General features: G+C 44.1%; 4 protein-coding genes across 7 annotated transcripts in view; 3 read left to right on the top strand and 1 right to left on the bottom strand.

The window, feature by feature from the left end:
- The window catches only part of LOC120045351 (protein kinase C epsilon type-like), a 19,923-nt gene extending 18,293 nt beyond the window's left edge, over positions 1–1,630 (top strand). Inside the window, exons 14-16 of the mRNA XM_038990230.1 lie at positions 117–305; positions 451–597; positions 1,487–1,630. Of these exons, the coding sequence (XP_038846158.1) occupies positions 117–305; positions 451–597; positions 1,487–1,630 (480 nt within the window). The remainder of the gene's footprint in view (positions 1–116; positions 306–450; positions 598–1,486) is intronic.
- Positions 1,631–4,232: 2,602 nt separating this feature from the next.
- LOC120045350 (NACHT, LRR and PYD domains-containing protein 12-like) lies at positions 4,233–8,787 on the top strand. Its single transcript, XM_038990229.1, has 9 exons — positions 4,233–4,503; positions 4,661–4,825; positions 4,934–5,011; positions 5,323–7,105; positions 7,200–7,373; positions 7,515–7,688; positions 7,797–7,970; positions 8,053–8,099; positions 8,184–8,787. Exons 1-9 carry the CDS (start codon positions 4,233–4,235, stop codon positions 8,711–8,713), a joined length of 3,396 nt encoding a protein of 1,131 aa, XP_038846157.1. The 3' UTR covers positions 8,714–8,787.
- A 6,688-nt stretch (positions 8,788–15,475) lies between these two features.
- On the bottom strand, positions 15,476–53,773 carry LOC120046120 (protein transport protein Sec24C-like). 4 transcript variants are annotated; one of them, XM_038991089.1, is made up of 21 exons: positions 53,444–53,773; positions 34,598–34,773; positions 34,212–34,292; positions 33,727–33,844; positions 33,459–33,625; positions 32,765–33,367; positions 32,476–32,615; positions 27,268–27,507; positions 26,993–27,131; positions 26,779–26,894; positions 26,477–26,601; positions 26,047–26,238; positions 24,486–24,696; positions 24,165–24,335; positions 23,973–24,069; positions 23,599–23,883; positions 22,217–22,368; positions 17,771–17,950; positions 17,484–17,669; positions 17,297–17,386; positions 15,476–17,168 (listed from the first exon to the last, which is right to left on the bottom strand). In XM_038991089.1, the coding sequence occupies exons 1-21, from the start codon at positions 53,524–53,526 to the stop codon at positions 17,028–17,030; spliced, it is 3,693 nt and encodes a 1,230-aa protein (XP_038847017.1). In that variant the 5' UTR covers positions 53,527–53,773; the 3' UTR covers positions 15,476–17,027. The 4 variants fall into 4 exon arrangements, with proteins under 4 accessions (XP_038847017.1, XP_038847020.1, XP_038847019.1 ...); XM_038991092.1 differs by lacking the exon at positions 53,444–53,773 and adding an exon at positions 42,973–43,148; XM_038991090.1 differs by having other exon boundaries at positions 17,028–17,168; positions 22,250–22,368.
- A 4,106-nt stretch (positions 53,774–57,879) lies between these two features.
- On the top strand, positions 57,880–70,231 carry LOC120045349 (synaptopodin 2-like protein). Its single transcript, XM_038990228.1, has 7 exons — positions 57,880–57,981; positions 62,696–62,847; positions 63,464–63,694; positions 63,793–64,241; positions 67,596–68,536; positions 68,912–69,954; positions 70,105–70,231. Exons 1-7 carry the CDS (start codon positions 57,880–57,882, stop codon positions 70,229–70,231), a joined length of 3,045 nt encoding a protein of 1,014 aa, XP_038846156.1.
- Positions 70,232–71,420: the final 1,189 nt, after the last annotated feature.

Here is a 71,420-nt window from a genome sequence, read left to right as displayed (position 1 = left end):
CTGTCTGTCTGTCTGTCTGTCTGTCTGTCTGTCTGTCTGTCTGTCTGTCTGTCTGTCTGTCTGTCTGTCTGTCTGTCTGTCTGTCTCTGTCTGTCTGTCTGTCTTTCTGTCTGTAGATCCTACAGGAACTGGAGTACGGTCCATCAGTGGACTGGTGGGCTCTGGGTGTGTTAGTGTATGAGATGTTGGCTGGCCAGCCTCCGTTTGAAGCAGACAACGAAGACGACCTGTTTGAGTCTATCCTCCATGACGATGTCCTCTACCCCGTCTGGCTCAGCAAGGAGGCTGTATCCATCCTCAGAGCTGTACGCACCATCACTCCATCATTGTTCACCTTTATCTCATCCCTCTGTCCATCCCTCATCTCTCTTTCTTTCTTTCTCTTTCTTTGTCTAACATCATTGTGTCTGTACTGTCTCTCTCTCCCTCTGTGTGTGTGTGTGTGTATAGTTTCTGACTAAGACCCCAGGCCAGAGGTTAGGGTGTGTGTTGTCTCAGGGTTGTGACGAGGCCATTAAGAAACACTCATTCTTCAAAGACATCGACTGGACGCTGCTGGAGCAGAGACGACTCAAACCCCCCTTCAAACCACGCATTGTAAGTCACACACACACACACGCACACACACACACACACACACAATCACGTGTCTCCTGGTTGACTCCGCCTTCTCACTCTCGCTCTCTCTCCCACTGTCTCTCTCTCTCTCCCTCACTGTCTCTCTCTCTCCCTCACTGTCTATCTCTCTCTCTCCCTCACTGTCTATCTCTCTCTCTCCCTCACTGTCTCTCTCTCTCTCCCACTGTCTCTCTCTCTCTCCCTCACTGTCTCTCTCTCTCGCTCACTGTCTATCTCTCTCTCTCCCTCACTGTCTATCTCTCTCTCTCCCTCACTGTCTCTCTCTCTCTCCCACTGTCTGTCTCTCTCTCCCTCACTGTCTCTCTCTCTCCCTCACTGTCTATCTCTCTCTCTCTCCCTCACTGTCTGTCTCTCTCTCTCCCTCACTGTCTGTCTCTCTCTCTCCCTCACTGTCTGTCTCTCTCTCTCCCTCACTGTCTGTCTCTCTCTCTCCCACTGTCTCTCTCTCTCTCCCTCACTGTCTCTCTCTCTCTCCCTCACTGTCTCTCTCTCTCCCTCACTGTCTATCTCTCTCTCTCCCTCACTGTCTGTCTCTCTCTCTCCCTCACTGTCTGTCTCTCTCTCTCCCTCACTGTCCGTCTCTCTCTCTCCCTCACTGTCTCGCTCTCTCCCTCACTGTCTATCTCTCTCTCCCTCACTGCCTCTCTCTCTCCCTCACTGTCTATCTCTCTCTCTCTCCCTCACTGTCTCCCTCTCTCTCCCTCACTGTCTGTCTCTCTCTCTCCCTCACTGTCTGTCTCTCTCTCTCCCTCACTGTCTCGCTCTCTCTCTCTCCCTCACTGTCTCTCTCTCTCCCTCACTCAGTCTGTCTCTCTCTCTCTCCCTCACTGTCTCTCTCTCTCTGTAGAAGACGAGGCGTGATGTGAATAACTTTGACGAGGACTTCACCAGAGAAGACCCAGTGTTAACTCCCACAGACGAGGCTGTTATCAGACAGATCAACCAGGAGGACTTTAAAGGTTTCTCTTTCTGTGCAGAGACACAGATCTGAGAACGTAGATGCCCCTCTAGGGTTCAGATGTGTATGTGTGTGTGTGTGTGTGTGTGTGTGTGTGTGTGTGTGTGTGTGTGTGTGTGTGTGTGTGTGTGTGTGTGTGTGTGTGTGTGTGTGTGTGTGTGTGTGTGTGTGTGTGTGTGTGTGTGTGTGTGTGTGTGTGTGTGTGTTTCTGTAGAGGAGTCTGAAGCGTGGACTGGTGCTACTGGTTACAAAAATGACTGCTGCCTAAAAAAAATATAAAAAAATACCTTTGGTCAAAATGTTGAAAACATTTGTCAAATACTTCTGTTGAAAACATTTGTCAAATACCTGTGTGCTTTATTTGGTTTGTCTGGTACAATGGAACCAATGGAATAGTCCCAAAAGTGCAAACTCCAAGGTAAATGAAGTGCATTGGCGGGATATATATTGTATTTTTTATTTCTTTGATTAGTTGATATAGTTTTTGTTTGTACTGATTTAAAAAAAATTGTGTCGGTGTTCCATTGCTGTTCCATTGACTCATTTCAACTACCTTCACCAATCAGAGATGAGTAGTCTTCAACGTAGTACAGACCACCTCACTCTCACTCCCTATTTCTGTCCTGTGTGTGTGTGTGTGTGTGTGTGTGTGTGTGTGTGTGTGTGTGTGTGTGTGTGTGTGTGTGTGTGTGTGTGTGTGTGTGTGTGTGTGTGTGTGTGTGTGTGTGTGTGTGTGTGTGTGTGTGTGTGTGTGTGTGTGTGTGTCTCTCTCTCTCTCTCTCTATCTGTGTACAGCGTGTGTTATGTGTATGTTCTGGGGTGTTTGGCTTTGTGACTGACATGCTGTCCCCTGTCACTTTTCCCACCACCACCCCAACCCCCTTCTTCACAGAAGCCATCTCACTTTTAGTTTCTGCCTCTGCTTTTCTATCCATTTCCTTTTATGTTCCGTTTTGTAATCTCTACCTATAGTGCACTACTTCATGTACACACACATACTCACATATACTCACATATACTCACATATACTCACAAGCACACGCACGAGCACACGCGCACGAGCACACACACACACACACACACACACACACATGCATGCTCGAATCCTTAGTTGCTACATTCATTTTTGGACTTATAAATTAACCATATATACCCATTGATTCTTGAAGAATATAACTTATAAATGCCTCATGAGCTTAATTCAACTGTCGTACCCACCAGAACACAAAATATAAGCTTGTTTTACTCCAATGTTTGTAAACAACGTACACGTAAACAAACACTGTATAGCCTCAAACATGGTTAAAACTATAATGTTGATATCATGGATGGTCAGTCCTTATATCCTCATAACATGGTTAAACTATAATGTTGATATCATGGATGGTCAGTCCTTATATCCTCATAACATGGTTAAACTATAATGTTGATATCATGGATGGTCAGTCCTTATATCCATAGCGTAGTCCATGAATTTGAGAGTGGTAACATTTCTCCAGCCCCATCCTTTAGCTTTTTAGTGAAACAGGGGCGGGGAGCGGGCTTTGTTATTGTTTCAATTAAGGATTCTAGCTTTAAAGACAGAGCTGGTTCATATGGCAGGCCTGTTAAAGATGATGTAGTAACGCTATGTGCACCCCAGGGTAAGGTTGTTCCTGGTCACACTATTTCACTCTCTGCTGAATGTAGTGTGACACCAGAAGTGGTGTCTGTCTGTCTGTCTGTCTGTCTGTCTGTCTGTCTGTCTGTCTGTCTGTCTGTCTGTCTGTCTGTCTGTCTGTCTGTCTGTCTGTCTGTCTGTCTGTCTGTCTGTCTGTCTGTCTGTCTGTCTGTCTGTCTGTCTCTGTCTACAATAAACACTCAACTGTCAACACAAAACGACCTCTCCCATTTTCTCTAACTGAGCGTGCACGTGCATGTGTTAGTGTTGTCGATATGTGTGTGTTTGTGTATGTGTTAGTGTTGTCGATGTGTGTGTGTGTGTGTGTTTAAAGGTCCTTTTTGTAACAATAACTTCACTTATAAACCAGTGTTTGTGCAAACCACAATATGGAGCAAATGCATCATTTGGAATTTTCTCTTGCAAATAGCACTTTAATTGTATAAAAATGAATTGTGCACAAAGAATAACATTTTTCTGGTTACAACAGTTGTACTAACCTCAGGTAGTCTCAGAGTAAGAGTACCACATGATGTGCTCCATGCTGCCAGAGCAGCAAAAAGTCAGAGGGAGCTCTGAGTGTATGTGAGGACATGAAGACGTTTTAACAAGACATGGTCCAGTATGATGAAATCACTGTGTCAGCGTGCAGACACCAACCAAACATCAAACCACAGAAAATACAGCTTCCTGTTTTGATGTGCAGCACGCCACAAAGCAGATCACACAGGAAACTGGTGCTTCACTAACTGGCACTATATGACAGAGTTATAAAATATATAAAAAAATGAGAGAGAGAGAGAGAGAGAGCAACGGAGAGGAAAATGCAGTGATAGACATTTTGGAAGCTAGATCGAGAAATAGTTATCTTTTGGCAGATGACCTATGTCTATACATACACAAAGTTCACATTTGTAACATGTCAGTGTCTGAGGGAGGATTTTGGAGTCTTTCTGTAACTTTCTGTGACCTAAGATGACGACATCTGTTCCTGACCTGCTACTGGCTATTCTGGAGGAGCTGGTAGGAAAAGATCTGAAGAAATTTCACTGGTACCTGGCTCAGAGTGTACCAGATGGCTTTCCTCTCATCCCCAAGGGCCATCTGGAGAACGCTGACAGGCAGGACACCGTGGATACGATGGTGAACACCTATGGCCACGATGTAGCTATGAAGATCTCACTGGAAATCCTGAGGAAGATGAACCAGAAGGACCTTACCAAGATGTTAACAGTAGATCAGCAAGGTGGATATACCATACTCACACCTACACTGCTTAGTATTACTTGACAAAACAAATACACTGAAAAAAATCACTTGGAGTTGACAGAAAAGTATATAAAATATTATGTGTGAAATATATATTTTTAATTCTCTAAAATGTTCTCTCTCTCCATTTGTAGAGGCTGAGGTTGAGGTAGCAGCTGCCTCAATTCGGGTTCCAGACTCTCCTGTCTACATCACTTGTACAGCTCAGACGGGCGGCCATGTTGTGGCCCCTTCGCTCTCCGGCTGCCATATTGGTGGTCCAGTTCACTTCAACATCAGAGTCAACTCATTAGACGAAGGTAAGTCACCTACATACTAAACACTGGATGGAATGTTGTGGTACTCAAAATAAATCACCTTGTGTAAATGTGTAAAACTACTCTCTGTCCCTCTCCCCTTACCCCCAGAGCCCATAGTTCCATCTCAAGCTTCACCTGCCCACTTTACCATGTTTCCACCTGAACCTGTGAATACAGAAGACAATGGTAATACTGATAGAAGGGGTGTATGGCTGTGTTACTGTAGATCTGTATAGAGATGGTTGTTCGGCAGTGGTAAGAACAAGGAAACACTTTGGATCTGAAGTTGTTTTGGTAAGAAGATCCACAACATGGCAGCATTGTCCAGTAACCTGTAGTTTACAGAGATTAAGATTTAACAACCCTTCATTATTATACTGCAGTCTCTAAACAGTTTCAGTTTGAGTGGAATATTTACAGGATAATCAACAGAACCGTCTATTTAACATTCACAGGAACCTTTGTATACCGTGTTTGTCCCTTGTTTACTTTACCAGATGAACGAATCGAGAGTTGTCAAAATAAACTCAAACACAATCTGCGTAGTAGGTTCTTCAGTGTGTTTGAGGGACTGGCCAGCCACGGGAACAGAAAACTTCTCAACCAGATCTACACAGAGCTCTACATCACAGAGGCTGGAAGTACAGAGGTCAATAATGAACACGAGGTGAGACAGATTGAGACGGCATCCAGAAGAACAGCCACACAAGAAACACCAATCCAATGCAACGACATCTTTCTGCCCTTACTTGGTCAATTCATCAGAACTGTGCTGACGAAGGGAGTCGCTGGCATCGGGAAAACCGTCTCAGTGCAGAAGTTCATTCTGGACTGGGCAGATGGAAAAGCCAATCAAAATCTCCAGTTGATATTCCCTCTTTCTTTTCGAGAGCTGAATTTGATCAGAAAGAAAAGATGCAGTTTGATCGAACTTCTCAATGGCTTTTTTACGGAAACAAAAGAAACCGAGATATCAAACTACGACAATTATCAGGTGCTGTTTGTCTTTGATGGCCTGGATGAGTGTCGACTTCCTCTAGACTTCCAGAACAATGACATTCTGTTTAAAATAACCGAGTCAACCTCAGTGGACGTGCTGCTAACGAACCTCATCAAGGGGAATCTGCTTCCCTCCGCTCAACTTTGGATAACCACCCGCCCTGCAGCAGCCAATCAAATCCCTCCTGAGTGTGTTGACAAGGTGACAGAGGTACGAGGGTTCAATGACCCACAGAAGGAAGAGTACTTCAGAAATAGAATCAGCGATGAGAACCTGGCCAGCAGAATCATCACACACATAAAGACATCAAGAAGCCTCTACATCATGTGCCACATACCCATTTTCTGTTGGATCTCAGCCATTGTTCTGGAGAGAAAGCTGGAGAAAGCAGGGAGTGGAGAGATGCCGAAGACCCTGACTCAGATGTACTCACACTTCCTGGCTTTTCAGGAGAAAGACATGAATCTCAGGCTTCAGGGAAGAGGAACACCTGACCCTGACTGGATGAGAAAGAGCATCATGTCCCTGGGAAAACTGGCTTTCCAACAACTGGAGAAAGGCAACCTGATCTTCTATGAGGAAGACCTGAGAGAGTGTGGCATACACATCGGCCAGGCATCAGTGTACTCAGGAGTGTGTACTGAGATCTTCAGTGAGGAACTGACCTTATGCCAGGGAAAGGTGTTCTGCTTTGTTCATCTCAGTATTCAGGAGTTTCTGGCTGCCCTGTATGTGTTTCTCACATTCATCAACGACAACGTGAATCTTTTAGCCAAACAGCAATCATTTCTGAGACGTTTTCCATTCGGAAATTCATCCTCAACCAGCTTCTACAAAGCAGCAGTTGACAAGGCCTTACAGAGTGAGAGTGGACACCTGGACCTGTTCCTCCGCTTCCTTCTGGGCCTCTCACTGGAGTCCAATCAGATTCTCCTACGAGGCTTGCTAACTCAGAAAATAAGTAGATCACAGACCAACAAGGAATCAGTCAAGTACATGAAGGAGAAGATCAAGGAGAATCCCTCTCCAGAGAGATGCATCAATCTGTTCCACTGTCTGAATGAACTGCATGACCATTCTCTAGTGGAGGAGATCCAAAGCTACCTGGGCTCAGGAAGTCTCTCTAGGGCCAAACTCTCACCTGCACAGTGGTCAGCTCTGGTCTTTGTGTTGCTGACTTCAGAAGAGGAGCTGGATGAGTTTGAGCTGAAAAAATACTCCAGATCAGAGGAGGGTCTTCTGAGACTGCTGCCAGTGGTCAAAGCCTCCAGGACAGCACTGTGAGTACAACATCAGAAATCATCAGACACACACTCTTCTCGCTCTGTCTGTTTAGTCAGGTAAAGACTTGTGTTTATGTATTCTATTTCCTAGACTGAATCGATGCAAACTCACAGAGCGATGCTGTGAAGCGTTGGCCTCAGCACTCAGCTCATACTCCTCACACCAGAGAGAGCTGGACCTGAGTCACAACGACCTACAGGATTCAGGGGTGAAGCTGCTCTCTGCTGGACTGGCAAGTCCACAGTGTAAACTGGAAACATTAAGGTCAGCATTTCTGTGGTTTTACAACATGATCATTATATTCACAATTAATGTAAAATCTATGTTGTCTAGTATATTTTAGGAAAGCATCGATGTTTGTTTGTTATGTATGTCCCCTATTCATTTGATATATTTTCATTCTAGCCTGAGGCGATGCAAACTCACAGAAAGATGCTGTGAAGCGTTGGCCTCAGCTCTCAGCTCAAACTCTTCACACCTGAGAGAGCTGGACCTGAGTGACAACGACCTGCAGGATTCAGGAGTCATGCTGCTCTCTGCAGGACTGGGCAGTCCGCACTGTAAACTGGAGGTTGTAAGGTGAGGGATTTCTAAACAATCTGGTTTTAAGAGTAAAATATTGATAATATATATTCACCACTTTTAGAGGCAGCTAAATGTAAAATGATTTTCTCTTTTTGTTTAAAGGTTGTCACTTTGTAGTGTCACAGAGGAAGGATGTGCTTTGCTAGCCTCCTCTCTCAATTCCAACCCCTCACACCTGAGAGAGCTGGACTTGAGCTATAATTACCCAGGAGACTCGGGAGTGAAGCTTCTCTCTGCTGTACTGGAAGATCCACACTGTAAACTGGAGAAACTTAGGTAACAATGAATTTGGAAAACAAGGCTATTAACAGTTTGGGATTGAGTGAATCACAGCCCTGTTTTACTGCCTCTCTGACAGTGTGGAGTGCTGTGCTGAGTTCAGGATCAGACCAGGACCACAGAGATGTGAGTATGTACATTGTGTGTGCGTGTGCGTGTACGTGCGTGTACGTGCGTGTTATTTTACTGTGAGTTTCATCATTTTTTCAGATGCCTGTGAGCTCACACTGGACCCAAACACAGCACACAAAGAGCTCTCGCTGTCTGAGGAGAACAGGAAGGTGACGCGAGGGAAAGAGCAGCCGTTTCCTGATCACCCAGAGAGATTTGACTACTGGAGGCAGGTGCTGTGTCGAGAAGGTCTGGATGGGCGCTGCTATTGGGAGGCAGAGTGTAATGGGAGAGCTCTGATGGGAGTAGCTTACAGAGGGATCAGCAGGAGTGGAGAGGGACATGACTGCTGGTTTGGACGAAACGCTGTGTCCTGGAGTCTGAACTGCTCTAATGACAGTTACACAGCCTGGCACAACGACAAGAGCACTGCCATAACCATCTCCTCTCTCTCTAACAGAGTAGGAGTGTATCTGGACTGGCCGGCCGGCACTCTGTCCTTCTACAGTGTCTCCTCTAACACACTGACCCACCTGCACACGTTCCACTCCACGTTCACTGAGCCCCTCTATCCAGGGTTTAGGCTAGGCTGGGTGGACTCGTCAGTGTCCTTGTGTCAGGTAGAATAGCCTCCCTGGAGAAACACCTGAGATTTCAGGGAGATTACACTCATGTATTTGTGTGTAACATAGTTTAGCAAGTGATTATATTAAAGGGATCTTTTACAGTTGCTACATCTATTTTTTTTACTTTTAAATTAGTTATATATACCCATTGATTATTGAAGATTATAAACCGGGTGGTTCGAGCACTGAATGCAGATTTGGTAGAAAGCCATTGTATATCAGACCGTAAACCATGGGTATCACAAAAAAATACTTGTTTACTGTTCTAATTACATTGGTAACAAGTTTATAATGCCAATAAGGCGCCCTCGGTTTTGTGGTATATGCTGCAACTCCTCGTTGGGTCGTGCGTTAGAACAGCCCATAGTCGTGTAATATTGGCTATATACCACACCTCCTCAGGCCGTATTGCTTAAATATAACTTATAGATAGATGCCTCATGAGCCTTCTTTAACTGTCGGAACCAAGAATATGAGCTTGTTTTACTCCTTTGTTTGTGAACAATGCAAATGTAAACAAACACTGTATATCCTCAAAACATGGTTAAAACTACACTGAACAAAAATATAAACGCAACATTAAAGTGTTGGTCCCATGTTTCATAAACTGAAAGAAAAAATCCCAGAAATGTTCCATACGCACAAAAAGCTTATTTCTCTCATTTGTTTTGCACAAATTTGTTTACATCCCTGTTAGTGAGCTTTTCTCATTTGCTAAGATAATCCATCCACCTGACAGGTGTGGCATTTCAAGAACCTGAAAAAACAACATGATCATTACACAGGTGCACCTTGTGCTGGGGACAATAAAAGGCCACTTTAAAATGTGCAGTTTTGTCACACAACACAATGCCACAGATGTTTTGAGGGAGCGTGCAATTGACATGCTGACTGCAGGACTGTCCACAGGGCTGTTGCCAGAGAATTTAATGTTAATTTCTCTACCATAAGCTTCCTGCAACGTCGTTTTAGAGAATTTGGCAGTACGTCCAATCAGCTTCACAAACGCAGATCACGTGTAACCACACCAGCCCAGGACCTCCACATCAAGCTTACTGATTTCCTTATTTGAACTGTAACTCAGTACAATCTCATATTTTTGTTCAGTATATTGTCTTGATATCATGGATGGTCAGTCCCTGTATCCATAGCTCTATCCATGAGTTCGACTGGTAATATTTCTCTAGCCCCATCCCTCAGCTGTTTACCAAATTAGTGGCGGGATAGCCACTCTGTCGTTCAAACTGCAGATTTCCCCTTTAACTGATAACTTAACCTTTAAATCTGTATCCACATTTGTGCTTGAACCACACTAGACCTGACTGATAATGATTAAGGTCCATTCATGTGATGATGAATGTGATGATATTTATCGATACATGAATGACAATCGGATTAAAGTACAGACTTTTAAACAAGCAAGAGTAATACTTTTCTTCAGTAAAAAAAAATTATTGGCTAGTGTTGGCTGTAGTAGCATGGCATAGCCAGCCCCTTCATGCAGCTGTTATTACCCAGGTGCCTTCAGAAAGTATTCACACTCCTCTTTTTCCACATTTTGTTGTGTTCCAGCCTCAATTTAAAATGGATTAAATTGAGATTTTGTGTCACTGATCTACCTACACACAACACCCCATAATGTCAAAGTGGAATTATGTTTTTAAAAAGGAAATGAAAAAATTAAAAGCTGAAATGTCTTGAGTCAATAAGTATTCAACCCCTTTGTTATGGCAAGTCTAAATAAGTTCAGGAGTAAACATTTGCTTAACAAGCAACATAAAAAAATTTAATGGACACTTGTGTGCAGTAATAGTGTTGAACATGATTTTTGAATGACTACCTCATCTCTGTACCCCACACATACAATTATCTATAAGGTCCCTCAGTCGGGGCAGTGAATTTCAAACACAGATTCAACCACAAAGACCAGGGAGGTTTTCCAGTGCTTCACAAAGGTCACCTATTGGAAGATGAGTAACAAAGAAAGTAAAGCATTGTGCAGTTATTAATGACACTTTGGATGGTGTATCAATACACCCAGTCACTACAAAGATACAGGCGTCCTTCCACTCAGGGATGTTATCATGAAGGTGATTTTAAACCAGTTACAGAGTTGAATGGCTGTGATAGAAGATAACTGAGGATGGATCAACAACGTAGTTACTCCACAATACTAACATAAATGACAGAGTGAAAAGAAGGAAGCCTGTACAGAATAAAAATAGACCAAAACATGCATCCTGTTTGCAATAAGGCACTAAAGTAATACTGCAACAAAAAAAAAGGGAAATAAATAAAGTTTTTGTCCTGAATACAAAGCGTTATGTTTTGGGCAAATCCAACACGACACATCACTGAGTACCACTCTTCATACTTTCAAGCATGGTGGTGGCTGCATCATGTTATGGGTAGGCTTGTAAACATCAAGGACTAGGGAGTTTTTTTTAAATAAAAAGAAATAGAATAGTGCTAAGCACAGGCAAAATCCTAGAGGAAAACCTGGTTCAGTCTGCTTTCCACCAGACACTGGGGGACAAATTCACCTATCAGCATGACAATTACCTAAAACACAGGGCCAAATCTACACTGGAGTTGCTTACCAAGATGACATTAAATGCTCCTGAGTGGCCTAGTTACAGTTTTGTCTTAAATCGACTTGAGAATCTCTGGTAAGACTTGAAAATGGCTGTCTAGCAATGATCAACAACTAACTTGACAGAGATTGAAGAATTTTTTCAAAGAATAATGTGCAAATATTGTACAATCCAGGTGTGCAAAGCTCTTAAAGACTCACAGCTGTAATCGCTGCCAAAGGGGATTCTAACATGTATTGACTCAGGGGGATGAATATTCATTTAATCAAGATAGTGTTTTATATCCCATTAATTTTAAAGAAATGTTAGAATTTTTCTTCCCCTTTGACGGAGTATTATGTGTAGATAGTTGACAAAAAATTACAATTGAATCCATTTTATGAATGCACCATCCACTTCGTAACACAAAATGTGGAAAAAGTCAAGGGGTGTAAATACTTTCTGAAGGCACTGTATACTGTAGGCTCAACTTGGAAAGGAGAGTAGGCTACTTAACTTGAAGTAGTGAATTCTGAGTGTGTGTGAATAATGCAACAATGTGCATTTAGTGTGCTTTTAATAGAATAGGTAGGCTAACACATACAAATCAGAAAAACGACCGTTTCCAAATAATATGCGGAACAAACTTCATGAGGTAGTCACCAGGAATGCATTTCAATTAACAGGTGTGCCTTGTTAAAAGTTAATTTGTGGAATTTCTTTCCTTCTTAATGTGTTTGAGCCAATCAGTTGTGTTGTGACAATGTAGGGGTGATATACAGAAGATAGCCCTATTTGGTAAAAGACCAAGTCCATATTATGGCAAGAACAGCTCAAATAAGCAAAGAGAAACAACAGTCCATCATTTCAAGAACTTTTAAAAGTTTCTTCAAGTGCAGTCGCAAAAACCATCAATCGCTACGATGAAACTGGCTCTCATGAGGACCGCCACAGGAAAGGAAGACCCAGAGTTACGTCTGCTGCAGAGGTTAAGTTCATTAGAGTTAACGTAAACTCACCCCATTCCGTACAAATGTGTGTAACCGCGACATTCAAACGAGGCTACAAAGAAAACTAATGGGACTGTAGCGACTGTGTTGACTTCAAAATCGGGGGTGTGAACTAGGTTTCTATTCAAGCGTTGATCGACATGGTAATGGCTCTATAGTATTGGAGAAAAGTTGAAAAACTGACCCTCCGTTACATCGTGACGTGTCATGTCGTAACGTACAGCACGCATAAAGCAACTATTTCTGTCTTACAATCTCTCTCCATCAGGTGTAGCACTTCGCTCATCGTTTAAAAACAAGAAATGGACAGTGACGGGGGTAAGGGGGGGGATACCTAGTAATTTTCTTCGTAATCATTGCATGCGATCATCATTCTCAAAGCCGCTGTAAAAACACGATTCAAATTCGACACAAACCTTCAAATAGCTATGTAATGACACATTATATAAACTCTTTATAGTATTTTATTTACATTTTAGAGGCGATAAGGTGATAAGTTGGACAGATCGAGTGAAAAAAGCAATTTTCCCACATGACATCTGTCCTTCTCACTATAACGCATTAGTTTCGCTTCCCCACCCGCCATTTTTAAAAAGACCCGACGGGGCTCATTGCCTGCTTGAATTATGCAGAAACGGGAAGTGTTTAGGTCATGTAATTGATTTTGTTGGAAAGGAGAGAAATTGTGCTTTACAATGGTATTGACATTACAGTTGATCTGGAAGTATTACGTTTTTGGGGCGCTAAAATAAGGGCAATTGTACGGACCAAGGCGATGTACGAGTTTACGTGAGTTTACGTTACCAGCCTCAGAAATTGCAGCCCAAATAAATGCTTCACAGAGTTCAAGTAACAGATACATCTCAACATCAACTGTTCAGAGGAGACTGCGTGAATCAGGTCTTCATGGTCAAATTGCTTTCAAGAAACATGAGCAATGGGCCAAGAAACACAAGCAATGGACATTAGACCAGTGTAAATCTAAACCATTTAACAATCAATGTTATGGTTGAGTAGCTGTTCAAAGTACTGTATCTAAGAAAGTGAATTTAAGTAGGACCATCCGGTTATTCTCTTCATATCATCGTCGACCACACTGCTCTCATCACAACTCTGGGATCATCGACACGGCTGACTAGCTGTCCTCAGAAGACAACTCTTACAGAACGAGTGAAAGAAAAATAGACAACTAAGAAGGACATTGTGACCTTTTGTGGACAATCGGAGACTTACATCTGAGAACGAAGGAGAAGGACATACGAGAGAAAGCCATCCGAAATAAGGCCCAATTAAACCCTCCTCACTAAGCGGAACCCACGAAGGCCTGGGTCCAACAGAGATGCCCGATGAAGACCTTCAAAATGTAAATACATGTATTACTTCTTACCCATAAGAGCGCCAGTTCGGGGCAAGGTATTAGGGTTACTATGAGTGTAGTTCCCAAATGTATCCAAGTGTTGCTTCTCTCTCTCTCTTTAACTCTACATCTGATGTAACAAGTATCATAGTGTTAGTCTGCTAGGGACTTGTCGGTGTATTAAGTTTCTAATCAATAACCTATACCGTGTGTGTGTATCCTATATTATAATTTAGTTTGTTAGTAAATAAATAATAAAATCAATTTGTGCGGTACGGAATGATTAGTAAGACTCGGGTTTGTGCTGATTCACGAAGTCTGCGACGTTCAGAATGAGACTGATATGAGGAAATGGATTATTAGTGACTGTTACATCTTTATTTCATTGAGTTAATTCGGCAGACGGTAACTCGTTAAACAACTTTTCCTGTGGTGCCCCAAATTCCTAATGAGTTATTTGTTACAGGATTTATTTAATCTAATAACAGTTAAACATAGTAGGTAATTATTTGATGAATAACAGTCATCACTTTCATGATAGACACAAAATATCAAAAGGAAGTTTGTTCTGAAGTGTATCTCCTATATCTGAGAGATATAAGAACGATCAGGAAACCTTTTGTTTTTACATGTATTTAACCCTATATTTTTGGCATTAAACAGTCTCCATTATATACTTCCATTCACTTATTCAACTTGTACCAGGGGACCTTCAGATGAGTCTTGAGGCCTGTGGGCAAAACAACCGACCTGTACATGTTCGTGAGCGTCTCACCTTTGCAAAGAGGGGTCATATACCCAAAGTGTCATAGCCCAAACGGTTGGGAACCTAATGACAGAAGTAGGCAGGTAACACCATCGTGTTCGTGAGTCTCATCTTTCCATAGAGGGGTCATAATAGTTTGTAGGCCAAACCGTTCGGACGCTATAGACGATTTTACGAGAAGACCGATTTTCGGGATGTCTCATGTTCTGACAAACACTATAGCTCCGTCACCTTTCACAGAAGATGTGGAAGTGCGACAGGCGGATTGACACATTTTTATAGGGATTTTTGTATTATACTAATTAGATTTCCCCAGGGGTGCGGACATCAACCTTTTTTTTAACGGCTAAAAAGAACGTAGGGTGGTTGGTCAGGATGGATGTATGACCTGGGTGTATGACGTGAACCTGGGTGTATGACGTGAACCTGGGTGTATGACGTGAACATCGAGTTTGATTCTCAACATGGACAACTTCAGCATTATAGCAACTGAATAGCAACTACTTACTACTTTTTACCTATTTTGGAATACTTAGCATGTTAGCTAACCCTAACCCTGTTAGCTAATTTGTGAGAGAAATAAGCTTTTGTGCATACGGAACATTTCTGTGATCTTTTATTTTAGCTCATGAAACATGGGACCAACACTTCATATGTTGGGTTTATATTATTTTTCAGTGTAAAACAGGAAATCTGTCATTCATTTTGACATTTTGCAGAGGAAATCTAGTCACGCAAAATTTTACATCTAAGATGTTTGGTGCAGTATTTCTCAATGAAAAGATGTGCATGAAAACAAGTCTCTGAGACTTTGACGAATCCCTACTGTTGACCAATCACCGACGAAGGGGCGTATTCGGCTAACGACTTCAACTTGTCTCAAGAAAAACAAATGGTGCCCAAACTGCACAAAAAAAGCATTACCCTAGTCCAAAACGTTACCCTAATATATGCAAACTTTTCCGAAATGTTTAAGCTGGGAAGCATGCTGACGCGTCTAGTCTACTGTAATCATAGTACCAACAAGCCAATAAGTACAGGGATGGGAGGAACATGGCATTGTGATTCAACAATAACTTTATTAAGGAGTCCAGGGAGAAATGACAAATACAAAACCAAAGAAAAGTGAAACTTAAAATCTCAGTCAGAAAGAAGGGCCATTCAACAGAGACGGGTTGGAGGGTAACAAACACAAAATCAGTGGTAAAGACAAGAAAATAAACACACAATCAGAAATGAAAATTATTCTGTGTGTACCTATGAGCGGATCCCTCTGCCTTAGAAACACACCCCCATCCCCCCTGCGATAGAAGTAAAAAGCAGGAGTGCTTTTGAACCAAGCGTGTGTGTGTGAGAGAGAGGGGCAGCGACTGATTTGGACTAACAAACCACAGCATTTGAGACAGGTGTTTAAAATGGAGGATTTAATTCTGTACAGGTTATATACGCAGGTTATATATATGTAAATCTGAACTGAGGTGCTACAGCAGACAGTCCTGAGGGTGACAACTCAGAGACACAGCTGTATTTGGAGCATAGGGTCGTGTTCAGCAAGGGACAACATAGCAAAACATTCTGCTACGGATTTTTTTTTAAATAACGTACTTCCTTGTTTCAAATAGTTTCTCCAGTCTCGTACCTCCTGAACATGACTCCGTTATTCTCTGACTGACCTCAATATTGAGAAGCACCGCCAGTAACTCCCTCCCTTCACAGATAGGACAAATACAGCCAGGAAGACACACAGGGAACAGGAATCATTGTGTCAGAATGGTCTCTTATCAGATGCACACGTTAGTAAAGACAACATGACACACACACACACACACACCTCCACCAAATCGTCTGTACTGTGTGCCTGTGCAAGTCATAGTGGGACCCAACGCTGGTTGACCCTGTGAGGGTGTCAGAGGTGAAAGTTCAAACCCCTCACCTGTCTGGATGATTCAATGCATAGACATTTCAATTGGTAGATGAACCTCTATCACCACAGTTTATCTCTATATACTCCTGCCCTCTCTCCTATTGCCTTAGTAGTGTTTCTAAAAGTCACAGAGGAGCACACACACAACATACAGGAGGGAGAATAAAGACAAATAGAAAAATTATTATAGAGATGGAAAACAGTATTTATTTCTGTCTAGTTTGTGTCATCTTCCTTAGTTCTACTGGGTGTTTCTACTACGGGCCGGGGGGGGGGGGGGGGTACAGCTACAACAGGCTTCAGTGCTAGACAGAACACCTAGTACAAATCAACAGCAGTGCTCTCCCTCACACACACACACACACACACACACACACACACACACACACACACACACACACACACACACACACACACACACACACACACACACACACACACACACACACACACACACACTCTCTCTACCTCCTCCGTTGGCCAGTGGATTAGCTTGAGTTGTTTTAGAGCTTGACGTTTGGAATAGTTTAGAGTCATATGATGACACATGGAATCTGCCATGAGGCTGTGTAAATGTCTCTGGCCTCTCGCTGACAGAGGGAGAGGGGTTCAGTTTATTAGGTAAATAAAAGAAAGCGCTTCTGAGGGGCGACAGGGTCAGGGTTGAAGAATCAGAGGTCAAGGGTCCTAGCTGAGCAGCTGGCGGATTTCCTTGTGCATGTGACACAGGAAGTCGACGTAGGAAGCTCCTCCGCTGGCGCTTTTGTCCTCACACAGGAAGTGTTTAAAGATTAGCTCCGCCTTGTCCTCCTGCTTCACCACCATCAACTAAAGACATGCAGAGAGAGATGTTAACACAAACACACAGTATACTCTAACTACAACACAGAGAAATATAGAGATGGAAAGATACAGACAAAGAACGAGAGAGAGAGCAAGAGAGGTAGTGAAGTGACCTTCATGTATCGTGATCGTTGTGATCTGAAGGAGACGATTATCTCTCTGAGTCTCTGGGAGAACGGGTTGTCCAGCTCTGGCAGACTCGTCTGGAACGCAACACACACATTTAGGAGATTGCTAACACACACATTCTTAGAGGCAGGAAGATGATTTGTATGAAGTTGAGAGGTGTGTGTGTCTCACCATGTTGGGGTCTATCTGGCTGAAGGTGGGAGTGCCGAAGATGTTGCTGAGCAGCTCCTGCTGGGCATTGGCTCCCACCCACAGGAAGAGGTAGAGCCCTGTCTCCAGGAGGTAGACTCCACCCTTTGACAGGCGCTCCTCCGAGTTACGCACTGCCATTGGCAACGACCCTCCATCCAACTTAACCTGGGACGGAAAGAGATTGGATTAATATACGATTTAACATTGATGTAATATGGTCTTACATGTTTTCTCATGCTTTGTCATGCGAGCAGCGTGTGTCTCACCAGGGGAAGGAGGCGGGGATAGAAGAAGACGTGGCTCTCTGATACGTCCATACAGCTGAGCAGCTGTCTCAGGTAGGCTCTGTCGTCTACTGAGACGTCAGCTCCCGGTTGCAGCACGTCGCTCTTCAACACACAGTTCAAATAGACCGGCAGCAGCTTCATACACTCTGGTAGGATCAGCTACAGGAGGAGAGAGGACAGAGGGGAAAGGGTATGAGTGTGTGTAGCAGCATCATGCCCCACTCAGATTTGTCTTAGAACATTTACAGATGGTAAATGAATTACTAAACTTTGTTTTTAAGCTCATGTTTTATCAGAATTATTTATAAAAAGTTCTGGCAGTGGTATTTTGCACAGGGGGCACACTGACTGGACCAGACAAAAAGCAACCCAACCCTCAAGTGAGTGCACCACGGAGACTGTGCAGACCGTATTGTCAGTGGAGGAAAAAGAGTATAGAGAATGACACACAAAGCATTTCATTTGATTTTAGCTGCTGGTGATGGAAGGACTCTCAGGAGGTATGTTAGTAAATTAATTTGATATACAGTACCCTTCAGAAAGTATTCACACCACGTGACTTGTTACACATTTTATTGTGTTACAACCTGAATTTAAAATGGATTAAATTGAGATTAGCCACAATAGGGTTACACATGATTTTTGATTTTCTCTGTACCCCACACAGAATTATCTATACTGAACAAAAATATAAAACACAAGACGCAACAATTTCAAAGATTTTACTGAGTTACAGTTCAAATTAGGGAATCAGTCAATTGAAATAAATGAATTAGGCCCTAATCTATGAATTTCACATTACTGGGCAGGGGCGCAGCCTGTGGTGGGCATAGGCCCACCCACTGGGGCACCAGGCCCCCCCAATCAGAATGTGAGGAAAAACTCAAGGGCTTTATTAGACAGAAAAACTCCTGTTTCATCAGCTGTCTGGGTGGCTGGTCTCAGACGATCCCGCAGGTGAAGAAGCCGGATGTGGAGGTCCTGGGCTGGCGTGGTTACACGTGGTCTGCGGTTGAGGCCGGTTGGTCGTACTGACAAATTCTCTAAAACAACGTTGGAGGCGGTGTGGCAACAGTTCTGGTGGACATTCCTGCACCCAGCATGTCAAATGCGCACTCCCTCAAAACTTGTGGCATTGTGTTGTGTGACAGAACTGCACATTTTAGAGTGGCCTTATTGTCCCCAGCACAAGGTGCACTTGCATAATGATCATGCTGTTTAATCAGCTTCTCGACATGGCACACCTGTTAGGTGGATGGATTATCTCGGTAAAGTAGAAATGTAAAAAAAAATTGTGCACAAATTTGAGAAATAAGCTTTTGTGGAACATTTCTGGGATATTTTATTTCATGAAACACGGGACCAACACTTTACATGTTGCTTTTATATTTGTGTTCAGTATATAAAGTCCCTCAGTCGAGCAGTGAATTTCAGACACATATGTAACCACATACTAGGGAGGTCTTACAATGCCTATTGGTAGATGGTAGCCCTATTGGTAGATGGGTAAAAATAAAAAAGCAGACAATGAATATCCATTTGAGCTGGGTGAAGTAATTCATTACACTTTGGATGGTTACCAATACACCCGGTCACTAGAAAGATACAGGTGTCTTTTCTAACTCAGTTGCTGGAGATGAAGGAAACCGCTCAATGTTTAAAACAGTTTCAGAGTTCAATGGCTGTGATAGGAGAAAACTGAGGATGGATCAAGAACATTCTAGTTACTCCACAATTTTAAAGTAATTGACAAGAGTGATATACTGAGTTCATAAACTCAGTATATAACAAGGTAAAGATACAACGTCATGCATTGGGACTAGCTCCTTCACAACATGGCTCTATTATACGTCAATCTATCACTGATCTGAACGACGTGTAGGTCTCATATCAGTTACAATAAAAATATCCAAAAACATGCATCCTGTTAACTTTTTCTCTTGAGTAGGAAGTGTTATGTTTGGGGCAAATCCAATATATTACTGAGTACCACTCTCCACATGTTCAAGCATAGTCGTGGCTGCATCATGCTATGGGAATGCTTGTAATCGTTAAGGAATGAGGAGTTAGTTTTTCAGGATTAAAAGAAACATAAGAGCTAAACACAGGCATAAATCCTAGAGGAAAATCTGGTTCAGTCTGCTTTCCACCAGACACTGGGAGATTAATTCACTTTTCAGCAGGACAATAACTTAAAACACAAGGGCAAATCCACACGGGTTGCTTACCAAGATGACAATGTTCCTGAGTGGCCGAGTTACAGTTGACTTAAATCTATGGCAAGACCTGAAAACGGTTGTCTGGCAATGATCAACAACCAATTTGACAGAGCTTGAAGAATTTAGAAAATAATAAATAGGCAGATATTGTACAATCCAGGTGTGAAAAGCTCAGAGACTTGCCCAGAAAGACTCACAGCTGTAAACTCCGCCAAAGGTGCTTCTACAAAGTATTGACTCAGTGGGGGTGAACTTATTTAAATTAGACTTCTGTATTTCATTATCAATTATTTGCTCAAATGCCTAAACACATTTTTTCACTGTCATTATGGGGTATTTTAAAGTAGATGGTTGCGAAAAATGATTTAATACATTTTGAATTCAGGCTGTAACAAAATGTGGAATAAGTCAAGGGGCACGAATACTTTGACGGTACTGTATGCTTACATATGCAGAAAAATACATAGTTTAACTGTTATCTGGCACCTTACGATACGTGCCTGTGTTGATGATTAAGCTATAAAGGCACACGAGGCAGTGCTGTATCATGAATACAGTCAGAGGTAAATGGCGTTGTTCGGCCCGGCGCGATAGCAGAGGCACTGCCTTGGGTCCCTTATTGTTTTTATAAAACTGCTGCCAACATATTAAAATAACAATGAATTACATATTTTCATTAAGACGTTATTTTGATAAGGGAATTCATAGAACTTCATTCTTTCATCAGAAGATAGTCGTGTAAGAATATTTTGAAGATGAATACACAACGCAGAGGACACGAGGTCAATGGAGTTCTAATGATCAATGGAAATAGTGGTTTTCAGTTCAACATAATGTCAGTCCTGAACTTACAGCTACTTGTGGCACGTTCTTATTGGTCCAAATTGTTAATACGTTGAATCTGAAATAGGATACTTGTTATTGGGCCATTGGCCCAGTTTTATTGCAAGGAATTCTAATTGGTCAACCACAGGCTAGGGCTGGGTTATAAAGTATATCCTGTCCCTTTGTTCTGAGGAGAGAATCACAGGAGAGAACCACTGTGGACAGGGGAGAATGGCCATCTACTTCCAAGCATGTTTTGTCCTATTTGAATAACCTGTCTTCCTCCTCCTGATTTGCTTTGGGGTGTGTGTTACTAAAGAACGACATCAACGGCTAACAGTCTTTTGGTCATGTTGCTACAGACACGACCCAGTCGTTAATTCTTTTTCCTTAGTTGCTATGCAAAAGGACTGGTCGTCCATTCTAAACAAAATGGTTTCTATGAAGGCTGTATAACATTCTTGTCACTTGCTAGCTAGCTAGCCAACATCAGCTAACTCAGTCACGTCAAACATTGGACCTAGAATGACAGTACACTGGCTGCATTTTCCTATTGACATTTAACATGGATATGTCCATGATAATGACGTTGATGCGTGATTTCGACTGGCTCAGTAAAAGTTTCGTCTGGTGACCGTTCACTCTACGTATGGTAGGACACAGATCAACATTCTAAAGTGAAACATTGTTTTCAGACAGGCAGACAGTGAGGCTTATATTAACCCCCGCTGTACCAAACTAAATGCTAGGCTGGAAGCAAGGGGAAATAACGGCGAGTTGAGAACTATACAAGAGTTGAGTGGGACAGCAACAGGAACATGAAATTCTGACGAAGGCGCAGTGATCATTCAGATGGAACGGTTAGCAGGCATAGGTGTGTTTGTGACGGCCAATACAGAACGGCTTGGAATGCTCCTCGTTCAATCAGCATCCAGGATCCAAACAACCCGTTTTATAATGTGCGTTATGATCCCATGTACTGTGTTGTAACGTGGATGTATTATCCTAGGCAGGTTAGTGCCGTACATGTAGATGTGTGATTGACAACAGTCAGAATGACACCCCCATTAAAATGACAATTGAACAAGTAAAGAGGTATGTTAGGACACATCAGCAGGAAAATAGACATTTTGACATAGAACTAGGCACAACGATTGTGGCTGTAAATTGCAGGAAAAAGCTGTTTCAGGTGATGGAAAAATGCAAATGTATCCAACTTCAGGTCAGGTGGCAACGCCTTTCTCACGTACATTGTGCCCCCTCTAAAATAATGGGCGCACGACGCCCCTGAGTGCGTGTGTATAAGTTGTTGTGTGTGTGGTGTTGGGGTGAGCATTTAGTGTGCGGGTGAGTGTCTGTGTATCATGCGTGTGTCACTGACCTGTCCAAGAGGGGGGCTGTGTGAGTGACTGACCTGTCCGGCAGACGAGGGGCTGGCACAGTTCTTGCGGTAGCAGGCCAGAATCTGGGCACACTGGTTCACCAAGGTGTCTCTCACCGTCTTGGTGGGGGTGTTCAATAGGCTGCGGTACGCTACACACACAGAGAGAGAAAAAGCATATTGGTATCCATTTCCAGACATGAAGTTTAAATCCTACTGATCAGACTGCTATAACGCATCTGAAGTAGAATTGGTTGTTTGTTGAGTGAACCCTTGCTGTTCTTTATACATGCTCTCTTAGTAACGTAACCCAGAAACATAGTTAACTATTTCACTAACATACAGTGGCTTGCGAAAGTATTCCTTCAATTCTGACCAGTTTCCCAGTCCCTGCCAATGCAAAACATTCTCACAGCATGTTGCTGCCACCACCATGTTTCACTGTGGGGATGAGAGGTGTTGGATTTGCGCCAGACATAGCGTTTTCCTTGAGGGCCAAAAATCTGACCAGAGTACCTTCTTCCATATGTTTGGGGAGTCTCCCACATGCCTTTTGGCGAACACCAAACTGGTTTGCTTATTTTTTTCTTTAAGCATTGGCTTTTTTCTGGCCACTCTTCTGTAAAGCCCATGTCTGTGGAGTGTACGGCTTCAAGTGGTCCTATGGACTGATACGCCAATCTCCAAGGTTGAGCTTTGCAGCCCCTTCAGGGTTATCTTTGGTCTCTTTGTTGCCTCTGATTAATGCCATCCTTGCCTGACCTGTGAGTTTTGGTAGGTGGCCCTCTCTTGGCAGGTTTGTTGTGGTGCCATATTCTTTCAATTTTTTAATAATGGATTTAAGGGCACTCCGTGGGATGTTCAAAGTTTCAGATATTTTTTTATAACCAACTCTGATCTGTACTTCTCCACAACTTTGTCCCTGACCTGTTTGGAGAGCTCCTTGGTCTTCATGGTACCACTTGCTTGGTGGTCCCCCTTGCTTAGTGGTATTGCAGACTCTGGGCCTTTCAGAACAGGTGTATATATACACACACTGATATCATGTGACACTTAGATTGCGAACAGGTGGACTTTAACTAATTGTGTGACTTGAAGGTAATTGGTTGCACCAGATCTTATTTAGGGGCTTCATAGCAAAGGGGGTGAATACATTTGCAGGCAGCACTTGAGTTTTTTTTTTTTTTTTTCTTTTTTTCCCTCCATTTTACTTCACCAATTTGGCCTATTTTGTGTATGTCCATTACATGAAATCCAAATAAAATCCATTTAAATTACAGGTTGTAATGCAACAAAATAGGAAAAACACAAAGGGAATGAATACTTTTGCAAGGCACTGTATAGAGAGGGGAACAGTTGGATAGACAACGTGTGACTCTTACCATACTTGGAGAAGAAGTTGATGATTGTGTCTGTCTCACAGTTCCGGTAGAGGTCGGCGAGCTGGGAGCAGCAGTTGACCGCCATGTTGTGGACCCTCAGACGCCGCTGACCACTACAGCTGGTGTACAACACCGCACACTGCATGAGTGCCCCCGTGTCCTCGCTGAGCTTGTCGTCATGGCGGAATTCCACGGTAACAGTCTTGTCACAGTCCAGCCCTGCCAGCTCCACGTCTGTCGTGTTACTCATGAAGAACGAGCCGAAGAAATCTGTTGCTCTGATACCTGGAGGAGAGAGGGAGGAGGTTATGATGGCACTGAAAAACAAGACTATTTAACACTAGGTGAAGTGTGTGTGAGAGCGAAACACCTACCTGTGCTCGTTCGGACCCTCATGACAGCGTCAAAGCCCATCGGCTTCTGAACGTCTCGCCGCAGGTCATTCAGGAACCGCTCGCGGTCCATCTCAGCCTGACACATATACAGAGTGAGTGAAGGCAGATAACAGGAGAAGGGTGGATGGGGTTTGGATCAGCGCCAGTGTGTGTATAAATGTGTGTGTTTACCTGGAAGTAGGTGTATTTGTAGACTGAGCCGCCAGTGGAGACGGGCACCACGCCGAGCGTTGCCACGTCGACGTACTGGTTGGGGAACAGGAAGAGGTCCACACAGCAGCCCTGTGCTACACACTCCTTAGACAGGTTACTATAGAAACCAGACTGGGGCTGGAACAGAGACTGGGGGGAAAGAGGAGCGAGACACATTGGCGGAGTCATTAACTGCCCAACCAATACCAGAGAGAACACATTCTCCCTCTGTGTTGTGTGTCTGCCACGCTGAGTAGCCATATCAGTTTACCTTGTCCTTGTGTGTGTGTGTGTGTGTACCTTCTCCTTGTCTGTTCCCACCAGTTTCTTGTCCTCTCTGTTCTTCAGTTTCCCAGGAGCCTCAGCGATGGGCAGACTGGAGTGGAACAAAAACAGCTTCCCGGCACAGTCTGCAGCCTTCAGTGCCTCCAGTCCTGCCTGGATGACTGGTCCAAACACAGTCTCAGTCTCCCTGGTGTCTGCAAACATCTCCGGAATCTGGTCTAGCAAACTGACACACACACACACAATGATTCTCTGCAACAGAAACAGTTGAGAAGCCTGAACAGATGAGACTTCTGCTGTAATATAAGTGATGGATATAAATGTCTGTATATTAGGTCCATTTAGACATTTTGCGACCCTTTGACTTGGCTGTGTTTAATTTTTATACATGGTCACCTCAATCAAAACCCGTCAATCAGTAAAGTACATTATCCTCATGATTTCGGTAATGAAAGTTTACGCCCTGCAGCTGCCTACTGTGGGAGGGGCGCCTGCTGCCTACTGTGGGAGGGGCGCCTGCTGCCTACTGTGGGAGGGGCGCCTGCTGCCTACTGTGGGAGGGGCGCCTGCTGCCTACTGTGGGAGGGGCGCCTGCTGCCGTCTATGGAGCGCATCGGCCATTGCATCGGCATCATTGGGGAGTTTTTTAGGGCATAAAATGTACTGCTAGATTAACTTATGGATACTAACAGTGGGTATTATATTTTGAGTTAGCGATCTAGCTCGTGTTTTGGGGTTTATATTTAGAGTTTGCAATCTAGCTCATGTGTTTGGAGTTTCCACTTAACCAGGTAGTGAATTAGCCCCCCCAAAAGAAGCCCATGATATTAGTATTCAAAGATGTAGGCAAAGTCATCTCCATTGAACAGTAAATACAGAAATAGTCTATTTGTAAATCTGAAATTCATGACAATCACAAACATTTTCAATCCCAACTTGTTAGATGAAAACAACTTATTTCTTGAATGCCATCTCAGTAGTCTATTAGACTAAAATGATTACTAGATTCAGAATATTTAAGATGAACAACGTTCATATTCAGTTAAGAGCAATTAACAAATGGTTAGTATATTTATATTTTCCCTTTATGTAATAGACAGGATTTCCCGTGCTCTATTTGGGACTCATTGGGTGTGGGTTGATGGTAACTAGACTTAATACTGAATGTTATGGATTATTCTCATATCTGTTGATAGTGACTGACGCCAGACTGAAGGTACAAGGACAGAGGACACTGTTACTGTATTCTGTAGCAGCTGGTGTTGACAGAACGTCAGTGCTGTGAGATTAGAATAGAAGGACATGCTTAGAGAAGCTGAGTTAGACATTTTCTCTGCTTCTGTTCTGGAGGCGTCTCCCTGTTGCAACTTGTATTAGACCAGATGGACATCGATTGTCTGCTCTTCTCCTCACCTTGAAAATCCCTATTATATTTACATATGTTCTCTATCGCGTGATTGCGCAAGAACAAAATAGCTGTGACCAAATCAAGGGCTGGTGCCACCAACTGAAAAAACGTAGCTGCACCAGTGGAAATGTTAGTCTGGAGATCTGGTGTGTGTGTGTGTGTACATACCTCTCGATGACCATCCGGCTGTCGTTGACGTTGACCAGGAAGCCGTCGAGCAGAGGGAGGAACATGTCACTGACGTCACTGACGACCATCATCTGGGGCTGGGCCAGGCTGGACTTGACGTTGTAGAAGTGCAACACCTTGTTGTAGGTCACAAAACCCACACGCACCACCGAGTCTGCCTCTGGATTCTCCCTGGAGGGACAAGACAGAACATTTCATTAATTAGCTGGTGTGTGTGTACCTGGGCGTGTGTGTGTACCTGGGCAGGCAGCGTGTGTGTGTGTACCTGGGCAGGCAGAGTGTGTGTGTGTGTGTGTGTACCTGGGCAGGCAGAGTGTGTGTGTGTACCTGGGCAGGCAGAGTGTGTGTGTGTGTGTGTGTGTGTGTGTGTGTGTGTGTGTGTGTACCTGGGCAGGCAGAGTGTGTGTACCTGGGCAGGTAGTCCAGTAGAGTCTTGAGCTCCTGACAGACGATGTTAACCATGCCACTCTTCACGGCGTTGTAAGACACATCGATGAAAAAGATGAACGACGGGGGCTGGGGGAGCTTATTGTTCTGAGTGTGAGAAGAACTTAGTATTTAGACTAGACATATTGAGCATATTACATCTTGAGAATCTCTGGTATGTGCCCAGCTTGGTCCTCTCATCTGGCTCTTTGAGAAAATCTTCTGGTCCAAATGGAGCAACGCTACAGGCCTCCAGTCTCTCAGAAAAACACAGTAGTCACCTACCTTGCAGTAGTCGACGGTTGCCACAAACTCGTAGCTGCCCAGCGAGAGCTCTGGCCGGTCGCAGCAGTCCACCCTCTTCCCTGTGTGGTCCAGATGCTGAAAGTAGTGGGGAGGCACTGTGGATGGATATATTTAGAGAGATAGTGTTATAACCTACAATAACGATACCACACTAACACAATATCTTCCCACACACACACACACACACACACACCGTCTGTGACGCAGCTGCAGAAGCCACACTGGAAGCGGCGTCCGCCCTCGATGAACTGCATGTAGGGACACATATAGGCCTTACAGCGGTTACAGCGGATAGGACCGGCCTCCCCATGGTCCACGATGTACGGACGGGTCTGAGAGACAACAGGGTTGTTAATATTCTTAAAGACTAGTTCATGCTCAGAGAAATTTTAACATAACAATAAAACGAGAGCGTGAATGTGATGAGAAAACCAGAGGAGATAGCGGTGTGGTGTGTGTGTGTCTCACCTCGTCAGGGGGCAACATGGCTAGAGGTTTGATTACGGCTGCCAGGGGGACCTGGGACTGTTTGGCCATGTCGGCCGTGCAGGGTATGTTGTAGGCTGTACAGCGGATGAAGCGCGGGCTGGCGTTGCCCTGGTCTTTCACCTGGAAGTTGGTGGTGACAAGGGGCGGAGTCTGACCTTTGACCCCCGTGGTGAACGGCTCACTGCTCTTGTTGGCCCGGTCGTCCTCAATCACCTGGATCTGTAATACAGAGAGAACGGCAGTTTTACAGACACACTAACGTCAATACGATAGAGGAGAGAAGAAAACACATGCAGAGAGAGAGTAATAAAATAAAAACGCTTGAAAACAGTGATGCCATCCCATAATAGGGCTGCGTAATTAACTTACGTCGAAATCGCAATATTGACATCGCAAGAGACCTATAATGGGAGCAGTAATTTGAAACGCCGCTCTCCCTCTACTCTTGCGGCTGCGCAGACGCTGTCAGATTGTTCCAAACAAGAACGATGCGGATTCTTAATACAAATTATTACATGTCTATGATTCAAACAGTTTGTGTTTTGATGTACAGTGCATACAGAAAGCATCCACATTTTGTTACGTTAAAGCCTCATTCTAAAATTGATTAAATCGTTTTTTCCCATCAATAATGACAAAGCAAAAACAGGTTTTTAGAATAAAAAAACTGAAATAACACATTTACATCGGTAGAGTGACCATCGTATTCTTGGTCACCTTCCTGACCAAGGCTCTTCTCCCCTGATTGCTCAGATTAGGAAGAGTCTTGGTGGTTCCAAACGTCTTCCATTTAAGAATGATGGAGGCCACTGTGTTCTTGGGGACTTTCAATGCTGCAGACATTAATTAGTACCCTTCCCCAGATCTGTGCCTCGACACAATACGGTCTCGGAGCTCTACGGACAATTCCTTCAACCTCATGGCTTGGTTTTTGCTCTGACATATACTGTCAACTATGGGACCCTATATAGACAGGTGTGTGCCTTTCCAAATCATGTCCAATCAATTGAATTTACCACAAGTGGACCCCAATCAAGTTGTAGAAACACCTAGGATGATCAATGGAAACAGGATGCACCTGAGCTCAATTTCGAGTCTCATAGCAAAGGGTCTAAATACTTATGTAAATATTTTATTTTATTTATTATTATTTTTTATTTTTTTAAACCTGTTTTCACATTGTCATTATGGGGGTAGTGTGAAGATTGATGAAAAAAAAGTTTTAAAAGTAATCCATTTCAGAATAAGGCTGTAACATAACAAAATGCGGAAAAAGTCGAGGGGTCTGAATACTTTCCAAATGCACCGTATATAGCAAGTCAAATTGCAATACTATGTTTTGCCCATATCGTGCAGCCCTAAATCCCATAATACTAACACAATGGCACAGCAACATTGTAGAGTACAGTGCACAACACACCAAAACCACTAGGTAGGGCGTAACACAAATGTAGAATGATCGTGGACAAACTTCACAATGCAAGGAATTGTGGGTGAGTCGTGAGTGAGATACTGCAGGCTGGCATGCGAGGTGGTGGTGGTGGGGGGGTATCAGCACAGTGAGCACGGTCTACCGCCAGAGGCAAAGGTGGGCTCCAGAGGGTCAGGGCAGTGTTTCCTCTGGAAAAAAACATGTAGCAGTGGGGGAGGAAAAGGTCACAGGGGGGTGGGGGGTATCTAGGACTGAGAAGCTCACTTCTGGTGACTTTAAAAAAATCAAATTTCTACTCAAATGGATGAAAATAAGGTGGGGTTTTACATCAAGTTATGATAGAATTGACCCGTGTTACATTTAGCACCCTATGCAGTCACAGCCTATTGTGGAGCGGTAACATGCTTAACCATGCCACTGCCAAAATCTCTGGGCATAAAAATTGGTGCAGTCTGCGCTATTTAGGAGGTTAGAAATAAATAAAGTAGGACTGGAAAGCTGGGAAGATCCCCCTCTTTAACAAAGACCATTAGCAACTTGACCAAGCCTCCCCCAGATAGCTGATGTTCTGAAAGAGATGCAAAATCTGGACCCCTACAAATCAGCCTGGCTAAACAATCTGGACCCTCTCTTTCTAAAATTATCCACCGAAATTGTTTCAACCCCTATGACTAGCCTGTTCAACCTCTCTTTCGTATCATCTGAGATCCCCAAAGATCGGAAAGCTGCCGCAGTCATCCCCCTCTTCAAAGGGGGAGACACTCTAGACCCAAACAGCTACAGACCTATATCTATCCTACCCTGCCTTTCGAAGGTCTTTGAAAGCCAAGTTAACAAACAGATCACCGTCCATTTCGAATCCCACCGTACCTTCTCCGCTATGCAATCTGGTTTCCGAGCTGGTCATGGGTGCACCTCAGCCACGCTCAAGGTCCTAAACGATATCACAACCGTCATCGATAAGAGACAATACTGTGCAGCAGTATTCATCGACCTGGCCAAGGCTTTCGACTCGGTCAATCACCACATTCTTATCGGCAGACTCAACAGCCTTGGTTTCTCAAATGACTGCCTCGCCTGGTTCACCAACTACTTCTCAGACAGAGTTCAGTGTGTCAAATCGGAGGGCCTGTTATCCTGACCTCTGACAGTCTCTATGGGGGTGCCACAGAGTTCAAATCTCGGGCAGACTCTTCTCTGTATACATCAAAGATGTCGCTCTTGCTGCTGGTGATTCTCTGATCCACCTCTACGCAGACGACACCATTCTGTATACATCTGACCCTTCTTTGGACACTGTTAACTAACCTCCAGACGAGCTTCAATGCCATACAACTCTCCTTCTATGGCCTCCAACTGCTCTTAAATGCAAATAAAACTAAATGCATGCTCTTCAACCGATCGCTGCCCACACCTGCCCGCCCGTCCAGCATCACTCCTCTGGACGGTTCTGACTTAGAATATGTGGACAACTACAAATACCTAAGTGTCTGGTTAGACTGTAAACTCTCCTTCCAGACTCACAATAAGCATCTCCAATCCAAAATTAAATCTAGAATCGGCTTCCTATTTCGCAACAAAGCATCCTTCACTCATGCTGCCAAACAGTCAGTTTTACTAGGGTATCTAACGATCCTTGACTTCGGCAATGCCATCTACAAAATAGCCTCCAACACTCTACTCAGCAAATTGGATGCAGTCTATCACAGTGCCATCCGTTTTGTCACCAAAGCCCCATATACTACCCACCACTGCGACCTGTATGCTCTCGTTGGCTGGCCCTCGCCTCATATCCGTCACCAAACCCACTGGCTCCAGGTCATCTATAAGTCTTTGCTAGGTAAAGCCCCGCCTTATCTCAGCTCACTAGTCACCATATTATCACTCACCCGTAGCACACGCTCCAGCAGGTATATTTCACTGGTCACCCCCAAAGCCAATTCCTCCTTTGGCCGCCTTTCCTTCCAGTTCTCTGCTGCCAATGACTGGAACGAACTGAAAAAATCACTGAAGCTGGAGACTCATATCTCCCTCACTAGCTTTAAGCACCAGCTGTCAGAGCAGCTCACAGATCACTGCACCTGCACATAGCTCATCTGTAAATAGCCCATCCAACTACCTCATCCCCATACGGTTATTTATTTTGCTCCTTTGCACCCCAGTATCTCCACTTGCACACTCATCTTCTGCACATCAATCACTCCAGTGTTTAATTGCTATAGTGTAATTATTTCGCAACTATGGCCTATTTATTGCCTTACCTCCCTTATCCTACCTCATTTGCACACACTGTATATAGACTTTTTCTATTTTATTATTGACTGTATGTTTGTTTATTCCATGTGTAACTCTGTGTTGTTGTTTGTGTCGAACTGCTTTGCTTTATCTTGGCCAGGTCGCAGTTGTAAATGAGAACATGTTCTCAACTAGCCTACCTGGTTAAATAAAGGTTTATTTTAATTTTATTTTTTTAACTTCAGTTTTCCCCACGATTGCAAGAATTGTTGTGCATTGACTGCTTGTCAGAATGTATGTTTCCCTCCCTATGCCACTTAAATATTCCTCTCGAAGGTGCATTGATCTCACATAGAACACACAAGCCAACTCAGTAAACAGATAACCCCGTAGTAGAATAGTTTATCTGATCTCTCTATTGGATATCGTTTTGTTTGCAGAGGAAAAGTCAATGTGGACTTTTCCCAGCATCTTTAAAGTACGCTTCAGAAATACTTTTTCATGTTCCATATTTTTTGACGGTGGCGGCAATGATTTTGACGCTGCGCAGCGCCACAGCTAAATGATTGCAGCGGAAACACTGATCACAGGGTTAGGGTTCAAAGGTTCGGGTGTAGCAGTTAGTGAAGCGGAGAGGACACAGAAGATTGCTGGGCTGGGGTCAGGGATTAGTGCATAGGGTGCAGACAGGGATGATTGGTTAAGGGGTATAGCAGAAGCGTTAGCGTGTAGGGGTTAGGGTGCAGACAGAGATAATGGGTTAAGGGGTATGGCATAGGGGTTAGGGTATAGACAGGGGGATAATGGTTTACGGGGTTTGGGCATACAGGTTAGGGTGTAGACAGGAGGATAATGATTTACGGGGAAGGGCATAGGGGTTACAAGGTAAACAGGAGACTTACTGGACTGGGGATAGCATCTGGGTCTATTCTATGTCTGAATTTCTGCACAGCCGGCAGCTCAGACACTTGCTTTACATTCACAACAGAGTTTTGTCCAGCAAATCATCAAATTAAACAAACCAAAAGAAAAAAAAAACAGGACAAAGAGACAAGAGGATGAAAATAACTGTAGCAGGATTATTAAATCCCTGACTGATTGTCCAGACTGGGATTATTGGTTCTAGATTAGTCAGTGATCAGAGAGAAGGCCAGCAGATCATCAGTCTGAAGCACATGCTCAACTTGGACTGGGTTACACTGTTAGACAGACATGCAGTTTTGTGTTGCTATCCTTGAAAGAATTGATTCTCATCCAAAATCCTATTTTCCGTAACCCCCCCAACCTTAACTCCTCAAAATAGCATTTTTACTCATAGGGACCAGCAAGATGTACCCACTTTTCCTTGTTTTACTATCCTTGTGAGGACTTCTGGTACCCACAAGGATAGTTAAACAAAAACACACACACGGTACAATATCTAACATCATTATCACCAACACACTAATACATCACAGGACAAAGTGTTTATGTGTTAGCAGGATAGGGATTGGGAGAGTGCGTGTGTGTTTGTCTCTTACCGGGCTGGGGATTGAGTCAGGGTCCAGTCTCTTCTGTGTGGGTGCAGTGGTGGGGGCAGGGCCTGCTCCGTAGTTCTGTTGCCCAGGATACTGCGGGCCTGCATAGCTGGGCTGGGGGCCTCTGGGCTGCCCAAATGCACCTAGGGAGAAAAATATTTATCCATCTATTAGAAGCTCTTCTGGTTTATTAGCTAGAAAATGGTGAACCTACCAAGACAACATTTTGTTGTCAAAAGTAAGCCAGCGGTCTGGTTGAAGTTGTACAGGGGTTTGAACATAGTGTACTCACCATTCTGCTGGGGTGGGTATCCTCCCTGCATGCCAGGCTGAGGAGGCTGCTGCATGGGGCCGGGGGGAAGGTGGTTGGCCTGCTGCTGGGACATGGAAGGGGGTGGCATGGGACATTGGGGAGGGGGGCCAGAGTGGAAGGGAGGTGGCCCGGGTTGGGACGGGGGCTGGGGGGCAGGGTACTGGGCAGGGGGTGCAAAGGTAGGTGGGAAAGGGCCAGGTTGGGAGGAGGGAGGGGGGCCAGAGTACGAGGCCTGGGAGACTGGAGGAGGAGCAGAGTTGGGGAAGGTTTGCTGAGCAGGGGTAGGGGGGCCAGGTGGGAAGGACTGTTGTCGAGAGTCTGCAGGGGCCCATGGTTGGCTGGAAGGGGGAGGACCCGAGTATGGAGAGGAGGGGAAGGGTTGTGAGGGAGGGGGGGCGGAGGAGGGGAAGTGTTGTTGTTGAGAGGGAGGAGGGCCATCATAGTAAGGTTGGGGGGCTGCAGGCTCACTGGGAGGGGGAGGCTGGGATGGGGCACCAGACACTGGGGGAGCTTGGGTATAGGAGGGAGGGGCTGCAGCGGAGTAGGCAGCACTGATTGGAGGCTTGGAGCTGGGAGGTGGAGCTGGTGAAAGAGCCGAGAACATTAAATTCAGCAAGAATCGGTAACTAGAGCACGAAATTCGTCAATTGATTCATTCTAAATAATTTCTTACCATATCCCGGCCCAGTAGAGGTGAGGGGGCCTGACCCGACCTGCATCCCTGACATCTGATTGGTCATCTGTTGCATGGAGGGCTGTGCCTGGTACTGCTGGGGGTAAGAAGGGTGTGGCCCCGACAAGTTCATAGCACCTTGGCTATACGGCTGAGACACTGGAGGCCTGGACACACGTACACAAAAACAACTCAGTACACACACAAACATCTGGACACACACACACAACCGCTGTCTACTGGATACTCTTCATGTGTGTTGTCTGACCTGTGAGCTGGCTGAGCCATAGAGTGATCCATAGGTGGGGGTCCATTCTGAATGTCTCCCTGGGCATACTGGGAGTAGGCCTGGCTGGTGGAGACTGGAGTGGGGCCCCTGGCAGATCCTGAGAGAGAGGGAGGCCGTTAGGCACCTGCCTGCAATGACCACAGGTTTGAAACACAGCGGATGCATTCTTGAAGTTACATCATCCGCTATGATGAATGTTATGTCATCAACGCAAGAATGTTAAATGGAGGATTACTTCCTGCCAAAAAAAACCACCTTGGTAAAGTTCCTCATCCTAAGGTAAGGTTGGGCGGTATACCGTATACGTTGGTATTTTGAATACCTTGCAGGTAACGTCATGTGAGAAAGCTACATCATAGATTTGGAACTGTAAGCGGTTCATGAGAACCATTGCTCTCAGCCACATGACCAGCGGGCTGGAGAAGCGTGTAGGTAGGAGGAAGGAACCGAGAGGAAGCAGTTACCCAAGTCAAGAGGAGAGGCCAGGTCAGAGACTGGGTTAGCTGCCACAGCCTTAGAGGGAAAGCTGGCATAGGTAGAATAACCTGAAAGACAAGAAGAGGCAGACACCATGTACTGAGGAAAAGAAATGCTGAAAGACGGGCGAGGAGGAACACAAACAAGCATTCACACTGATTCAATCAAATACATCCAAACAGGTTTAGTTCCCTTTCTTTCTCACACAGACACAGGAAAGGCAATGAGTAAACTTTGCAACGGGCACAGAGACTCTCTCTACCTTGCAGAAGGCAAGCTAGCTTTTGGGAAGAACAGAAACAGACAGGAAGAAGACGCAAGAGGGAAGAAGCGAACCAGAGGGATAAGGTTAGAGAAAGAGGGACAGACGAACCTTGTGGAGCCCCAGGCTGGTAGGCTGTAGCGGGGCCGCTGTAGGGTCCGTAGGGGCCGGGGTAGCCGCCTCCCAAGGGAGCGTAGCTAGGCTGGCCATAGCCAGGCTGGGGCTGGCCGTACGGAGATGCCATGGGAGGCTGCTGGTTCACATTCATCCTCAATTCATACCTAGAGCTGGGAGAAGTTAACATGCATTTAACTCCAGAGGCAGGGTTTGATTTCTATATCAACTTTACTGCCCTGACAGTGCTAGACTGGGCCAACAACGTGAATGTTTTGACATTCCAGGGGTAGGGCTCTACAGTGACACTATTTTACTCGCATATTTGCCTAAATAATTAGCTGTGCGAATTAGAATATTTATTTAGGCGCACCAGTGAGTCAAGAGAAATTAAGGATTCTAGCTTTATTAACTCAAATATTTTTAATTGTGTTCCTGAATTTTTTTGTTCGCCTACATTTAAACTTAGGCGCACGTGCTCCATGAAAAAGAGGTCAGCTTTGAGCCACACGGGACTGCCCTGCTTCGTTAGGGTAAGAATCCCTGTAGTTGGAAGTGAGCCCCTGCTATCAACGCTGAGAGAAGAATGGTTTCATGCATGTTAACATTAGAAGCCTCCTCCCTAAGTTTGTTTTATTCACTACCTTAGCACACTCTGCCAACCCGGATGTCCTAGCCGTGTCTGAATCCTGGTTTAGGAAGACCACCAAAACCCCTGAAATTTCCATCCCTAACTATAACATTTTCCAACAAGATAGAACTGCCAAAGGGGGCGGAGTTGCAATCTACTGCAGAGATAGCCTGCAGCGTTCTGTCTTACTATCCAGGTCTGTGCCCAAACAATTTGAGCTTCTACTTTTAAAAATCCACCTTTCCAGAAACAAGTCTCTCACCGTTGCCGCTTGCTATAGACCACCTTATGCCCCCATTTCTCTTTCACCCAAATCCAGATAGCTGATGTTCTGAAAGAACTGTAAAATCTGGACCCCTACAAATCAGCCTGGCTAAACAATCTGGATCCTCTCTTTCTAAAATTATCCGCCGAAATTGTTGCAACCCCTATTACTAGCCTGTTCAACCTCTTTCGTATTGTCTGAGATCCCCAAAGATTGGAAAGCTGCCGCGGTCATCCCCCTCTTCAAAGGGGGAGACACCTTAGACCCAAACTGTTATAGACCTATATCCATCCGGCCCTGCCTTTCTAAAGTCTTTCGAAAGCAAAGTTAACAAACAGATCACCGTCCATTTCGAATCCCACCGTACCTTCTCCGCTATGCAATCTGGTTTCCGAGCTGGTCATTAGACATTACTGTGCAGCTGTATTCATCAACCTGGCCAAGGCTTTCAACTCTGTCAATCACCACATTTTTATCGGCACACTCAACAGCCTTGGTTTCTCAAATGACTGCCTGGCTCACCAACTACTTCTCTGATAGTTCAGTGTGTCAAATCGGAGGGCCTGTTATCCTGACCTCTGGCAGTCTATGGGGGTGCCACAGGGTTCAATCCTCGGGCCGAGTCTTCTCTGTATACATCAATGATGTCGCTCTTACTGCTAGTGATTCTATGATCCACCTCTACGCAGACGACACCATTCTGTATACTTCTGGCCCTTCTTTGGACACTGTTAACTAACCTCCAGACGAACTTCAATGCTCTTAAATGCATGCTCTTCAACCGATCGCTGCCCACACCTGCCCGCCCGTCTAGCATCACTACTCTGGACGGTTCTGACTTAGAATATGTGGACAACTACAAATACCTAGGTGTCTGGTTAAACTGTAAACTCTCCTTCCAGACTCACATTTAAGCATCTCCAATCCAAAATTAAATCTAGAATCGGCTTCCTATTTCGCAACAAAGCATCCTTCACTCATGCTGCCAAACATACCCTCGTAAAACTGACTTCGGGCGATGTCATTTACAAAATAGCCTCCAACACTCTACTCAGCAAATTGGATGCAGTCAATCACAGTGCCATCCATTTTGCCACCAAAGCCCCATATAGTACCCACCACTGCGACCTGTATGCTCTCGACGGCTGGCCTTCGCTTCATATTCGTCGCCAAACCCACTGGCTCCAGGTCATCTACAAGTCTTTGCTACGTAAAGCCCCGCCTTATCTCAGCTCACTGGTCACCATAGCAGCACACACCGGTAGCACACGCTCCAGCAGGTATATTTCACTGGTCAACTCCAAAGCCAATTCCTCCTTCGGCCGCCTTTCCTTCCAGTTCTCTGCTGCCAATGACTGGAACGAACTGCAAAAATCACTGAAGCTGGAGACTCATTTCTCCCTCATTAGCTTTAAGCACCAGCTGTCAGAGCAGCTCACAGATCACTGCACCTGCACATAGCTCATCTGTAAATAGCCCATCCAACTACCTCATCCCCATACTGTTATTTATTTTGCTCCTTTGCACCCCAGTATCTCCACTTGCACACTCATCTTCTGCACATCAATCACTCCAGTGTTAAATTGCTATATTGTAATTATTTCGCCACTATGGCCTATTTATTGCGTTACCTCCCTTATCCTACCTCATTTGCACACTGTATATAGACTTTTTCTATTGTATTATTGACTATGTTTTTTTATTCCATGTGTAACTCTGTGTTGTTGTTTGTGTCGCACTGCTTTGCTTTATCTTGGCCAGGTCGCAGTTGCAAATGAGAACTTGTTCTCAACTAGCCTACCTGGTTAAATAAAGGTGAAATAAAAACAATAATGACTCAAGGTGAAAAGAGTGTGAGCAGGTTGATGTAGTAACCCACTAAGGTCACCCTACCAGTCTGGGTTCCCCTGGTTCTAGAGAGAATACATGCCCACTCAGCACAACCAGGCCAGCAGCTGTGTAATGGAGTCAGTATTGTACTGCAGCCAACACCTCAGACATGGGTTGCTGCTGCATCTCAATAGTCTCCTCGTCTCCTTCTCCATCAATGCTGATGTAGACAATCTGGAAAGCTGAGAGAGAATTCCAAGAGGGCATCCATCATATTTATTTCGCTTATCATTTGTTTGATCGATCAGTGCAGAGGAGAGAAAAAGCACTAGAGTTTTGAGATGCAGCCCAGGTCCTGCTTAGCTTCACACCCGCAGTCTCAAACCTAGTCAATGTGCTGGACTGCTTGTAGTTACAGTAACATGAGATGATATAGCCTGTGGACAGCTACATGTCACGGACAGTCAGTTACATACACTACCGGTCAAAAGTTTTAGAAAACCTACTCATTCAAGGGTTTTTATTTTACTATTTTCTACATCATAGAATAATAGTGAAGACATCAAAACTACGAAATAACATATATGGAATCATGTCGTAACCAAAAAAGTGTTAAATCAAAATATATTTTATATTTTAGATTCTTCAAAGTAGCCACCCTTTGCCTTGACAACTTTGCACACTCTTGGCATTCTCTCAACCAGCTTCAAGAGGTAGTCACCCGGAATGCATTTCAATTAACTTCTTATGGCTGCAGGGGCAGTAGAGTAGCTTGGATGAAAGGTGCACAGAGGTGCCCATAGTAAACTGCCTGCTCAGTCCCAGTTGCTAATTTATGCACATTATTATTCGTATTGGATAGAAAACACTGAAGTATCTAAAACTGAATGATGTCTGAGTATAACAGAACTCATATGGCAGGCAAAAACCTGAGAAAAAATCCAAACAGGAAGTGGGAATTCTGAGGCTGGTCGATTTTCAACCAAAATCCTATTGAATTCACAGCGAGATATGGATGAGTTTGCACTTCCTACGGCTTCCACTAGATGTCAACAGTCTGTAGAACCTTGTCTGATGCCTCTACTGTGAAGGGGGGCCGAATGAGAGGGGAATTAGTCAGGTCTGCCATGACCTGACCATGCGCGTTCACATGAGAGGGAGCTCTGTTCCATCGCTCATCTGAAGTCAATGTAATTCTCCGGTTGGAACGTTATTCAAGATATGTTAAAAACATTCTAAAGATTGATTCAATACATCGCTTGACATGTTTCTACTGACTGTTACGGAACTTTTGGACATTTCGTCAGCTTTTAGTGAACGCGCTTCCTGACGTTGGATTTATTTACCAAACACGCTAACAAAAATAGCTATTTGGACATAAATGATGGACATTACCGAACAAAACAAACATTTATTGTGGAAGTGGCAGTCCTGGGAGTGCATTCCGACGAAGATCAGCGAAGGTAAGTGAAGATCTATAATTATTTTTATGAGTTTTGTTGACTGCACAATTTGGCGGGTAACTGTATGGCTTGCTTTTGTGGCTGAACGCTGTTCTCAGATTATTGAATATTGTGCTTTTGGCGTAAAGCTTTTTGAAATCTGACACAGCAGTTGCATTAAGAACAAGTGTATATTTAATTCTATGTAAAACATGTATCTTTCATCAAAGTTTATGATGAGTATTTATGTTATTTGACGTGGCTCTCTGCAATTTCTCCGGATATTTTGGAGGCATTTCTGAACATGGCGCCAATGTAAACTGAGGTTTTTGGATATAAATATGAACTTTATCGAACAAAACATATGTATTGTGTAACATGACCATCTATGAGTGTCATCTGATGAAGATCATCAAAGGTTAGTGATTCATTTTTATCTCTATTTCTGCTTTTTGTGACTCCTGTCTTTGGCTGGAAAAATGACTGTCTGTGATTTTGCGGTGACCTAACAATCGTTTGTGGTGCTTTTGCTGAAAAGCCTATTTGAAATCAGACACTTTGGTTGGATTAACAACAAGATTACCTTTAAAATGGTATAAGATACATGTATGTTTGAGGAATTTTAATTATGAGATTTCTGTTGTTTGAATTTGGCGCCCTGCACTTTCACTGGCTGTTGTCATATCATCCCGTTAACGGGATTGCAGCCATAAGAAGTTTTAACTGGCGTGCCTTGTTAAAAGTTAATTTGTGGAATGTCTTTCCTTCTTAATGCATTTGAGCCAATCAGTTGAGTTGTGACAAGGTAAGGGTGTTATACAGAAGATGGTCTTTTACCAAATAGGGTTAAGTCCATATTATGTCAAGAACAGCTCAAATAAGCAAAGAGAAACGATAGTACATCATTACTTTAAGACATGATGGTCAGTCAATCTGAAAAATGTCAAGATTGTTGGAAAAGCATTCTAGGTGAAGGTGTTTGAGAGAACTCCAAGAGTGTTCAAAGCTGTCATCAAGGCAAAGGGTGGCTACTTGAAGAATCTCAAATATATTTAGATTTGTTTAACACTTTTTTGGTTACTACATGATTCCATGTGTTATTTCATAGTTTAGGTCTTCACTATTATTCTACAATGTAAAAAAAAATGTAAATAAAGAAAAACCCTTGAATGAGTAGGTGTTCTAAAACTTTTGACCGGTAGTGTATGTCTATAATAGCTGAGTCACATTCCCTGTGACAGTTTGAAACACACCTATATCAGCTCTGTGTATTGTTTGTCTAGATCACGCCTTCACAATACACCTCAGTACACACTAGGCACGGCCTTAAGCTCATGGGAATTGGCCTACATGGATAGGGCTACATTTAAATGTTTCATACAGAAGAAATATGGAAAGTACATGAATAACCATGGTAGCAATTAAAAGGGAACAGTTTGGAGATAACGGGGGAATTCGACTAAAGATGACTACAGTTCAACTGACTGAATCCAAACATTACTGTTGATTTTGTGCATTTGACATTTATTGTACTTTTTGCCGCATTTGTTGATAACAAAATCTGAAAACTCCGGATACACTCATTATTCCTGGAAAATTTGGGGTAGTTGCAACATAGGACCAAAAAAATGACAAGGGTTTGAGAGAGAGGTCTAACTGGTGTCTCCAAGTGGCCACACACACCTCTCCAAAGTGTGCACGGATCCCAAGTCATTTCAATGCACTTATGTCAAAAAAAACAAATTTCAACTACAAGGTGTTTTTTGCACTCTCCTCTCTGTGCCATTAAGGAACTAGACCAAGCACACTTGTAGTTGTTTTGTTTGGAACATCACTCATTCCCAGTCTTTACACAATTACTGTTGATCACAGAATCCCAAAACGGTCCATTATAAATCACGATCGGGTTCAGGTGGGCATGATTTGAAAGTGTGTTCAATTGCTAACATGACTAGCTAAATTATAATATACGATCTTACAGTGTTAGGCTTTCATAAGGCAATTCAGAGAAGCAGATGGTCATTTGGGTGCACATAGAATGGAGTCATGGGTGCATTCAGATGTGTGGTTCGTGGAACATTTTCTCCACGATACAACAGACTCATTCTGTTCAGGACAACCCAGGGTATGACGCCATGTCATCTTGTAAACATTAATATTGTATATTACATGAGGTTTATGATATGGAAATGTGAAGAGCACATTTGGATGGGTGTTTGGCTTGCTTGTATGAAATCAAAGCTGTAGTGATAATCCTCAACGGTCATCTTTCAAAATACATTGAGTCCTCTTAATTTACAGCATTTCCCTCACTCAGACAACAAAACATTTGCAAAGGTTGCCCAATTAGCGGGAGGGATGGGGCAACTTCTTGTCGCATGAGGTGCTCATGTTCAGATCGTAAACCCATACAGAGCTGTGAAGCTGAGACGGTGAGCTGACATTATGTACTATAGCATGTTACTGTAATTCCAATTTAGGCGTTCACCAGTGCCAAAATCTGCCATTTTCAAACCGGATACAGGAACGAGTGTAAAGGGTTAATTATCCTACTACAGACCTGACATAGTATTGGGTTTGGCAAACAGGAGGATGACGTTCCCACCACTTAATTTTCTTTTAAACACACTTAACTTCTCTTTGTGAGCCACCAATACAACCCTAGCTATACAACAAGTCGGACCAACTTCTGATCAATCAGATCTTGTTGAACCATAATGCTCAATCAAACGTCATGTGCTAGGCTGGCTAGGCTGACAGGCAGCCATACAATCACATAGTTAGTCTATGCTGTAGTGTCCTGTCCTCTGAACACTGAAAGTAGGCCTAGCTAACGTTACACCACCTAACTTTACTTGTCAACAAGACTGTTCGCATACTAGTAGCTGAGAGTAACTGGCTATTGAGCATTCATTCACTTACCTTACAACATGTCTTTCCTAAAGGTTAAACGAGCAGGTTAAAGGCACCGATAGTCACAAGAAAGACTGGACCATGAAATTGAAATAATTGATGTAACGTTAACTCATTGCCTATAGTAGCTAGCTAGTCTCATCCAATGGAATTCGCATCGGTTAGCTAGCTACAACCGTTACTAGGTTACCGTGGCTGGCTTGTTAGCTGATGTAGCAATATTATTTTATGACAAACACGGTTTCATCCAACGCAGCTCTTTCAATAATTCAATGTAGAAGTTGCCACGGCTAGAAATACAATACCGTTGGATCCGTGTATCTATTAGCGTGACAGGCCTGTTGAATGACCAATCTTCGCCGTAGCGGCTTTGGCAAAAAACAGTCGAACGTGCAGTAGCTAGCTAACATTACGACTGGCTATCTAATTAGCTAACTAAATCTGTCTAGCAAATGATTCTCGTTCAAATTGCTCAGATTACTTGGTCAATACAGCCCACGAGAGTATATTGAACACTTCAAAGAACAACGCAGCAGAGGTATTTGGGGTTAGCTGGCTAGCCAGGCAAGAGTAGCTAGCGCGGTTGGTTAGCTAACCTCAGCAACCAATGTCGCATTTGACATAACTTAGCTAAATTATTATTCATGGTCCAGACCAGGCAGAGAATAAATCATATTTGTTTCTATACACTGAGTCTTCAGTCGAAACTTAAAAGCACTAACCTTTGTCAACTAGTTGAGAGTTTGGGCCTAATTTACACACTGCTTTTAATCATGGAAATAAGAATCAGCTGTGGCTATCCTGTTGGCTATGTAGCGAGTTAAATTAGCATGTAAAGTTAGTTAGAAGAACCAGTATCTGTGCGTTAGACCTCTGGCGCTAACGTCCAGAAAGCTCCGTTTCAAACTCCAATTCACCATCTCTACAAGCGTTGTCATGTCAAAATGCGTTCGTTGATCAGCAAATATGGAGTTTCGCTGAGCAACTATCTAAATTTAATCACGGTACGGCCGGTATGTACTTCCAAAAAAGGTCCAACGTTAAATAAAAATGTACAAACAGAGGCATTTTTAAAATATTTTTCTTAGACTTTTTTTGGGAAGTACATAACGTTACCGGCCGTAACGAGAGTAAATTACGATAGTATTTTTGACATAACGCTTAAAGAGCTGTTGAATGAGAGTTTGAATCGGAGCATTCTGGGCGTTAGAGCACCACCACGGAATCCCAATCCTATGTTTTCTTTCAAGGAATGTCACACACTGCACCACGGTACAACTCGACAACCCACCTCCAACTGGGTAAAATAACAAGTTAGCCAAGCAGACGTTTGTTTCCTGTTCAGAACCAGTTCCGAAGCCCTTTGGCCGTCAATACTTCAAAGCGATGTCTTCCCGGGATTGATGTTCTGCTAATCCTTTCTCTGGTTTCTCTCTAAGCAGACATTCGCACCGGAAGTGTCGTGGCTGTCTGCCACGTCCACATCCGGACAGGGGTTGGGTTATGAATTATGTAACGTTGCGTTCATAACAAAGTGGGAATTTACCACCATAGAGTTAGCTAGAGGACTATAGATGGGAAAAACTGTTTTGCCATGGACATTGCTTTTTAGAGATTCACCATTTTAAAGTAGCGAACTGGGTGGGCCTTCCTTGGGTGAAGGAAGGATCATATGATTCCATCTGGGTCATCAGGAGGAATCAGACAATGAATTATACTTGTGAACAAACATACCATAACTATAGGTGGCAGTAAAACGCCATCCTTGGCTTTATACCTGTTCAAACAACACTCTAGTGTTTAGACTCTAGTCTAGATGGCAGTATGCACCCTTTCAGTTTGTTGTGCCTGTTTACTCCTCAGGTTGTCATTCCTTCCTTTCTGCAGATCAAGCACCAATCCAGATCCTGGGTTCCAGTACCAGTCCCAGCACCAGACGAAGCACAGAGGAGAGACCAGACCAGACCTTCACCTGGTGCGAGCGGACCACAGGTAAGTACTACCATTGACCTCTGGGTCTAGGGCTCCCTTGTATGTCTGATTGCTCCTCAGGTTGTCCTTCCTCCTCTCTACAGAGCCAGATCCCGACCCAGAACCTGCAGCAGCCCCAGTTCGCGGTTCCTGTTTTTTCCCAGTCAGTCCCCAGCACCAGACCCAGCACCTCTGGTCTCCAGTCCCGACCCCAACACCAACACGGTTCCCAGTTTCCAACCCAGACACCAACTGTTACCCACCTCCATTAAAATGACACAGACAGACCTGCAACCACTCCACCAGACCAACCACTCCAGAAAAAACTTCGAAACTCAAACAGGCGAAATCTACTTTCCAACAAACACTATCAAATGCTTTTGTAATGAGGCTTTTTTTCTTTTCATTTAATAACTGATTGATGTATTGACTTAGCATTTATTGAATTGATTGAATATCTTGTTTTAAACTTTTTTAACTTGAATACCATTTGAATGATGTATGACTTATGCATAACCAAATAAAATAACCTCTAATGGTTCAGTGTTTGGCCTGTAGTCACTGCCAGTTTAAGTTTCAAGTTTCATAGTTTTAATGTCACATGCACAAGTACAATGAAATACCTTTCTTGCAAGCTCTAACCCCAACAATGCAGTAATAAATAACAATGTAATACTAAAATCAACAAGGTAGAACAAAAACACAAAATATAAAAATAAGAAATAAGAAGACAATAAAGTAAGTAAGCATGCTATATAAATGGGCAGTTCCAGTACTATATTTACTATGTGCGGGGATACTGAATCCATAGAGGTAGATATGTATAGGAGTAAGGTGACTAGGCATCAGGAAATATGATAAACAGAGTAGCAACAGCGTATATGATGATTGGGTGTGCGTGTGTGTAGAGTCCGTATACATTTTTGTACATATTATGTGTGTGTGTGAGCAAACGATGGAGTGTTTGTACGTGTGTTGGTGTGTCAGTGTGTGTAAGTGTGTAGGGCCCTTTGAGAGTTTATAGAGAATAAGAATAAAATACATGGGTCAACTCAGATAGTCTGCGCAGCCATTTTGTTAGCTATATAGTTAAATATTTAGCAGTCTTATGGCATGGGGATAGAAGCTGTTCAGGAGCCTGTTGGTGTCAGACTTGATGTACTGGTACAGCTTGCCACGCGGAAGCAGAGAGAACAGTTTATGGCTTGGGTGGTTGGAGTCTTTAATGATTTTCTGGGCTTTCCTGTCACACTGCCTGACATAGAAGGTCCTGGATGGCAGGGAGCTCAGTCCCAATGATCTACTGGGCTAGCCGCACCACCCTCTATAGCGCCACGCGATCGAGGGCGGTGCTGTTGCCTTACCAAGCGGTGATTCAACCAGTCAAAATGCTCAAAGTGGTAGAGCTGTAGAACCTTTTGATGATCTGAGGGCCCATGCCAAATCTTTTCAATCTCCTGAGGGGGAAGAGGTTCTGTCGCGCCTTCTTTCACGACTGTGCGCATGTGTGCGGCCAATTTATAAGTTCTTAGTGATTTGAAGTGCTCGACTTGCTCCACTGCAGCCTCGTCAATGTGGATGGGGGTGTGCCCGCCCCCCTGTTTCCTTCCTGTAGTCCACAATCAGCTCCTTGGTTTTAATGACGTTGAGGGAGCAGTTGTTGTTCCGGCCCCACCCTGCCAGATCACTGACTTCCTCCCTGTAGGTGGTCTCATCACCATCGTGTCGTCAGAAAACTTGATGATGGTTTTGGACTCATGCATGCACAGTCGTGGGTGAACAGAGTACAGGGGGGGACTAAGCACATACCCCTGTGGGGCCCCCGTGTTGAGGGTCAGCGTGGCGGAGGTGATGTTGCCTACTCTCACCACTTAGGGTTGGCCCGTCAGGAAGTACAGGATCCAGTTGCAGAGCCATTACAAGTGCAAGTAATATAAAACATCAAATATTGATTGGTATGCTGTAATATATAATTACATATTCACTGTGAGCAATTGCTGTAATTTTATTAACATACAATTTAACAATAATGTTTGTTTTGCTGTGTATTTACTTCAGCATTCTGTAAATTATGGTGCATTGTGGACACATTTTGTGGTATGGGAAAGAATCGCTGGCTCATTACCATATTTCCAGTCTTGCTCTGGAAGTGTCTATATTTGTTGCACCTGTTAGTGAGAATGTTGTACCACTTTAATGCTGTACCACCAGAATGCTGGCCACTTTATCTCTACCTACATGTACACTACCGTTCAAAAGTTTGGGGTCACTTAGAAATGTCCTTGTTTTTGAATGAAAAGCCATTTTTTTTGGTCCATTAAAATGACATAAAATTGATCAGAAATACAGTGTATACATTGTTAATGTTGTAAATGACTAATATTGTAGCTGGAAACGGCAGATTTTTAATGTAATATCTACATAGGCGTACAGAGGCCCATTATCAGCAACCATAACTATTGTGTTCCAATGGCACGTTGTGTTAGCTAATCCAAGTTTATAATTTTAAAAGGCTAATTGATCATTAGAAAACCCTTTTGCAATTATGTTAGCACAGCTGAAAACTGTTGTTCTGATTAAAGAAGCAATAAAACTGGCCTTCTTTAGACTAGTTGAGTATCTGGAGCATCAGCATTTGTGGGTTCAACTACAGGCTCAAAATGGCCAGAAACAAAGCACTTTCTTCTTAACTTCTTAAAGCATTGTTGGTTAAGGGCTTGTAAGTAAGCATTTCACTGTAAGGTCTACACCTGCTGTATTTGGCGCATGTGACAAATAACATTTGATTTGATTTGAATTTTACTGATATGTGGTAATAGTGCTCTATCAATTGAATGTATATAGAGGACAGATCAGAGTGATAGCGGGTGTTAAACCTTTAATGGGTAAATATTAAGCATGTCCTGTATTTTGATCAAATTTGGTCTTGTTTGGAGGCAGAGGTCATTAGTATCATACACAGCAGTATGCTTTGCAAGTGTTCATTTTTACATTTAAATTTCAGTCCTTTAGCAGATGCAACTCTCCAGAGTTATTTAGTTAGTGTATTAAACTAAGGTAAATGAAATCTAAACTGGGTGGTTAGAGCCCTGGATGCTGATTGGCTGAAAGCCGTGGTATCAGACCGCATACCATCGGTAGGACAAAATATTTATTTTTACTGTTCTAATTACACTGGAAAATAGTTTATAATAGCAATAAGGTACCTCTGGGTTTGTGATACAATATAGCCAATATACCACAGCTAATATCAGTACTCAGGATAAGACTCAGATGCAGACAGCTAGAGTCACAGATGTTTATTGACCCAAACAGGGGGCAGGCAAAAGACAGGTCAAAGGCAGGCAGCGGTCCATAATCCAGGGCAGAGTCAATAAGGTACAGAACAGCAGGCAGGCTCAGGACAGGCAGAGGTTCGTAAACGGGTCAGAGTCAGGCAGGTACAGAACAGCAGGCAGGCTTGGGGTCAGGGCAGGCAGAATGGTCAGAACCGGGGAAACAGAATTTGAGAAAGCAGGGAGACGGGAAAACACGCTGGTAAGACCAGACAAACTAGCAACAGACAAACAGAGAACACAGGTATAAATACACTGGGGATAATGAGGAAGATGAGCAACACCTGGAGGGGGGGGGGGGGGGGGGGCACAAGCACAAAGACAGGTGAAACAGATCAGGGTGTGACAACTAAGGGCACTATGCGTTGTGTTTTAGTTAAGTGGGCTACTTGCAAGTATATATTTGTATTAGAAAATACAAAATACATGTATTCTAATTAAACTCTTAAAAAATATGCTACATGAATTATAGTTCAGGCCAATGAAATACAAATAGGTATTGAAAATATTAAAAAGATCAAATAAATGTAACATAAATACTGCCTGTTGTTGGCACTAGCTTTTTGTTGGCACCAGTTTACTAACCACTGTGGTTCTAGTAATGCACTGTACCTTCTAGAAATACAGCATGTTACTGTAGTCAGCTGTTCCAGTAATATGCTGTAAATGTATGTTACAGTAAAGGTCCTGTATATCTACAGTAATTTACTGGCTACTGTGCTGCCAGTAATTTACTGTAAACATTCCAGGACATTTTTTACAGTGTGGGTTCGCTGTTGAAAGTGAAGCTGAGAAAATGAAGAAGGAAAGTGGTTGGGGAGCAGTTAGGGAGCGGTTGGGGAGAGGTTGGGGAACGGTTGGGGAGCGGTTGGGGAACGGTTGGGGAGCGGTTGGGGAACGGTTGGGGAACGGTTGGGGAGTGGTTGGGGAGCGGTTGGGGAGCGGTTGGGGAACGGTTGGGGAGCGGTTGGGGAGCGGTTGGGGAGCAGTTGGGGAGCGGTTGGGGAGCGGTTGGGGAGCGGTTGGGGAGCGGTTGGGGAGCGGTTGGGGAGCGGTTGGGAAGCGGTTGGGGAACGGTTGGGGAGTGGTTGGGGAGCGGTTGGGGAGCGGTTGGGGAGAGGTTGGGGAGCGGTTGGGGAACGGTTGGGGAACGGTTGGGGAGCGGTTGGGGAACGGTTGGGGAACGGTTGGGGAGCGGTTGGGGAACGGTTGGGGAGCGGTTGGGGAACGGTTGGGGAACGGTTGGGGAGCGGTTGGGGAGCGGTTGGGGAGTGGTTGGGGAGCGGTTGAAGGTTTATTTTGAGTGTTTTTATAGCAGAAGAGATCCCTAAAGTAAGCAGAAACACCACTAAAGTAAAGTGGGACAGTACTATAAATTAGATTTTCACAAAATATAAATGCTGTTTACATGAATGGTTATTATATTTCAAAATACTACAAATAACTATTACTTTTAACATCAAAAGCTAGATTGTTGAATTATTAAATCAAATGTTATTTGTTGCATGCACATACAGTGGCAAGAAAAAGTATGTGAACCCTTTGGAAATACCTGGATTTCTGCATAAGTTGGTCAAAAATGTGATCTGATCTTCATCTAGGTCACAACAATAGACAGTCTGCTTAAACTAACACAAACAATTATATGTTTTCATGTCTTTATTGAACACACCGTGCAGGGTGGGAAAGTATGATTTAGAACTGGTTGACCCTCCTTTGGCAGCAATAACCTCAACCAAATGTTTCCTGTAGTTGCGTATCAGACCTGCACAACGGTCAGGAGGAATTTTGGACCATTCCTCTTTACAAAACTGTTTCAGTTCAACAATATTCTTGGGATGTCTGGTGTGAACCGCTCTCTTGAGGTCATGCCACAGCATCTCAATCGGGTTGAGGTCAGGACTCTGACTGGGCCACTCCAGAAGTGGTATTTTCTTCTGTTGAAGCCATTCTGTTGTTGATTTACTTATGTGTTTTGGGTCATTGTCCTGTTGCATCACCCAACTTCTGTTGAGCTTCAATTGGGGGAAAGATAGCCTAAAATTCTCCTGCCAAATGTCTTGATTAACTTGGGAATTTCTTTTTCCGTTGATGATAGCAAGCTGTCCAGGCCCTGAGGCAGCAAAGCAGCCCCAAACCATGATGCTCCCTCCACCATACTTTACAGTTGGGATGAGGTTTTGATGTTGGTGTACTGTGCAGTTTATTTTCCACACGTAGTGTTGTGTGTTCCTTCCAAACAACTCAACTGTAGTTTCATCTGTCCACAGAATATTTTGCCAGTAGAGCTGTGGAACATCTAGGTGCACTTTTGCAAACGTTTTTGGACAGCAGGGGCATCTTCCGTGGTGTCCTCCCATGAATGCCATTCTTATAGGGTGTTTTCAACAGAGATGTTAGCATGTTCCATAGATTTCTGTAAGTCTTTAGCTGACACTCTAAGATTCTCCTTAACCACATTGAGCATTCTGCACTGTGCTCTTGCAGTCATTTTTGCAGGACGGCCACTCCTAGGGAGAGTAGCAACAGTGCTGAACTTTCTCCATTTATAGACAACTTGTCTTACCGTGGACTGATGAACATCAAGTCTTTTAGAGATACTTTTGTAACCCTTTCCAGCTTCATGCAAGTCAACAATTCTTAATCTTAGGTCTTCTGAGATCTCTTTTGTTCGAGGCATGGTTCACATCAGGCAATGCTTCTTGTGAATAGCAAACTCACATTTTGTGAGTGTTTTTTATAGGGCAAGGCAGCTCTAACCAACATTTCCAATCTCGTCTCATTGATTGGACTCCAGGTTAGCTGACTCCTGACTTCAATTAGCTTTTGGAGAAGTCATTAGCCTAGGGGTTTACATATTTTTTCCAACCTACACTTTGAATGTTTCAATTATGTATTCAATGTAGACAAGAAAAATACAATAATTTGTGTGTTATTTGTTTAAGCACACTATGTTTGTCTATTGTTGTGACTTAGATGAAGATCACATCTACATTTGATGACCAATTTATACATACTTTTTTTGCCACTGTATTTAGCAGATGTTATTGCAGGTGTAGTGAAATGCTTGTTTTCCTAGCTCCAACAGTGCAGTAATATCTAACAATACACACAAATCTAAAAAGTAAAATAATATAATTAAGAAATATGGAAATATTAGGACGAGCAATATCGGAGTCCGGAGTATAAATATACAGTATGTACGGTGCATTTAGAAAGTATTCAGACCCCTTGACTTTTTCCACATTTTATTACGTTAGCCTTATTCTCAAATGAAAAATCCTCATCAATCTACACACAATACCTCATAATGACAAAGTGAAAACAGGCTTTTAGGAATTTTTGCAAATGTATTAAAATAAAAACAGAAATACCTTATTTACATAAGTATTCAGATCCTTCAGACATGCACTGTCAACTGTGGGACCTTATATAGACAGGCGTGTGCCTTTCCAAATCATGTCCAATCAATTGAATTTACCACAGGTGGACTCCAATCAAGATGTAGAAACATCAAGGATGATCAATGGAAACAGGATGCACCTGAGCTCAATTTCGAGTCTCATAGCAAAGGGTCTGAATACTTTTGTAAATAAGGTGTTTTGTTTTTTGTTATTAATAAATTAGCAAACATTTCTAAAAACTTGTTTTCACTTTGTCATTATGGGGTGTTGTGTGTAGATTGATGAAAAATGTTTTTTGTAATCATTTTTAGAATCAGGCTGTAACGTAACAAAATGTGGAAAAAGTCAAGGGGTCTGAAAATCTTCCAAATGCACTGTATGGATAGAATATGTAGTATATCTGAAGAATAGTATATGTACAGCAATAGTTAAATAGAATAGGCCTTGACTGGAATAGAGTATATACATGTGAAGTGGGTTAAACAGTATGTAAACATTATTAAAGTGACCAGTGATTCCATGTCTATGTACATAGGGCAGCAGCCTCTATTGTGCATGGTAGAGTAACCAGTTTGTATCTGGCTAGTGACAGTGACTAAGTTCATTGACCGAATGACAGCCTTATAATTCAAATGCGTTGTTTCATATGTGCTGTGGTTTTTGATGGGGGTCACCTTGATGGGGGTCACCTTTTTTTGTGTGTTAGTTAACTTCCAAAATATGCATCAAACCTGAGTGTGTTTTGTGATATTTTATTTGTATTGCCAGAAATCAACTATTTTTTTGTATTCTTCCATGCAACCCTTTTTTAATTTCCTTGATGATAGGTCCTGTACCAAATGATTGATGTATTATAATAATTTGATTATGTTTATGTTGTATTAATAGAAGGTGAAGTGCTATAAGACCCTCCCTCACTACATCTATAGGGTCCTGGACTACAGATTAGCAATATATATATATATGCATTATAAGGTTTAATATTGTTCCACAGTTCTTTTCTAGTCTCTGCTTCTTATAAGAAACGGTCTGAGAGATGTGTGAGTTATTGCAGTCAAAACCGGGTGTCTGTGAGAAAGAGCCTCAAGGCTAAAAGAGATACATAGACACAGAACCCTACAGGTGAGTAAATAGATGAGACAAGTCAGACATACCACTGTAAGCCACACGGGAATGGAAAATTACTGCTGAGCCCTCAGAAAACACTGGACTATTGTTTTCTCCTGCACGTTTGTATAACTGTATATGCATGGGCTTGGTCTCATGAGTAGAAGGTGTTGACGTAGGCAGTTACATCACTAGGGGTTGACTGCAAGCATATTAAAGCAACTTTGACCTGTTTTATTTTGCAGAACTTACTCTGAAACATACGCACTGTTTCCATTGTCAACTTCTGTCTGCAATTGCATTAATAAAGGTTAAATTGATTTACTTAATTAAAGAAGATATTGTCTTATTGCTGATTTCACCAATAAGCCAAGGATTGACAAGGAACAAGGAACCTCCCCCAACATTTTCCATGATTTTCAGTGGGTCACCCCATCTAAGATCCCTGACCACACACACTACAATGATGTCACACGAATCAAAACTGTTTTTCATGCAGAGAACACATTCAGCAACATCACATAACATTTGTTGTGACTGGGTAAAAAATAAACATAGTCCACTACACTCAAAGACAAAAGTCCCACTAATGATGACTTCAACCTACACTACCTCTTTGCAATGCCTTTGCAAACAGTCCTATTCAATCTTACTAACAGGCACCAGAAGGTGACAAGACTGTGGCTACTGGTGCATTCAAGACAACTGGGAACTCAGATTTTTCTACACATTGTCAATCAGAACTCAGATCCTCTCCTCCTGTAGGCAACACCATCTATGGAGCTGAGATGTGTCAGGTACTGGAGGGCTTGAAGCAGAGCACTGAGAGGATAGTCTATATTCTGAATGACAATGATCAGCCCCGCCCTGTACACAACTACCTCCTGAGGGTGGGCGATGCCAGTCAATGGGTGTGTTCGATGTTCGAGTAGTAAGGCTAACGAAGCCGACGGTAGAAGAAAGTTGATGAGGTGCATCTGTGACAGCCGAACGTCGGGCATTGTTGTGGTTTTCAAACAGCAAGGCTCAGATCAGCATGGCAACACAGCTGCTATTATTTATAAAAGTTTTTATTTATAAATGTCAAACAAACTTTTCTATACCCCAATATTACACGTAAGTGTGTGCAATTCATTGGTTACAGAGAGGTCCCAAACATAAACTTTGGGGCAAAGTTTGTTCCTGTTTCAGTCACATCTTTGGTCACGTTCGCTTGTTTCAACCAATCTTTGTGGTGTTTTTTTGGGGGGGGGTTGACCCACACGAACATGACCAAAGACAGGACTGAAACGGGAACCAACATTGCCCCAATTCTAAAGCTATAATGCCTCCAACTAGCCAGGTGATGGCTAAGCGTTGGGGAGAAGCAAATTGTTACGTTCCCCAGTTTCTATGTTGTATTTGAGTGTGTGTGTTTCAGGAGATGGCTTCCTGGAAGCCTCCCCAACCAGCTGATTGGTCGACACCAGGCTAATTGATGATTGGAGCTGACTCCGCCCCCTCGTCAAGAAGCAGCTGACTCTAATCACCATTGCCACCAGAAGATATAAAAGCCAGTGTTCTGTTCAGAAGAAGGAAGATCATGAGAAAGATTAGAGAGAGAGAGATTTTTTTTGCTGGAGAATTAGATTGTGATATAGTGTTGGTTGTACCTCTCTGGGATAGGTGGGACGCTTGCGTCCCAACAGCCATGTTAAAATGTAGAGCGCCAGATTCAAAAAAATTATATAAAATTAAACTTGATTAAATCACACATATAAGATACCAAATTAAAGCTACACTCGTTGTGAATCCAGCCAACATGTCAGATTTCAAAAAGGCTTTTCGGCGAAAGCATAAGATGCTATTATCTGATGATAGCCCAATGTAAACAAGAGAGTGTAGCCTATTTCAACCATGCATGCGCTACTCAAAACGCTAATATAAAATATAAAACATGCATTACCTTTGACGAGATTCTTTTGTTGGCACTCCAATATGTCCCATAAACATCACAAATGGTCCTTTTGTTCGATTAATTCCGTCCATATATATCCAAATTGTCCATTTATTTGGCGCCGTTGTACCAGAAAAAGCATCGTCCAATTTGCACAGTCACGACAAAATATCTAAAAAAATTACCTCTAAACTTTGCCAAAACATTTCAAAGTACTTTTGTAATACAACTGTAGGTATTTGTAAACGTTAATAATCGATCAAATTGAAGACGGGTCAATCTGTTTTCAATAAAGGATATCAACAAACTCACGGTACTTTTCAAGTCTTGCTCAACTCTCAAACATAAATACAAGACGTCACTCCACTTCCGGGTCAATATCTTTCTCAGTTCTCTAATGAAAAATCTTAACCATTTTCTATACAATGGCGACATCCAGTGGAAGCAGTAGAAACTGCGTGGGTAGTGATTAGAATTCTGGTTTGCCCATGATAATCCATTGAACACACAGTGACTTAAAAAAAAAAAAGTTGGTCCTCAGGGTTTTGACTGCTATATAAGTTCTGTTATACTTACAGATATGATTCCAACAGTTTTAGAAACTTCAGAGTGTTTTCTATCCAAATATACTAATAATATGCATATCTTATATTCTGGGGATGAGTAGGACGAAGTTGAAATTGTGCACGCTATTTTTCCATATGTGAAAACTCTGCCCCCTATCCCCAAGAAGTTTTAACAGAAAGTGTGGTATGTAATGTGTTAGTTGTTGTTGGTAGCAGCTTTGATATGTTCTGTGTTTGTTGCTTTGTCAAAGTTTCTTTAGTGGCCTGAGTTAATTTACTCAGTTTTGTTGTAAAGTGTTTTTGAAATTGTTGTTCTGTTTCATTTGTTCCCAGGGGGGAAGGGGAAGGCACTTAGGGAGTGCTTAGGCAAGAGGCCCGAGGGCATACATATACCCGTAGTATATTCACTGTCTAGGCACACTAGGTAAGACCTGGGCGGACCACCCCCTGTATTTTGGTTAGGGCACCAGGTGGTGCTAAGTTAGGTAAGTTAAGTGGGTAGGCAGGTTAGATAGGAGAGGGGGAGCTTTGATATTTACTTTCTTTGCTTTGGTTCCGTCCAGCCCCTTTTCCCCATATTACCGTGTAGGAAATAAATCCTAGTAAACGGTAAATTCTGACTTTTGTCATCCTTATTCGCACCTACAGTCCATACCTCTTTCACTTCACGGGGAGTTGAGTTGTAGCAGGGAGTTGCGTTCCCTCTTTATAGAGGCGTGCGTAACAGAACATTGAAGGCGACTTCATTAAAAAAAACAGCATTACCTTTGATTACATGGTTAATGGAAAGTTCATGCAGTCGACATGTAGGTGTAATCGTCATTTTTCCTCTCCCCATAAGGCAACACACTTTGAAAGGCGGTGACCAATGAAAATGACTCAAGTAAAAGTGAAAGTCACACATTAAAATATTACTTGATTAAAGTCTAAAAGTATTTGGTTTTAAGTATCAAAAGTAAATGTAATTACTAAAATATACTTAAGTATCAAAAGTACAATTATAAATACATAAAAATTCCTTATATTAAGCAAACCAGAGGGCACAGTTTCTTTATTGTTATTTTTTTATTTAAGGATAGGCAGAGGCACACTCCAACACTCAGACATAATTTACAAACAAAGCATTTGTGTTTAGTGAGTCTATCAGATCAGAGGCTGTAGATGACCAGGGATGTTCTCTGTTTAGTGAGTCTATCAGATCAGAGGCTGTAGATAACCAGGGATGTTCTCTGTTTAGTGAGTCTATCAGATCAGAGGCTGTAGATGACCAGGGATGTTCTCTGTTTAGTGAGTCTATCAGATCAGAGGCTGTAGATGACCAGGGATGTTCTCTGTTTAGTGAGTCTATCAGATCAGAGGCTGTAGATGACCAGGGATGTTCTCTGTTTAGTGAGTCTATCAGATCAGAGGCTGTAGATGACCAGGGATGTTCTCTGTTTAGTGAGTCTATCAGATCAGAGGCTGTAGATGACCAGGGATGTTCTCTTGATGAGTGCGTGAATTTAACCATTTTCCCGTCCGGCTAAGCATTCAAAATGCAACTAGTACTTTTGGGTGTCAAGGAAAATGTATGGAGTAAAAAGTACAATTTTCTTTAGGAATGTAGTGAAGTAAAAGTAAAAGCTGTCAAAGATAAAAAAAAGTAAAGTAAAGTACAGACACCCCAAAAAACGACTTAATTAGTACTTTCAAGTATTTTAACTTAAGTACTTTACACCACTGCCTCACAGGCAGAGTCAAGACATGGTGCTGATTGAGTGAGCTGGACATCAGCTGAGGACCAAGTGTGACAAGCACTCTGATGGAAGCGTGACTACAGGAGAGGCAGTGCTCAACAGTCAACTCCTCGTCTGAGCTACACTGCCCTCTGTCACATTACTAGTAGAACTGCACAGGAGGACAGCTGAAGAAACGTCTAAGCCCTTTGACCACAGAGAAAATTGTTGCTCATCATCTTTTCAGGATTTTTCTTTTAGACTTTTACCCGGTTTTTACTGTAAAATCAAATTTGTGTTCTTGTAGCTTGTGGAGGTCAGGAACGAGCCTGACGGAGGAAGAGAAGCTGTGTGCGGACACTGATGTCTTACTGTCGCAATAGATTTGAATCACTGCTCGGATGGACTTTAACAGAGACAAGCAATTCATGTAAAACAGAAAATACAGAACTATAATTATTTCAGACCAAAAAGTGTGTAGTATTCTAGATATTGTACAATCAAACTGAAAAAGTGATTCCGTCATGAAATAATAGAACGATTGCGGGTTGCGGACGTGACAGTAATAAATATGAACAGCACTGTATTTCCAAAGCTGGTATCACATGTGCCGCATTTCCATTGAGGATTTCTCCCAGTGTTTAATCCAAAAGGCTCAGACTTTTCTGTTTCATCTACACGGACCGGCACCCATGTCTCGCTGGGCCATGGGTCCGGCAGACTTTGTGCCAAGGCAAGACCCTGAATACTTTTAACCTTTCATTTACACAACAATGACTAACTGTGAACTTTAACACCTCACAAAGCAACAGTCTTTCATGATGCAGAGGTTGTTGATTCTGCTCACCCCTGCTCACTTCATGTCAAACTCCTGATGGAAAAACAGTAACACTGGAGCTTACACATCAACATAAAACACTGGCGGGAAAAGTCTCAATGGAAAAGCACCGTTAGTAGAAGATACAACTCTCTGGTGTTATCATGGAAGCAGTCTAATAGCTCCCCAAAGCAACACTGACCCGCTGTGACAGGGTGGTGTTAGCTCACTCTGTGAATGTGAATCACAATAAGTAGGAATATGCTCTTAAAAATATCCCTCCCTCCCTCCCTCCCTCCCTCCCTCCCTCCCTCCCTCCCTCCCTCCCTCCCTCCCTCCCTCCCTCCCTCCCTCCCTCCCTCCCTCCCTCCCTCCTTCTCCCACTCCCTCTCCTCTCCCTCTCCCCCCCCTTCCCCTCTCCTCTTCCTCTCCCCCTCCCTCTCCTTCTCCTCTCCCTCTCCCTCTCCTTCTCCTCTCCCGCTCCCTCGCCCTCTCCCTCTCCTCTTCCTCTCCCCCTCCCTCTCCTCTCCTCTCCTTTCCCACTCCCTCTTCCAAACCTCTCCCCAACTCTCCTATCCCCCCTCCCTCTCCCTCCCTCTCCCTTCTCCTCTCCCTCTCCTCTCCCTCTCCCCCTCCCTCTCCTCTCCCACTCCCTCTTTCCCTCCCCTCCCCTCCCCCCTCTCCTATCCCTCTCCCCCTCCCTCTCCTCTCCCTTCTCCTCTTGCGGCAGTTTGAGACAAAGCCTTGGAGAGGGCTGGATTGGTGGTCAGGGCGGTGTGCGAGGGGGCCAGAGGGTTATTTTGGGAGGATCTATCAGCATCCCTGGCTGGAGCTGCAGAGTGTCATGACACGTGTGGTGGATATAAAACACACACACATACACACACACACACACACACACACACACACACACACACACACACACACACACACACACACACACACACACACACACACACACACACACACACACACACAAACACACACTCTCTTGCCCCCTTCCAGCCGACACAGCATTCCACTATTAGCAGACGGAAACCAGTCCCCCTCCCCATCTCTCTCTCTCTCTCTTTCTCTCTCTCTCTCTCTCTCTCTCTCTCTCTCTCTCTCTCTCTCTCTCTCTCTCTCTCTCTCTCTCTCTCTCTCTCTCTCTCTCTCTCTCTTTCTCTCTCGCCCTACCCCCTTCCTTCTAAACCCCCCCTCTCTCTGGGTGGAGTAAGTGGGCTGGGTCACAGAGGAAGCATGTCAGACCAGTGAGACAGTACACATACACAGAGCAGTTGGAAGAAGCAGAGAGACATACACTCCGTGTGCAGTGTGATTCAGCGTGTGTGTTACTGAGTAGTGATGGTAGCAGAGGAGGTGGTGGTCACTCTCTCAGGAGGGGCTCCATGGGGCTTCAGACTGCAAGGAGGAGCAGAGCACCAAACACCACTACAGGTGGCCAAGGTACAACGTGTGTGTGTGTGTGTGTGTGTGTGTGTGTGTGTGTGTGTGTGTGTGTGTGTGTGTGTGTGTGTGTGTGTGTGTGTGTGTGTGTGTGTGTGTGTGTGTGTGTGTGTGTGTGTGTGATAGGAATTATTACAGTATGTTGTCTCTCTCAGTGTAGTATACCGTTAAGACAAGATAAAACCACCTTAAGAGCAGAGGAATTGACGGCATGCTCTCTAAGTGGACACACACTCACAGAGACACGCTGGTGTTGACATGGCAGAATGCATTTAATCTAATCAGAAAATATATTGTAGAAATCTGGGCTGCATGTAGGGCTCCCGCGTGGCACAGCGGTCTAAGGCACTGTATCTCAGTGCTAGAGGAGTCACTACAGTCCCTGGTTAGATTCCCCTCTGTATCACAGCCGGCCTTGATTGGAAGTCCCATAAGGCAGTGCACAATTGGCCCAGCGTCCTTAGAGTTTGGCCGGGGTTGGCCATCATCATAAATAAGAATTTGTTCTTAACTGACTTGCCTACTTAAATAAAGGTAAAATAAAAATGTGACCTCTCTCAACTTGGCGTAGATGTTAGTACTGGGTTAGAGAAATGGATCATTCACAACTCCAAATCTCAGGGCTGATGGATCAATGTTGTTGGCATCAAGATCTCCATCAAGATTATCCTTGTAGCTCAGTTGCTTGTGCTTGTGACACCAGGGTAGTGGGCTTGATTCCCGGGACCACTTATACATAAATTATATGCATGCATGACTGTAAGTCGCTTTGGAAAAAAGCATCGGCTAAATGGCATATATTATATTATTGCCGAGATACCCGTGAACCTTTTAACCCCCAAACTCCTCTGCAGCTGACACTGAACTACCAGCCCGTCGCATGTGTGCTATTCTATTCTCTTCTACTATATTCTATTTTCTTCTATTCTCTTCTATTCGCTTCTATTCTCTTCTCTTCTCTTCTATCCTCTTTGATTCTCTTCTCTTCTGTTCTCTTCACTTCTACTCTATCCTATTCTCTTCTCTTCTATTATATTCTCTTCTCTTATCTTCTAGTCTAGTCTCTTTAATTCTATTCTCTTCTACCTCTTCTCTTCTATTCTACTCTATCCTCTTATCTTCTATTCTCTTCTATTATATTCTCTTCTATTCTAGTCTCTTTTATTCTATTCTCTTCTTTTCTCTTCTCTTCTATTCTCTTCTCTTCTATTTTCTTCTCTTCTCTTCTCTTCTATTCTACTCTATCCTCTTCTCTTCTATTATATTCTCTTCTATTATATTCTATTCTAGTCTCTTTTATTCTATTTATTCTCTTCTATTATATTCTCTTCTATTCTCTTCTCTTCACTTCTCTTCTATTCTCTTCTATGTTCTTCTCTTCTATAATATTCTCTTCTATTATATTCTCTTCTATTCTATTATCTTCTCTTCTACTTTATCCTCTTTGATTCTCTTCTATTCTATTCTCTTCTCTTCTACTTTATCCTCTTCGATTCTCTTCTCTTCTTTTCTATCCTCTTCTCTTCTATTATATTCTCATCTATTCTATTCTCCTCTTCTACTTTATCCTCTTCGATTCTCTTCTCTTCTCTTCTATTATATTATATTATATTCTCTTCTATTCTATTCTCTTCTACTCTATCCTCTTATCTTCTATTCTATTATATTCTCTTCTATTATTTTCTCTTCTCTTCTACTTTATCCTCTTCGATTCTCTTCTCTTCTCTTCACTTCTCTTCTATACTCTTCTATTGTCATCTCTTCTATTATATTCTCTTCTATTCTATTCTCTTCCACTCTATCCTATTCGATTCTCTTCTCTTCTATTCTATTCTACTCTATCCCCTTCTCTTCTATTCTCTTCTATTATATTCTCTTCTCTTCTATTCTATTCTATTCTACTCTATCCTCTTCTCTTCTCTTCTATTCTACTCTAACCTCTTATCTTCTATTCTATTATATTCTCTTCTATTATTTTCTCTTCTCTTCTACTTTATCCTCTTCGATTCTCTTCTCTTCTCTTCTATACTCTTCTATTGTCATCTCTTCTATTATATTCTCTTCTATTCTATTCTCTTCCACTCTATCCTCTTCGATTCTCTTCTCTTCTCTTCTATTCTATTCTACTCTATCCCCTTCTCTTCTATTCTCTTCTATTATTTTCTCTTCTATTCTATTCTATTCTACTCTACCCTCTTCTCTTCTATTCTCTTCTATTATATTCTCTTCTATGATATTCTCTTCTATTCTAGTCTTTTTTATTCTATTCTCTTCTACTCTATCCTCTTATCTTCTCTTCTATTCTGTCCTCCTCTATTCTCTTCTCTTCTATTCTAGTCTCTTTTATTCTATTCTCTTCTCTTCTATTCTATTCTATTCTCTTCTATTCTATTATCTTATATTTGCTTCTATTCTAGTCTATTTTATTATATTCTCTTCTACTCTATCAAATTCTCTTCTCTTCTATTCTATCCTCTTCTATTAAATTCTCTTCTATTCGCTTCTATTCTCTTCTACTATATTATATTATCTTCTATTCTATTCTCTTCTCTTCTATTATATTATCTTCTCTTCTAGTCTCTTCTCTTCTAGTCTGTTTTATTCTATTCCATCCTTTTCTATTCTCTTCTATCCTCTTCTATTCTCTTCTATTCTATTCTCTTCTATCCTCTTCTATTATATTCTATTCTCTTCTATTCTATCCTCTTCTATTCTCTTCTATTCGCTTCTATTCTCTTCTATATTATATTTTCTCCTATTCTCTTCTATTCTATCTTCTATTATAGTCAATTTAATTATATTCTCTTCTATTCTAGTCTATTTTGTTTTATTATATGCTCTTCTATTCTCTTCTATTCTATTCTATTCTTCCTATTCTATTCTATTTTATCCTATTTTGGTCACCCCTGGGGTAACTGAGTGAGAAGACTATAACACAAAGGCCCTCCACCGATATAACTGTTCTATCGCCATTGCCAGACAAAGTCACCTCTTCTTTTATCTGTAGTTAGTGTGTGTGTGTGCGCATGTGTTTAACTATACTTGTGGGGACCAGAAGTGTTGTTAGTCCCAATGCTAACTTCCCCTAAGGCTTTCGGGTTAAGGTTAGGGTTAAGGTTATGGTTAATGTTAGGGTTAGGACTTGGGTAAGGGCATGGGTTAGGGTTAGGTTTAGGGTTAGGGGTTAGGAAAAATAGTATTTTGAATGGGACTGAATTGTGTGTCCCCACAAGGTTAGTTGTACAAGACCGTGTGTGTGTGTGTGTGTGTGTGTGTGTGTGTGTGTGTGTGTGTGTGAGAGAGAGAGAGGCCATTTTTCCATGGCCTGCTCCAGCTCCTCTTAAATGAGCTATTCTGATCCTGCGGACCTTTCTACTCCCAGCTGGGCTTATCTGAGGCATGTATGCCCTCCACATAATCACACACACAGTCTCTGGTGCCGACCGGTAGAGGGGAAAAACGGCGGGTAATGTACATGCTAATGCTAACCAGGCTAATTTAGCCTAACAGGTACACATTACTCACCATATAAAGTGTGTAAAAGGCTACATCCCTGGTTAGCTGCTCTGACTATGGGTTTGTCTAGGAATGTGGCTGGTTCTCCAGCTGGGGTTTATTTTGGGGTGTATGGGCAACACATGGTGAATGTGAGGCATGCCCTCTGCCCACTGTGTGTATGGGGGGAGGCAGCTGTCTAATACCCCCCCCCCCCCCCCCCCCCCCCCCCTAACTGCGTCTTCCCACAGTGGCTGGGCATGTGTGTGTGTCTCAATGGGGTAAGGGCGGCTTAATGGTTAGTCTGTGAGGTAGCAGATTATGTGTTCTCTCGACAGGGGACCTACATTTGAAGAACAAACTGTGTTTGTGTGTGGTTGGTTTGAGAGTCTTATATTTGAGATGTTCTGCTGTTCAGCATGAAATGATTCTGCTATGTGTCATCTGTCCACTGTTCTTTCTTTCTTTCCCTCAAGCTCTCTCTTTCTCTCTCCCCCTTTATATCTCTTCACCCCCTCTCTCCATCCTGCCTATTTCTCTCTCTCTCCCCTTTCTCTCCACCCCTCCCCTCTCTCTCCCCCTTTATATCTCTTCACCCCCCCTCTCTCTCTCTCTCTCTCTCTCTCTCTCTCTCTCTCTCTCTCTCTCTCTCTCTCTCTCTCTCTCTCTCTCTCTCTCTCTCTCTCTCTCTCTCTCTCTCTCTCTCTCTCCCACCTATCTCCCATGCTTTCTGACAGATCCATGTATGTATAGGGCTTTGCTTCCACCCCTCCACCCTATTCAGTGATGGATAACTTCATGACATCATTGCCTAGTTTGTACCGCCCTTCAGACTCCCCCCTCCCCTCCATAGCCCTAGAGAGATGATGTCCTCATAACATAAATAGAAACTTGCGCTGGTCTTTCCCTACTAGCACTGACTTTGTTGATAGCTACTTTATTGAGGGTAAATGTACTTACTATGACTGTGATGTGTTGTTGTCTCACCTCGCTATCTTAAGATGAATGCATCAACTGTAAGTTGCTCTGGATAAGAGCATCTGCTAAATGACTAAAATGTAAAACATTTAAACCTCAGAATTGAGTTGTTCAGGTTTTGTCTCCCCCTAGTGGCTCTATGACACTTCTCCCACCTCTCAGGGGTCTGAAGGGGTCTTGGATTCCATGCTGCTGCATTGAGGCTGTGCGTGTGTATGTTAATGTGTGTTGTGTGTTGCAGGTGCGACGGCGTAGTAAGGCGTGCAGGGCCGACCTGAGGGAGGAGGATGAGTTGGTTGCCATCGGCGACCATGTGTGTGCAGAGCTCAACCACGCTCAGGCGATGATGCTCATCGACTCCCATCGACACACTCTCAACCTCAGGGTCAAGAGGTCAGAGCATACAGGCATACACTCAACCTCAGGGTCAAGAGGTCACAGCATACAGATACACTCAACCTCAGGGTCAAGAGGTCAGATCATACGGACATACACACAACCTCAAGGTCAAGAGGTCAGAGCATACAGACATAGACTCAACCTCAGGGTCAAGAGGTCAGATCATACGGACATACACACCAGTGCAATTCTACACAATGTCCTGCAATGTCCTGCAATCCTACACATTTTGCCATGTCTTATGCCTTGTTCTTATGCTATCTGAGTAAATCATGTTTACAATGTTTGATTCTCCCTAACTGTCTAGTTTTTAGTGATTGTTAGTTTCTCCATTATAATTCCTAAGTACTTTACATCTGGTTTCAGTCATTTTAGTTTACACTGAAAATGTTTTACCATCTGGCAAATTACCCCCCCATCCAAAATGTTTATTTTCTTTTTTTTTCAGTACAACCACGATTTAGTCCCGGCGGTACGCCACTGCTAAATGCATATAGGGGATACACTGTACACATACACTAGACCTATACAAATAGACAGTAGAATAAGCAACGCAGACACATACATAGACACACACAGCCTGGCTATCTCTTTCTCTTTCTGCCTCCAGGTCTGGGTTCCACTCTGTGGTCCTGCCGGGTCGGATACACACAGCCACACACACTGACGGGCCGGCCTGCTTCACCCTCACCTCCCCCCCTGACAGTGAGGCCTATTATGGAGAGACGGACAGCGATGCGGACACACACACACACATACACCGCCGCCAGCGACACACACCTCCGGATGCGCGCTCTCCCGGTCGCCAGCAGGAGGAGGAGGAGACTTCGGAGATAAGCGGGTACGAGACAAGAACAAAATAGAATCATCCCCAACCTTGTTGGTTTGTACTATGACATCACCATGACCTGCCCAATCCCTCTCTCTCTCTCTCTCAAGGTATGAGAGCGCTCCAGATGGGGGGGGTTCCCTGCAGGGGACCTGGGAGCAACTACCCACACTGGGAAATGGTGGGATCCAACAGTGGGAGCAACCAACGGGATCGGGAACAAGGGGGTTTCAACCTGGAGTACCACGCAGGGAGGTGGTCTACCAACCCCAACCCCCGCAGGCCCCGCCAGAGTGGACCCACCCAGCCCGGCCCGTCCTACACCATGCGCAGGGGGAGCCAGTGGTGGGAGGAGAGGTGGAGGGAGAGGGAGACAGTGGGTTCCAGGAGGCAGGGGGGTGTGTGGTTCTGGCCTGCTCACCCCTGGTGTCTCCAGAGCGGGCTAAAGGAGCCATGATGCTGGGCTCCAGCTCACAGATGGTTCCCATGGTGGGCGCCCAGCTGACCCCACTCAGTGACGAACTGTCTGCTACGTACAAGGAAAAGGCCCGGCAAGCCAGTGAGTACACTATACCAGATACCCTACACACTATACACTATACACACTACAGCCTACATGAGAACTCTTCAGCTGCTTTGAACTGTCTCTGCAACGCCTGTGGGATTGTCTGTTAGTGTCTGTGAGTGTGTGGGAGTGTATGTGAGTGTGTGGGAGTGTATGTGAGTGTGTGGGAGTAAATGTGTCTGGTTAAGGGCTTGTATGTAAGCATTTCACGGTAAAGTCTACACTTGTTGTATTCGGCGCATGTGGCAAATAAAGTTTGATTTGATTAGAGAGAGGGGGATATTTCCAGTTGCTGTCTATCTCATGAATCAAAGCCTCCCTCTCCTATTTCTGTCTCTCCTGTCAGTATTCTAAGCCCTGGTCTCATCCAGTGTATTTATGGTGGGACGGCTAGCATTCCCCTCTGGCCTTGACGGACACACGGACACAACTGACCTCACATTTAGTGATCCCCACAGCTGAATATGCCAGGCTGATGAGAGGAGAGGGGATGGGGGGGGGGGGGGGGGGGGGGGGGCTAACCTGATCAATTATACCCTATTCATTTGTAAATCAGGTTTCAACTCCATGTCAAAAATGTCATTCTTCCCATGCAGTTAGACATAGGTATCTGACCTGCTTAGATGACGACATGAATCTATTAACTCATGAATGATGTAACTTTCCTCACAACTGTCTACCTCATTCTGAACTATAGCAGCTGATGGTGATCCCTGGCACGGCGTTAGCCTGCTGAGCTAAAGCCTTGGCATAAGCTTCAGGAGATAATGCAAGTCTTCAGGTTTCAGGCGAGGTTACATCTTGGACATAGAGACAATAGTGACAGTGACTGTTGACTGAGGGTACAGTAGAACTGCCCTTACTCACATCACACACACACACACGCACGCACGCACACACACACACACGCACGCACGCACGCACACACACACACACACACACACACACACACACACACACACACACACACACACACACACACACACAAACACACACACACACACACACACACACACACACACACACACACACACACACACACACACACACACACACAGCTAACTCTGGAGCATTTACAAGGTTGTTGTATGGAAATATTTTGCGGATCTGAGTGGGTGAAGGACGGGGGAGAACCCCATGGACAGTGTGTGTGTGTGTGTGTGTGTGTGTGTGTGTGTGTGTGTGTGTGTGTGTGTGTGTGTGTGTGTGTGTGTGTGTGTGTGTGTGTGTGTGTCTCGGTGTGTGTGTGTGTCTCGGTGTGTGTGTGTGTGTGTGTGTGTGTGTGTGTGTGTGTGTGTGTGTGTGTGTGTGTGTGTGTGTGTGTGTGTGTCCAGACATCTGTCAGACAGACATGAATAGGGGGATGACATCATGTGTTGGTTTGGGATAGAAGAAGAGAGAGAGAATAAGAGAGTGACACAAAAGAGGAGAGTGGGGGATAGGAAGAGAGGAGAGAGAGAGAGGAGAGAGAGTTGTCATCCTACCTAGAATACAACTGGTCACTTTCCACCTGCCTGAGAATGTGTGTGTGAGGGTTAGAGAACACACACACTTGGAGACATGAGGAACTTCACATCTTCAACGGGTTTGGACCCTGATGAACATGCCGTTATTCACACCATCTACGCTGGTAAGTCATACACACACACACACACGCACACACACACACACACACACACACACACACACACACACACACACACACACACACACACACACACACACACACACACACACACACACTGGAGGTGCTGAAGGTGTGGTCAGATGCTGTTACTGGACAGGAGGCGTTTTCTGCTGATGGTTCTGGGTGTTTTTAGTGAGAAGTTAAATCTGTTTGGTGATGGTGGGTAATATTTCTGGTCGGGTAATATTGCTGGTTGGGTAATATTGCTGGTCGGGTAATATTGCTGGTTGGGTAATATTGCTGGTTGGGTAATATTGCTGGGTGGGTACTATTGCTGGGTGGGTAATATTGCTGGGTGGGTACTATTGCTGGTTGGGTAATATTGCTGGGTGGGTAATATTGCTGGTTGGGTAATATTGCTGGTTGGGTAATATTGCTGGGTGGGTACTATTGCTGGGTGGGTAATATTGCTGGGTGGGTACTATTGCTGGGTGGGTAATATTGCTGGGTGGGTACTATTGCTGGTTGGGTAATATTGCTGGGTGGGTAATATTGCTGGTTGGGTAATATTGCTGGTTGGGTAATATTGCTGGGTGGGTACTATTGCTGGGTGGGTAATATTGCTGGGTGGGTACTATTGCTGGGTGGGTAATATTGCTGGGTGGGTACTATTGCTGGTTGGGTAATATTGCTGGGTGGGTAATATTGCTGGGTGGGTAATATTGCTGGGTGGGTAATATTGCTGGGTGGGTAATATTGCTGGGTGGGTAATATTGCTGGTTGGGTAATATTGCTGGGTGGGTACTATTGCTGGGTGGGTAATATTGCTGGGTGGGTACTATTGCTGGTTGCTGCTGGTCGACTCTGTCTTTGTGTTTCTGCCAGTCAAGGCTGCTGTGTGTCTCTCCTGCCCTGTATATTTATTCTGTTACTGATGTCGACTGATGTCATCTGATCTGTGGTTAGATAAGAGAAACCTGGACTGATTCTTCTCTCCAGATAGATGCGTTATGAGCTGTGAGGTTTGAGTTAGACTGTGATTCCTGTCACTGTTTGAGTAGATGCACCAGCCTCGTAGACGCCTCACCTAAACCCCTGATCCCTTCACTGGTGTATGTGTGTGTGTGTGTGTTTGTGTGTGTGTGTGTGTGTGTGTGTGGCTGTTAGTCATGCTAACAGTATTTGTGTGTGAGGCTATTTCTGAGGGCTGAGTTCATTTATATAACGGCTGAAATATCTCCATCTCATACACCAAATTCATACACGGATATGGATACAGACAGACAGACAGACAGACAGACAGACAGACAGACAGACAGACAGACAGACAGACAGACAGACAGACAGACAGACAGACAGACAGACAGACAGACAGACAGACAGACAGACAGACAGACAGACAGAGACAGACAGACAGACAGACTAACTGGTCGTTGCTCAACTGGGGAGTTGGGGGAAATCAGAGCTTTGAGCCCCCAGCACACTCTCCTGTCTGTCAGGGTTGAGCACTGCCCACCCCTCACTGGCTGAAGGTGTCACCCATCATGGTGTCATCATGGATTTGAGTGACATTCCAGATGCTGTCAATCTTTCCCAAACAGGCTTTTATGTTTCTAACCAGAACATTCTTATTCATTACAGTTACTTATGTAATCCTCTGTTCTCTCTTTCTCTCTCCCCCAATCCTCCCCCCTCCTCCCGTCCCTCCCCCTGTCTACCAGAGCTGCAGAGAGGAGAGAGTGTGGTAGACAGGCAGGTGAAAGAGGCTCGTACTAAATGTCGTTCCATCGCCTCCCTGCTCACCGACGCTCCAAACTCCAACTCCAAAGGAGTTCTCATGTTCAAGAAGAGACGCCAGCGTGCCAAGAAGTACACCCTTACCTGTTTCGGCCGCGCGGAGGGGGAGGTGGGTGCTGAGACTGGGGGAGAGACGGAGGGAGAGGAGGAGGAAGGGAGTTCATTCCCCTCGGGTTCAGAGGTGGATGAAGAGGGCTTTGCTGGAACCTTTGACCCCACCTGGGACAGCGAATACCTGGACATGCTGGATAGGAGGAGTTCTGCCTGCCCCTTCACCTATAACTCAAGGCCCCAAACACCAACTAATCAGAGCTCAGGGTATGATTCCTTGGCCTATCAGAGCCCAGAGATGAACATGTCATTCAATCAGGGGTCTGGGATGAATGCCCCAGCCTATCAGAGCCCCGGGCTGGACTACATAGCCTATCAGGGGAAAGAGACGGAGCAGTATGAGCAGCAAAGGAAATTGGCCACTCCTGTCACTTACAACTCTGCCACTAACACCTCCCTGACTGCAAGTTTGTCCAATGGGGGCTCAGCAGGGATGAGTCGGGCCAGTGTGGTTCTGACTTCCCCCTCTCACACCCCGATCCCCCCCCAGCCTGACCTAAACACTAACCCTAACCCGCCTGGGGGAATCCATAACCGCACGGCACGTCCCTTCACCTCAGGCCTCGCCCCATCTCGCCCCCCCGCCACCCCTGTCATCTTCCGACCCGTCCAGCCCACTCCTGGCTTAACAATGGTTTCCAAACCCACTGCTGCGGTATCCATGGTAACCATCGCCCCCCCTCGCCCTTCAGGGGCGCCCGAGGCCAGGAGAGCGGTCTCCAGTACCTCCCTCTACATCCCCCCTAGACCTACTGCATCCATCCTCTCTCCTCCTCCTCTTGTTCTCTCTCCTCCATCCTCTCCTACCCGCACTCCTTCTCAGCCTTTCCTTTCTCCCTCGGTCCATACTGCCACCTTCTCTCCTTCTTCTGACCGCTGTTCTCCTTCTCATTATCCTCCTCAACCCACCCAACACTTCTGTTCCTTGACTGCTCCTCAACCTTTCTCTCCTCCTCCTGCCCCCATTCAACACTTCTCTACTCCTAGTCAACCTTTCTCCCCTCCTCCTCCTCATGCCCCAGTCTATCCATCCTCTGCCATGAATGCCCAGCCCTTCTCTCCTCCTTCTTCTTCTAATCAACCCTTCTCTCCTTCCTCTGCCACACCTTACATTCCCTCCCTTGCTCAGACCCAACCCCCTCCTCCCTTGATCTTCAACTCCTATGTCTCTATGACAAACCCTGCCATGGTGACCCCCTCCACTGCCCAGACCCCTGCCTCTGATTCATTGTCGTCCCGTGAGCAGCGAATCGCCGTCCCCGCCTCCAGAACAGGCATTCTCGCGGAGGCGCGTCGTCGCAGCAACAAGAAGCCCATGTTCCGTCCTTCTGTGGAGAACAAGAAGGACGTGTCTCCAAACCCAGCCCTGCTGGAGCTGCTCCAAAACCCGGACGCACCGACCAGGATAGGCCCAGGCCCCATGGGGCCTAGTGGAGGAGTTAGTGGGGAGGCTGGAGGTGAGTCAGGCCCTGAAGAGGACTGGTTGAAGCTGGGGGCTGAGGCCTGTAACTTCATGCAGGCACAGAGAGGCTCCAAGCCCCCTCCTGTGGCCCCTAAACCCCAGCCTCCTCCACAGGTGCCCCAGCTAGCAGGGAAGGGGGGTCAGCTGTTCGCCCGTAGGCAGAGCAGGATGGATCGCTATGTGGTGGAGACCCCCTCCTCACCCCAACCCGGTCCCGGCCACCCCCGCCAGCCCTCTCCCACACCCTCCCTCCCCTCTCAATTCAAATTCTCCTCCAGCTGCAGAGCCCCCCCTCCCATCAGCTACAACCCCCTCCTCTCCCCCTCCTGCCCTCTCCAGGCCCAGCGCCAGAGGGCGGGGGTAGCAGGACAGGGTGGGGGTTCAGCGGGGCATAAAGCCGCCCCTGGGGGTCAGAAGGCTCAAGGCATCAAGGCTTTGGACTTCATGAGTCGCCAGCCCTATCAGCTAAACCCCTCCCTCTTCAGCTACGGGGGCGGGACTCCCCAGGGCCAAAACAAGATGCCACGTACGTATGAGGTCAAACGCTTCTCCACGCCACCTCCCACAGGCCCCGCCCCTACTGTCATCATCCCACGGTCAGCGACCACACTAGGAGAACCGATGTGGAGGTCTGATGTCATTTCTCTTCCACCAACAGCCACTTCCTGCTACCAATCACTCTCTACCCCCCCCTACCAGTCTCAGCCCCAGTGGGTCCCTCCGACTCCAGCCCCCACAGGCCCCCTCCCGCAGCTCCCGAGCTTCTCCTCCGTCCATGTCCCTAACCCTAACCTCTACCCCTCCCAGCCCCACGCCCCCCAACAAGGTAACAGTCAGTTTAAGAGTGCCCCTGATCTGAGCCCTTTGGCCCACACCCCACCTCGCCCCGCCTCCACGCAGCCCTCCAGAGTGCCTCGCCCCAAATTCAGCACCTCTAACCTGGGTCTGCAACCTAGCGTCTGGCGCCCTGGATCCACCATGAGCTAAGACAACACACTATAGACTGGCTCTGGAGAAATCCCAGCTAGCAAATTTGGTTCCTTGGAAGTTGTGGGAACGTAAGTTTTTGGTTTACCATTGCTTCTGGGAACGAAGCCATAAGTTACCCTGACCGGTAAAACTGAATGTTTTTTAAACATTCTGATAACGGAAGTGAACATTTTGCCTGTTCTGGGAAGGTACGTTTTTAGTTTGCAGGGAGATTTTGAGAACATTTTACTCTGGTTCCCTGAAAGTTTTCCTAGGTTTTATTATCATTCTTAGAACAGAAATTATGGGTTGTTTGAAGGTAATTAAATAACATTTTGAGAACATTATCTAAATGTTGTGAATGTTTTAAACAAAATGTAAAGGTTATTTTGAATTTATGGAATAACTTCCTTAACATTTTCACTGAATGTTTCAATAAGACTTTCAATAACACTGCTAGATTGGTTTGTTTAGAACCACAAGCACAGATTAGACACATGGAAATGTATTCGCTCAGGCATTAATCACACAAACACATTTATTTTTTATTGTGGCACGGCGTCAGTGAGATTCAAACCTATGATCTTCTGTTCTCTATCCATGGAATTAGTCTACTGCGCCACCAGGATGGAGCTAACATGTTTTTTTACTTGTTTAAAAAAAACGAATGTTCATTGTAGTCTACACAAACAGACCCCATTTCAAAGAAAACAAACATTCATTAAAGTGTGGCCAATTATCGGGCACGGCTAACACACCTGAGGAGAGAGTTTTGTTGACGCTGAGAACGGAATGTATTCGTTTTAAAACGTTATTAATGTTTTCTTGTGGTTTTTAGCAAACGTTTTCTTAATGTTCTGAGAACATGACTTTAAATAGAACCATGAGCAAACCTTCAGACAACGTTATGCTGAAGTACTAAAAATCCCACAGAAGAACATTGTTTCTTCACGTTCTCTGAATGTTCTGAGAACATGACTTTAAATAGAACCATGAGGAAACCTGTAGGAAACATTATTCTGAAGTATTGAAATTCCTGCAGAAGAACGTTGTTACTAAACGTTCTCTGAACTATTTGAAAACATTCCCAATGTCAAACCAGTTGGAGAACGTTCCTAGAACATGACCAAAAGTGTCAGTAAATGTAACCATGTTTCAACTTTTTGAAAACTTTAATTAAAGTAACAAAATACCAAGAAAATAACAT

Source organism: Salvelinus namaycush, chromosome 4, assembly GCF_016432855.1.
Source record: "Salvelinus namaycush isolate Seneca chromosome 4, SaNama_1.0, whole genome shotgun sequence".
NCBI lineage: Eukaryota > Metazoa > Chordata > Actinopteri > Salmoniformes > Salmonidae > Salvelinus > Salvelinus namaycush.
Note: the sequence above shows the minus strand (reverse complement) of the source record. Positions and strands in the feature narration are given on the sequence as shown.

Coding starts and splice junctions, on each gene's coding strand:
- LOC120045350 (XM_038990229.1), top strand. CDS start 4,233: ATGACGACATCTGTTCCTGACCTGCTACTGGCTATTCTGGAGGAGCTG. Junction 4,504..4,660: donor GTTAACAGTAGATCAGCAAG/GTGGATATACCA, acceptor CTCCATTTGTAG/AGGCTGAGGTTGAGGTAGCA. Junction 7,689..7,796: donor TGTAAACTGGAGGTTGTAAG/GTGAGGGATTTC, acceptor TTTTGTTTAAAG/GTTGTCACTTTGTAGTGTCA.
- LOC120046120 (XM_038991089.1), bottom strand. CDS start 53,526: ATGGACGGAATTAATCGAACAAAAGGACCATTTGTGATGTTTATGGGA. Junction 27,132..27,267: donor CCATGTTGCCCCCTGACGAG/GTGAGACACACA, acceptor GTTGTCTCTCAG/ACCCGTCCGTACATCGTGGA. Junction 23,884..23,972: donor GAGGGTCCGAACGAGCACAG/GTAGGTGTTTCG, acceptor TCTCTCCTCCAG/GTATCAGAGCAACAGATTTC.
- LOC120045349 (XM_038990228.1), top strand. CDS start 57,880: ATGGTAGCAGAGGAGGTGGTGGTCACTCTCTCAGGAGGGGCTCCATGG. Junction 57,982..62,695: donor CACCACTACAGGTGGCCAAG/GTACAACGTGTG, acceptor TGTGTGTTGCAG/GTGCGACGGCGTAGTAAGGC. Junction 69,955..70,104: donor CCCTACCAGTCTCAGCCCCA/GTGGGTCCCTCC, acceptor CCCTGATCTGAG/CCCTTTGGCCCACACCCCAC.